The sequence below is a fragment of the Dromaius novaehollandiae genome, chromosome 1, assembly GCF_036370855.1.
Source record: "Dromaius novaehollandiae isolate bDroNov1 chromosome 1, bDroNov1.hap1, whole genome shotgun sequence".
Lineage (NCBI taxonomy): Eukaryota > Metazoa > Chordata > Aves > Casuariiformes > Dromaiidae > Dromaius > Dromaius novaehollandiae.
In genome coordinates, this window is record NC_088098.1 from 168,999,465 (window position 1) to 169,071,553 (window position 72,089).

The following is a 72,089-nucleotide window of genomic DNA, read 5'->3' on the forward strand; positions in this document are numbered from 1 at the left end:
ATAATGTACCGGAAAGCTAAGCAAACACAGCCAAAATATGTTTTGTGTACTGGTATTTTCTAAATGCAAACAGATTAATAATATTTTCTTTGTAAATTACTCATTAGCATTAAATGAACAATCCACATACATTTGTTTCTATCTAAAATAATATGTGAAAGGCATTCAAAATTTTAAGCAGATGTCTAAGCTGCAGAAAAGAATGTGCGTAATTAAGCATGGTTAAATGCTGACTGTATACAATTCCTTTTCTTTCTATACATCTCATTTCTATAATGAAGAACCAGCTTTTTTGCTCTGCGGGGTGCACAAAATAACTTATGCAGCCCAGGGCATCAGAACACCCAGGTGGACTGTGACTCCACTCCAAAATCTACCTGCAGCATCCTCTCTCCCCATGTATCCTATCTCTGTACGCTAACACAAACACCAAACAACACCAACCAAACAACAAAACCCAACCTTCCAGTTGACTTTATTATTTCTGTGAATAGGAAGCTATATTTTCTGCTTTGGAAATAATAAAAAATAACAGACAACTCACCTTTCCCCTCAATATTTAGAATTTTGGCCCGTAGTGCAAATAATCAGTTGCACAAAAAAAGATTTTTCTAGAAAGATAAGCTGCATGATTCTCAGCCTGTCTTCTGGACCTTTGTAGGCCCATGAAATTCTGCTCAGTTGACAAGCAATTAAGCCTTTTATTAATAGTCCTAAATTCATTTTATGGAGTCTCAGATTGCTACCACAATTTTTGGGGAAAAAAATGTGTGTTGGAAAATTACACAATTATATGACTGCTGATATTAGTTCCTTTTGTATGAGTGTTTTTTTTTAAATACCAAAGCAATTTTATTCCAGAATACTAAGCACTTTGAACACCTATTATGATGCTTCACCCTCTCAGCCAAGTTTCTGCCAGGTATAATTAACTGAAATGATTCAAGGATATATTTTTTTTCATTTTGACTGATCTCATTGGGCACTGATACTTGTTTATAAATAGTTGAAGAACTGACTGACTGAAAAAAAACCCACCTGTAGTAGAATCATGTACTTGCTTCAGACAAATCAAGAGCACTTCCAAAATATTTTCTGGTTGGCTGTGTCTAGGAAGACAGCTAAATGTGTTTTTCAGTACATTCAATAAGAATAACACATATGATTTAACACCACGAGAGCAATCTTAAATTTTCCTTCTGCTAACTTTCTCATCCACAAATTTGCAATCTGAATGTTATCCACGTGTATATTGCATATATATTAAAAGATGTCAACTGCAGCTTCGAATAAGTCCCTTTGTTATAAGTGAGCATATGTTGTAATTTCCCTAGATAGAAGATGTTACATTTGTAGGCAAAGATTCTGAGAATGTGGAAATTCCTGAGTTCAGACTGCTGTTTATTTTATGAGCTGGTACTAATTAAAAGTATGTCATTTAGAAAAAATACCATTTTTAGTTTATATTCTTCACTCTTCAGCTAGTAGAAGCTATACTTCTGTGAAAAAAGTCCTGAATCAGACAACATGGCTGTATGTTGTTATTAAACACAGTTACAGTAAAGTCATAATTCTTAATGGTTGTTTTGTGACATCAAAGGAACTTAAACTGTTTGCATGCTAGAATTGAAGCTGTTGAAAACCATAACAAAGCATTTCCATACAAGAATATTTATGAATTTTAGGTTTAAATAACCACTAAATTTTCTGGATTTGTCTTTTAGGATAACTTTTTTTTTTTTTTAACCATCACATTAATATTATGCACTTTAAAACTTAATTCCAGTTTAACATAATTATTGACTTCTTTTTATTTTTCAGTTTTAGATGAATAGCTTTAGGAACTGTTTTTTTATTTAAATATTTTACTACTACACATACATGTAAATATATTTATATATGCTTATTATGTATGCACACTTCTTCTGCAGTTATCCATGTCTGAAAATCAGAAATAATGTTGGAGCATGTTTAAAAATAGAAACTCCTACACAAGGAAGAATCAGAAGCCCAGAGCTACTGTTTTCAGAGAGACAATGCATCACTGAGAGCTAAATTGTAGAATCTTATCTCCATAGAAGACAGAGCCACCACTGGTGGCAAGTTGCTGCTGAGCTAATCTGTCTCCTTCAAAGTGTTTTTCAGATGTTCATGGGATTTGCTGCTGAGCATAAATCTAAATACTAACGCAGGCATTAGCAAATCATAACGAATGGGCATCACTAGAAAATCCTAATTTTCATTTCATAATAAATGAAACAAACTTCCTTGTTCTGATCCCCACCTCTTGTTCACTGCTAGCTGCTGCTTGCTTAGCCATCACTGCTAGACTAGTTTGAAGATGAAATTCAACATCACTAGCTCCCATCTGAGGGTTCCTAACTGAAGTCCAAATTCAAGTTACTTTTTGGAATTAATATACATGAAAATCATGTTTCAGGTCAAAAAGAGACTATCACTGATGAGTTTTAGGAGGAGAATTGTTTTGTTCTGGCTTACAAGTCCATCTTTTAAACACAGGCAAATTGTCTGAGACAAGAGACTTCAGGGGAATGGAAAATGGTTATTGTGTTGTTGCTTAATTTGACTATAGCAGAGCCCTGGAAAGTAATGCCTCCTGCTGAGCCCACACCCTCCTACAGTGCCCTGATTGAATTGCTGTGCTAGCATATTCTAAACAAGCTCCTCTAAGGTCTTACATGGGGGGCTACTGATAATCACATACCACCTGGGCAGAGGTACTTCTAAGGAAGTGTCCTTCTGCTGGGTGCTTAGCCATGAGGTGTGGAGAAGCATGGATGGGGAGGATCACCTCTGTCTTCAGGACCTGCTTAGCAGAAGTGCCATTGAAGTATGGAGTTTTAGACATAATTTTCACCTGAGAGGCATAGATCCTTTTGTGGATCCATCTCTGATCTTTATCCCTATCTTAAAACCAAAGGCTGAAGTCCTGATTCAGGAAATATTCCAGAACTTGGAAGTTTTGCTCTGCTACTACTGAGTCTGACCCTTAAGTGATCTGTATGTAATACCTTCAGTGTTATGTGACCCAGCATAATGGTGTGAATTTTACAGTAAAGGAGTAGTTTTAAAATTTCCTCCTTTTGTTTTATGAAAAAAAAGTGATTTATCTAGTTACATCATCTTGTTATGTAGTTTCTTATGCAACAATATTTTTTTCCTGCTGTTTAAAATCAGTGTGTGTAACTGAAGAAAGGCATAGAATTTGCAATTATTTTGCTTCAACAGAAGAGTAATTCATTCAATTATTTTCCATCGATGTTTACATTTCTAAAGACAAGTTTGTCAGTTAATAATTTTCCCAGAACTCTAAACCAAAACAGTAGAAAATAATACTTTCACCCATTCTTCCATTTGCAATAATAACAAATTAGTTTGAACTTAGTCCTTTGGAAAAATCAGGAAACTTATTCAATAATTTCACTGTGCCTGCAACTAAATCAATCAGACAAGCCCTGCTTCGTACTATTGTTATTCCATTTCTATATAAAATACCTTTGCTTTTTTGAACAATATCCATTTCTATTATAAATCTTACAAAATAATTCTGTCAAACTTTCCCTTGTTCCTCTAACATATGCTTGCAAATTGAATTTTTTCAGCTTTTCTCTTGTAAGGTGTTCCATATAGGGTCATTTGTCTCAGAATCAGCAGCTGGTTCAAAAGAAATCGTGAACATGTTTTTATCAGTTCGTGATGGTTTGAGCAGCTACTGACCTCTGGGTAAAATGAATAAACAGCAGAGCTGAGAACAAAAGGAGTCCTCAGGCTACTATTAACTCACACTAATAAGGCAGACATGATGTACTGTGGTCAGTACAAGTCTCATTTGTAGATAAGCCAAAGAGAAAAAGCATTCCTTTACCAAAGAAAGATCAAAGGCTAAAGTATGATATGATTGTTTTTATCTAAGCTTCCAGTGACAAATTTCTGAAATGTGAAGGAGTTCTCACATTTCAGAAATATATGTCAGGATATCTCTATTTGGCGGTTGATGTTTCAAGATGCACTTACCAAAGGATAAGCTTTGTTGTAGGTTTTGATGGGAGAGGAAGGGCTGAGGGGAAGGGGATGTTAAGTTTCTTTCATAAAGTAGTCAAAGTAGTAATTGTAGTTTTTGAAGTAATTATTACATAATGTCTTTACATTTTTTCTGGCGCTTAATCTTTTAGGAAACAAACAAAACAATGTTTTTTTCTGAGCAAAACTCAGTAGGAATTTGAACTGTAAGGAGGAAAATGATTTTTAATGAGTAACTTCGACAATTGGTAAGGATATGTAGAATGCATCAAACATAATTGGTCAGATTCTACATATTTTCTCACTGGGACCTGATTCTTCGATGGTGTTCATATTCTCATGTAAAGTTTCATTCCTCTGTAAGTTATTTTCTGCCCCCCCCCCCCCCCCACACACACACACAGAGCTACAGACTATTCTCCTTTCTGCATCTTTACTGCTTGGCGGGTTATCTTATGCAAAGGGTATCAATTTAAAACATGTTTATTATTATTTATTCAAATGTATGAATTCTTGATTTCCTATTTTTAGTAATTATATTTTTAAAGAATTTTTCTTTGCTCTCAGTGTTGGATGAGATAAGAATTATTTTTGGAAATGTAATGAGAACAAATTTTGCAGAATCAAAACATAGTAGACCCAATTGCACACTGAACTGTCGATGGTATTATCTGCTCTTTGTAGAATTTTAGAAATAAATTCATCCTATGTCAGTTATGCTTATAGATAGCCAAAGCAATGTCTGTTTCATTGGTAATAGTAGGGATAGAGAAGGGAAGGCAAGGCAAGACAAAAGAGAACATATACAATTAGAAGCTGATATTTGATTATTTGCAAAACATATCACTGTTAGCTTAATTACAGTTATATTTTTCTGTCATAACCCATATATAACAAAAGCCCTGAACTGCCCTGAGACAACATAATATGTGTGCCTTGAATATTGCCATCCAGTAACGGTTGGAGCTCTCCCCACATTTTTGAATCATATTTTTAATGAAGATTAAAGGTGTCTAGATCCCATTTCAGTGCTTTATTGAAAAGTTTTTTTTTTTAAAAAAGCTAACCATCCTTGTTAATTTCCAAAATAATATTCATTAAAGAATATAATTGTAAGGTCAGCAGAAAGAATGATCACTTCTAATGTACGGTACCTGGGAAATCTTGAAAATGGGAATGGAGAGGTATCTTTCTGTTACAGTTTTGAAAAACAGTGCAGGGCACTATGAACAAGATTCACCACACCTTTCTATTGCAGAGAAGAAATTATTTTGATGCAGGTGTCCGGGCTCCCTCAGTAGGCAGCAAAGAAAACACCTTCAGAGAATATCACATTCCATTCTAAGAGAAGGATCCAAGAGGAGTGAGATGAACCACAGAAATTAGTGATTTGCAGCCTCAGCTCTTAGAAGCATCAGCTTGTGACAGAAGTCTGTTTACCACAACTTCTACAGTGAAGAAAGATGCAGCCCTTTTCTTTTTTGAAATACCAAAATAAAATAAGTCCTTAGAGAATTAGAAAGTCAAGGCATAATATTTGATAGTAAAAGTAGTATGTGAATTGTAAAATCCTAACTGCAGAGTTGTCTTAGGAGGTTTTGTGAAGAAAAAGGACAATGTTATTCCATCAATAGTGCTGTTTATTCTTTCCCAGTGGATGAGAAATAGATCTTCTTTTAATTGCACAACATCATTTTCTTTTCTGCTTCTCTACAGTATTTATCTCTGATCCTCTCCCTCTTCCTTCTCCTGAGTCAGGGACCCGATTCAAAGCCCTACCCATTTTGTGTCATTACTGTATCAAATTTCAATTCAGTCAAGAATTACCGAAATCCTGTAGGAAAAAATATTGGAAAATTAATTGAAAGCTTCATATTCAAATGCATACCTTTCATGATCTGGTAGCATTAGCTTTACCAGCTGGAATATATAGAGCTAACCTTACTTGTAACAACTCCGTGATAGTCATTGTCTTGCAATTATACCTCTGTGTTGCTATAGTTTGACATGAGGTTAACCTTAATTTTAAGCTTGAAAATTCCAGCTTGAAAAGCTTCTGATACCTTTTACTCATCAAAATACATATTAAAAATTCTATGTCCTGTATACAGACACTTTTGTCTTTTGAAAAGCCACTCACGTCCCAGTTGTCAAAAGAAATGGGCATGTATTAGTGTAGCTACAAAGTCCTGGCCTTAAACTGACCCTGTCCCCCTTCTCCAAAGTTATATATTAAAAATGTTAAAAGACTGATGTTAATTAATGCAAATTCTTAACAATTCTGCCTGTTCAGAACATCCTTTAATGAAAAAATCCTAAATAATTATGTTCTCTGAGGACGTCGTTACAACTCCAGTGATAATTTACAAAAAAAATCAAGAAGAGTTTCACTTGACTTTTTTCTTTTTCCTCAGTACTGTTTTTAATGGAGTTTTTAAGAATTGTTAAAGGCAAATGAAAATTAAGACCCTAAAAGCAGATTTTATGAGATGGCAATTACCCAATTTGGCTGAAGCCTCCAGAATAATTTGACATATTCGTTGCTTTTTAAAAATCTTGTAAGTGGATAGACTACACCAGAAAAACATCATAGTTTTTCTCTGTTTCGTAAAGGGAAAATATCCTTTAGCTCAACTCATCTGGTTCAGATAAATGCCTCCAAGGCTAACATGCTTTGGAATGAATTAAGGGAGTATTTAAGTTGCTTGTTACCTTGTCAAGCAATAAACTGCAGCTCTAATAAGGAATAGGGGAAGAATCATCCTAAATCAAATGCCAAGAATTATTTAGCTTTGTCTCAAACTATTCAGCTGCTTATGGATGAGTCACACAATATCAGATAAACAGCTGAGCAAGACTGAAGAACTACTTTCACATGACAGCCTTTCTCTCTTTCATTTTACGTGTAGTAAACTTCTGAACATTGCCTGAAACATGGCTTTTAGTCTCAAGAACAGTTTCAGTATAGTAAGATGCATTTCCCAGCCTTTGTGCTTCCGGAGTGGAGGACTATGATTTGCCTAAGCAAGTATATAGTTGGACTGAGCCAAAACCAACAGTGAGTTAGACAGTCATATGGGAGGAATTACTCAACAGGCTGTTTGAGCTTTATTCTTCATTTCCCTGCTGCCTATCTGTGAAGGCTGAAAATGCTGTTATTATACAACATATCTAAAGAGCTCAGAGTAGTTTTTCCAAGGTAGACACTTTATGGAGAGCTGTTCTATGCCTTTTTAAATCAAGCATAAGAGAAACACTCTTTGATGGCCCTATTCATAGCAATCAAATTTCCTGGTTAAAAGGTATTCTCCCCAAGGTCAGGTATCAAAACTGTGTCAGAGCTCAACAGTGTTGCCTGACTTCTCTTTTGAGAACTCCTGCTGCTTTGGAGGATAAGGTAAGATTTAAATAATAATAATATTCAACCTCACAATTCAGAAAACAACAACTCATGATAGAGAATGAGAAAGATGTGTGATCAAAGCAAGCAAAGCTGCCACGTCACTGCAAACCAAGGGCTGGATTGCAATAGGTTTCTACAGAAGTATATATGTAATTGGAGAAAGGGTGCCTTTGGTAGTTTATTCCCTGATGTAGCTTACTTGAAAGAAAATCGCTTTTATAGTCTGGATATTTTAATATAAAAACATATCTATTAAGTGAGTGAAAAGTTCCGTGACAAATTCCCAAGCTTAGAAAAAGTGTAAATAAGTTTCTCAGTTTCTCTGCCAAATAATAGAATGCCATTTCTGTAGGGAGTCACTTAATGGTGCTGTCACGTAGCCTATTTGAGTTTCACTTTTTCATTTTGAGATTACAGTTTTAAGAAAAAAAGAAAGTACTTGAATGGGATATTGTATTCAAAAATCATTCCTCCTCCCTCTCCAAGTTGTTTCTCAGGCATAAGTGTTCTCTTTCAGGCATACACGAAACAAAAAAACTAAATTATGGTCACAGTGAGATCATCACACAGTGATCTTTGCTCTCAATTCCCCTGTTGTCTCAGTACTGAGAAGAGGAATGTCTCAGCTCTCAGTGCCTCATGCACTTGCCATAGTGGCATGCACTTCTAGCTAAACTGTGGTATAATTTTTTCCTATTTCTGTTACCAGCAGCTCAACAATAGTCGGCAAAGAGCATTTAAAGGCATTTTGGCTAGTATCTGACTCTGCGGTGAAACTAATTTCAGCTGTGGCTGTTTTGATGGAGTTCTGCAAAGATACTGCACAAGAGGTAATTCAGTTCGGTGTGTAAACAGGGTGAATACAGTAACAGCAATTGAATAATGCTGTTACTTCATGACTTCTAATTCAGTCTTTACTTACAGTCCATCAGAAAGATTTTTTTTTTAATTAAATAAATTATTTCCTGTTCTTTTGAGCTATAAAGAGGAAAATGATCCTCTCTTTTCAAAAAAACAAAGTTTAAAAGAATACAGGAATGAACACTTTACAACTACAAACTGTAAGGATGTAAATTGCTGGAGGGAAATTGAGAACTTTGCTTAACTGGAGGAAAAAAACGTGATTGATAGGCTATTCTGAAGTATTCTTTTTTACTCAGATTAGGGTTTAAATACAGAATCCATATTCAGTGGATTTTCTTGTAACACAATTGTAATTAAATTGTACATGTCTCTTTACCTTAGAATTTGAACGCACAGTCTTATTTATAAATTACTTCCTATGATTTTTCAGGCAAACATCAGATGGCTCATTGTTTCTGATCTAGGAAAGCTGGTATCCAAAGTGTTTCACTAGCTTGAATGTTTCCATCCACTAGAGCTTGCTAAAAATTGTTCAAAATTAAATATGTCTATATATATATTTAAGACACAATCTGGATAAGATTAACTTAAAACAACTAAAAAAAAAGAGTTGATTCAGATCCTAGAGTAAATAAATGAAATGTAAATACAGAAAATACTTTAGGGAAGGATTTGGGGCTTTCCAATTATATAAAAAGTAAATTAAAACAGTTCTCACTCATGACATTCTCAGCAGCCTCATTATGAAGAACCTTTTGGCAGTGACTGTCCTAGAATCATATGGAACATGACAAGTACAAACTTAAAAAAAAAATCTTTCTTTCAGAATTGTCGGAGGTGATAGTTATTGCAGCCACAATAGCTAAGAGGTATATTAAATTAATGATGTCTTGCAGACATTTGTAATATGGTGGAGTTTAGGGTAGCAGAGAACAGGACAGAATCAGTGAGAAGCAGGGTTGGTCATGGCAGAATAGTGGAGGGAGAACAGAAATAGCAGGAGAGACAGATATCCAGCTGAGAAATAATTTCTGTAATCCACTGGTTAGTGTGTTACATATTCCCCTGTCTTCCTGTTCTCTTCCATTCTCTTCCATTTTAGAGTACTGCTTTGATTTCCATTTGGCAATTGGATTCTTATCTGTCTTTCTAGATCTAGCGGTCCCAGCTTAGACGACAAAGAGTTTGCAAATACAGTCATATTGTTGCAGGGAAACATGGCAAGAAAGGATAAGTCCACTAAAGGCTTTAGATGCCTCCAAAACACAGGTAATTTTCATTAAAGTCTCTTCTCAGACTACAATTCAGAATTGTAATCTCTTTTTAGTCCACCTGTCACTTGTCCAACAAAAAAACCCACTGACATCCAGCAGCCAATTGCCCTTGAAGTATTATAAACTTACTAGGTCTTCCCCTGTTGATCTGTTTTCTCTGGTTATTCCTTCATATCTATCCAGACAAAGTTGCCTGGGTCTCAGATGAGCCCTGATATGACCTAGAAAGTAAATGAAATATTGCATAAACTTGTGAAACCTGATATGAGAGATCACATGCTATACATCTCATGTATACTGATGGGATCATGTACTGACTAAAATGTGGGATCAGATAAATGAAAATGAAAAAAAAAAGAGAAAAATATTCAGATACAGCCCTCTTAAAATGTGAGGACTTGAAGAAAAGTAAATTATGTCCACTCTTAACATGCAGTTTACAGCTATGTCATTTGGCCTAGAAGAAGGAATCTTGATTCTAGGCCTTCTCCAGTATGCATGGATTAAACATCCTTCACTTCTGCAAGAGTCTGTAACCTCTAAGCTATTGATTAAGCTGTAATTATGACATGTGGGGAACTCTCCATCTTTCTTTTTAAAGAAATACTGTTATGGAAAAAGAATCGTAACTCTCATAAAGTCAGTGAGGGAAAAAGGAAAGTGTGAAAGAGAGTAGGCTGTAGGTACTTCTGCTATTTTCTGCAGAAAATGGAGTTCAAGTCTCTTCTTCCAGTGTTATCTCTGTTTTTCATGTTTTTATTGAATTTATAAATTTTTTAATATATAAACAATGCTGTGGATTTCCTACTACCTAGTTCTTGGTGGCTCCCTGCACAGCATGTGTTTTATCTGAATAGTCTCTTAGAAGCATCTTTTTCCCCTGTACACTATGCAGTGCGCCTTGTGCATAAATTTTCTCCTGCTGTACTTCAGCTGTTGCAACAGAGGACTTCAGAAGGCCAAATTTCTAACTGGAACCAGATTTGGGGGTTTTGTTTGTTTGTTTGTTCCACTGGTTGGAACAAATAAGTTTATTAATTACTCCTTAAATTGGAGTAGAATACTGAGAACTTAATCTTAAAGTCTTGTTTCTGGTACAGTAAAAATACAGAAATCCAAAGGTTCCTTAATTTAGAAACTGGTCTGGTTGCTTGGCTTCTTGAATGCAATAAATTAGGACCATTAGTGCCCCAAAACATTAATTTGGCAGCCACAGCTCTTGCTAGCTGCTTTGCTTATCCAGTGCCAGTGCAGAAGTCCATTTTCTACAAAGGGAAGTGGAGGTCTGTGCCCTGAGCTGTTCACCTGCGCCAGGGCTGTCACACACACCGGGGTGAATCCAAGGGCTTGAGAATGGCAACAACTTCCTGAAGAGTCTAAGCATTTGCCTTAGCTTAACTTTAATGGCATGGGAGGAAGAGGAGAAAAGAAAAGTTGAGCAGAGAAACCGAAGAAGACCAATTTCTTTCAGAAACATCCTCCCTTCCCTCGTGTCCCGGGCTGCCTCCCATCCACATGCCTTACCTGTTTGGCTGGGCAAGTGGCAACGTGCGTGGCCCTGGCTGCTGACAACACAGGAGGTGGTGGGCCTGATAGCTGTTTCTTCTCCAAATGGGGTTTGCTCGTGCCTGCTTTTCATTCAGTGGGGACATTGATTTGGATCTCTGCCCTCCTGCCAGCTACAGACTTTTTCAAATCTATCAGGAACATCATATCTGTAAGAGATCTACCCTTCCGTCAGCTTTGGTTAATGAGCCAATGGATTCAAACGTTACCTGCCTCAATGTGAGGCAGATAAACAGTCAAAAAAATAAAGTGTTCTCCTAAGCCAAGTTGCTTAGAAAACTAGGCTAAATCAAAAAAAAAAAACAAAACAAAACAAAAACAAAAACAAAAACCTAAAGCAGTGAACTGAAAATGAAAGAAATAGCACAAGGAGAGAAAAGAGCTTGAACACAGAGCACTGAAAAGGAAGCATTAAAAGACAGAAGAAGAAACAAAAATATTGAAGCGGGAAAGAGAAACAGAAAGAAATAAAAAGTAGACAAGAGAAGAGAAAGGGGGAATGTGAGCTACACAAGGTATTAAATATAGAAAAAGAATAAAAAGTGCTCAGAATAAAAGGAAAGCAAAAATCAGGGGAAGGTATGAGTTAAGACTGCAGAAAGACTGTTAATATTACTTATATAACACTTTATCTTATTCATGCTAGGTTGAAAAATACCAGAAAAAGCATCTTTCATTGTTCCTGTACTCAGCCTCACTAGTTATCTTTACTGTCTCAATTTGCTCATCAGGTGAATCTTCCAATTTCTTAACTATGCAGTCTTAAAGTGTTTCATTTTCAAAATACTGCAGTCCCTCTGAGCCCTAAAAGTCAGATTTGTATAAAATTAAATCAATGTATAAACTGGCCTTACTCTTGCTTGGTTTGTATTTAAATGATCTGCTTTTAATTTAAATAAGAATTCAGAAATATGGTGAATTTATTTCCATAAGTAGTTTCTGTAGATCTTTGACATTTCCTTTAGTAGGGTGTGTGGTAGCCCAAAGTTATAAACTAAGCATATTTACATTTAAAAGTTTAAAACCATGATTTTGCCATATAAATTTTAAAATTTTAATTGAAACATGCAAATAAAGACATGTGATGTAGGGCTTGATATGGGGCTTCTTCACTCCAGTATTAGAGCATTTATTTATTTACTTATTTAGTTACTTACTATTCTAGGACTGTACTTGATGGAAGGCTTTTTTTTTAATTAAAATCCTGAATTTTCTCCTGAATTTGAGGTGGAATCTGTAACTCTTTCTTCCCCTAGAATCATCCTCTCTGTTGTATTGTCACTTTGCAGCCTCAGGAATCTTGATTTTTTGTTGCTGTGTGGCCCAACAAAAGAGGTAGAGAATTAAATTTCTCCTACCTTCTCTTGCTTAACGTGTATTAAAAGGAATATTTAAGGAGATGAGTTTGTAGATGAAGGGTGATTTGAACCTACTTCTAACATATTTTTAGTAAATGGTATCACTACTAAATTATTCTATAAATTGTGCATCAAAATTGTCTTGAAAGAAAGATGGAACTTGCTGTACTTAAAGCTAAGGCATTTTGAATTGACACCATCAAGAATGTTAGGTAAAAGAAAAGCCAGGCAAACTATGTGCTAATTTGCTCAGTCTGGAGAAGTTTTTAACATGCACAGAATCACAGAATCACAGAATGGTTGAGGTCAGAAGGGACCTTTAAAAATCATCTAGTCCAACCCCCCTGCTCAAGAAGGGTAACATAGAACAGGCTGTCCAGGACCCTGCCCAGATGGCTTTTTGAGTATCTCCAACCTTTCTGGACAACCTGTTCCAGTGCTCAGTCACCCTCATAGTAAAAAATTTATTCTTACATTCCAAGGAGACTTCATGTGTTTCAAATTCTGACCATTTCCTCTTGCCCTCACTGACAAGAGTCCTTGCTGAGAAGAGTCTGGCTCTGATTTCTTTACATCTGCCCTTCAGATATTTATACACAATGATAAGATCCCCCTTGAGCTTTCTCTCTTCCAGACTAAAAACTCCCAGCTCTCTCAGCCTTTCCCTATACGAGAGATGCTCCAGTCCCTCCATCATCTTTGTGCCCCTTTGCTGGACCCACCTCAGTATGTCAATGTCTCCCTTGTATTGGGGAGCCCAGAACTGGGCACAGCACTCCAGGAGTGGCCCCACCAGGGCTGAACAGAGGAGGGTCACCTCCCTCAACTTACTGGCAATGCTCTTTCCAGTGCAACCTAGGGCCTTCTTTGCCTAAAGAGCACATTGCTAGTTCATGGTCAGCTTGTTGTCCACCAGGACTCTCAGATCCTTCTCTGCGGAACTGCTTTCCAGCAGGTTAACCCCCAGCATGAAGTCATTCCTCCCCAGGTGCAGGACTCTGCACTTCCCTTTGCTGAACTTCATGAAGTTCCTCTCTGTCCATCTCTCCATCCTGTCCAGGTCCCTCTGAATGGCAGCACAGCCCTCTGGTGTATCAGCCACTCCTCCCAGCTTTGTATCATCAGCAAACTTGCTGAGGGTGCACTCTATGCCTTCATCCACGTCATTAATGAAGGTGTTAAACAGTATTGGCCCTTGTATCAACCCCAGGGTACACTAGCTAGACTTTGCACTACTGATTACAACCCGCAGAGCTCTGCCATTCAGCCAATTCTCAGTCTACCTCACTGTCTGCTCATTAGCCCATACTACATCAGCTTGCCTATGAGGATGTTATGGGATACAGTGTCACAAAGCCTCCCTGAAGTCAAGGTAGACAATATCCACTGCTCTCACCTACCCAGCCAGTCATCCTGTCATAGAAGGCTATCAGGTTGGATAAGCATGATTTCCTCTTGGTCAGTCCATGCTGACTACTCATCATCATCTTTTATCCTTCACATGCTTAGAGATGGCATCCAGGATGAGCTGCTCCATCCCCTTTCCAGGGATGGAGGTAAGGCTGACTGGTCTGTAGTTCCCTGGGTCCTCCTCCTTGCCCTTTTTGAAGTGGGGTGGCATTTACTTTCTTCCAATCTTTCTGGTCACCATGACTTTTCAAAGATAATTGAGAGTGGCCTTGCAATGACACAAGCCAGCTCCTTCAGCACTCGTGGGTGTATCCTGTCAGGGTCCATGTACTTATGGGTGTCCCGTTTGTTTAAGTGATCCCTAACACGATCCTCCTCCACCAAGTGAAAGTCTTCCTTCCTCCAGACTTTCTCCCTGGTCTACAGGGTCTGGGATTTCTGAAGGCCAGTATTACCAGTAAGGACTGAGGCAAAGGACTGTTGCACATGAGATTCCTTTGAGCTAACTTCAGACACAAATATCTACATTGGAGACACTCATCTTAATCTCCCTTTTAATGAAGAGAAGCTAATGAAGAGAAAAATGTCACTTCATGTAGTATGATTCATCCTATGCTAAAGTATCTAAAATAGGTCAGTCTCACCATAAATATGCACGATTCTTTTGCCTATACTGCAGCCATCCGAAGTTAAAACAAATAATGATGCTTTAAAAGTCTACAAAACTTCCAAGTTAAATAAGCCCATATCTTGCCTTAAAAAGTTAAGATGCCTCAGGATTTAAGGATGCAGGGACATTTGGATCACAGTTCAGACTAAGGCATCTAAGTTTCAACTTAATCCTGCTTCAGGCACTTATATTGGATCCAGCATGTAGCGATTCAAAGGGACTTTTGAACAGCTGTTTTGTTTGTTTGCTTGTTTGGTTGGTTTTCAAAGATTGCCAGTTTGCCCTTTCCTCTGCTCCCACTCAGATTTGAAGGAGAATATTTTGTAGGTAACCCATGGATAAACTGTATTTACTTTTAAAATGCACAAAGAGTAAAGAATAAATATCTAAACCATTCCTCCTTACGATTTTTACTGCTTACATGACAGGATGATATAGAGCATTCGTTTGGAATGACCTGCACCACTCACTTCAAAATGCCATCCCAGCTTCATGTCAATAAAACCCTTATACATTTATTCTTTCATTTACTTCTGAGTAATAGGTAAATAAGGTAGTAATAAAGGTAGTAGTAATAGAAAGGTAGTAATAAAGCTCAAAAGGAAAAGGACAAAGATTTTTATAATATTGATAAGTTAATGTTGCAATAAAAAGGATACCAAAAAAGAAATTCCAGAAGAAACCCTTTGGACCTAGTGCTACTGACCTTTTCTGCCTGACTTCCTTTTCCTTTCCTTCTTTCTTTCTTCCTCTTTCTTTCCTTCTTTCTCTTTCTTTTTGGTTCATTCTTTCATTCTTTTTATTTCCATCCTTCCTTCTCTCTCTTTCTCTCTTTTTCTTTCACTTATAGGTCCAGATCTGTCATAACAGAGCCAGGCCCAGTAAAGTACTCATTTTGAACAAGCACTGACCTTTCTTGTTCATTCCATACATTGGCTGAAACTGAAAAAAAAGTCAGTCCTCTTTTTCCATATTCATGCTACACTAAGGTCACAGTACTGTGGGCTGATCTTCAAGGAACTGGAGAGTATCAGAAATAAGTTAGCAGTTCTGTAGCTGGGATTTCCATTTTAATGATGATAAGTCAAGCCATTAGGTTATGATTTACATTATTACAGGTTTATCCTCAAAAGTAAATTCTTCAGGGGCATATCTACAAGTGATAATCAGGGAATGAATCAATTTGTGCTTTTGCGATATGCTGGTGTAGTGCAAGGTTTGTACCTAAGGCAGGACTGCCTCTCAAAGCTGTCCTTCTCCTTGCCCCCATGATAAAACTGTTAAACAGGATAAAATATGTCCATCCATTAAGACAGGATGTGTAATCTGTTTTCATTGATTCTTTATAAATCATTTGGTAAGAGATAGGGAAATTTGTGTTTGCTGCAGAAAACTCTGTTGGTATATTGACCCTATGAAAGGTCAAGGTTCTTTAGGCTGAAGGAAGTTTACTGTTTTAGATGATTAAGGCAGTTTTCTGAGAAGAGGTTGACAGAGCATTGCCAATGAGTCAAATGTGAAACATTAAATTCAATGAACTGAAAACTTCAGAGAACCTTCACTTCTCCTTAGATCTGCATGAACAGAGGTGGAATGTTTAGGGTCAAAATAGTAAGGGCACACTTTCTTTCCCTTAAAGAAGTAGGATTCATCACACCTGAACTTAGAAATCTACAATGTATATATCTACATGTAAACTAGGCATCCTATACTCCCCTTAAGTCACTAGACATAGCATTTTTAGGATATTAGTCATCTGATCTTTTTAAATATGTATTTCCAGATATAATCGAGTTCAACAGATATTTCCTTTTCACTGAATGCACCAGACCTGTGTGCTTCAGGACATCTACACATAAGGTTACCTTCAGGGTCAGGTGCCTAAATTCTCATTTTGATCAATGGTGATCTAGTCAATACAGTCAATGGAGTCTGAATTAAGTTGTTCAGCTGACTAGATTTAGGTTTCTATTAAAAGGTGAGGCTAATAACTCTAGACTTCATATACAATATTAAAATCTTAAATATCAGCCATGTTTTAGACATTTCATTCTAGCAGTCTAAATTTAAAGCTGATACCCTCCATCCCAAGATGTCAAATATGCAGATTTTTGGTTCAGTTAGATGTCTAGTGCCTCTGCAAATAGTCTAGGGTATCTTGCTTGGTGTTCAAGTATTACTCCAGAAAAGCATGTGCTTTTTGCATATATTTCACAATAACTGCCAGACTTGTGTGGATGTTTCAGATACTGTATTGTGTCTGACATGTTAATTATCAATCCTAAAGTATATGTCAAAAACCATGGTCATCTTAATTTCACCCTAAAACTGTATATTTCTTTTTTATTGAATGCCAACAAAATCTACACAACTAGTGCAAATATAGCTACTCTACATTTAATATGGTTGCTTAAAAATCTGTATCTGTTGTCATTCTGAGTATTGAGGAGTATCCTCAGTGGGACTGGCACCCTAGAAATGTGTAGATCTTGATCTTAAATTCTGTCAGCGTGATGCAGATTGTTCTGGCATCTCACATGGCACTAGGTGTTCATGTTCAGCCAACTGAATCCAGATTTTGTAGCTGAATAAGATGAATTCATTCTAGAAGGCTGCATTTTAGATGTCTCTACTTGGCTAAATGAATCCCATCCTGGATGGCTTTCAATGCTCTTTCACATGAAAGTCTCATAAGCAGGCAACAAAAATGTGGAACAGGATGTACGTTAAAAGATCCACCCCTCATAGCGTTCAATAGTTATAATTCGTATAAGATAACAATATCTCATTGATTTTGGTGCTAATGTCCACTGGAGATTTGCAAGCACTTTGGATGATAGGATTAAGTCAGATAGATATTGACTCCTCAAAAAAATACTCTAAAAAGATTAAATTTGCTAAGGCAAAATATAATTTTTTTTTATGTGCAGTGATAAGTAGCTGAAGAAATACAAGATGTAGAATTACTGGGTAAGCAGTAGAACTGAGAAAGGGAACTGGAAGTTACAATGAATCACAGGCTGAATGTTTTTCACACTGTAGTGAAAAAGGAAAATATACTGGAGTGTATAATAGATGTATTGTCTGAAATAAAATGAACAAATTTTTCCATTCCACTTGGCAACTGGCAAGTCATCAGCTGCAGTTTCATTTTGGGACACACAATTCAAGAAGGATATAGGCCAGCTGGAAAGAACCCAGGGAGAGCAAAGAAAATTGTCAGAGGTCTAGAAAACATGGTCTACAAGAAGGCTTAAGGAATTGGGGGTATTTGGCTTAGAGAAATGAAAACTCTAGAAGGATGCGAAAAAGAGGACTGTATAAAAAGCCTGCTGCATAGAGGAAGGGCGTAATCTGCTCTCCATGCCTATAGTAGACAGGACAAAGAATAATAATTTAAATTATTGTGAGTAGGACATAGATGAGATTTTCCTGCGGGAAAGATAATTAAGCATTGAATTACATTACTTTAGAAACTGTCAAATCTCTCGCTAGTAGTCTTTAAGGACAGGCTAGACACGCATTTGTACTGAATGACATAGGTTTTCATGATTTTGTCTCCATCCAGGGGAATAGAGTAAATGAATTCCTGGAGTCCTTTTCAGACTTTCTAAATGATTTTTGTGGTGTTGCTAAGACTGCTACTCCTGTAAAATAATAAGAATTATTTGACATGCCTGTATACAATAGATTTGGGGGGATTTTTTCCAGTATCATAAAACTGTTAAATCATAAAATTCTCCTAAAAAAAATTCCAATATACTTCAAAGTACTAATTCCACTGAAATAAATTTAGCCTTGGTTTATTTTTAGATTGCTCAAATAGGATTTTCTCTCTAAGTGAATACTTTCATTCATTGCCAGTTTTCTAAGTATCAGAGGTACATACAGTAACTGAATAATTATTAGCAAACTTTGACATCAGCAAGAGCTGGATGTTTTCCAGTCTTCCACCTCTACTGTAAATGATATGTAAATTCTCTATATCTCTTCTTCTTTTTCTATTACTTATTTTCTTTTTTTTTTTCTATCTATCTCCTTGCTTGGCAGAGGATAGGCAAATTCTACTGGCCAGCTATGATTCCAGAACAGTTGGAATACATTTCTTTTGAAAATCATATCTTTTGCCATCCTCAGAGCATTGCAATATGAATATAATAATTTATGAATGAATAATAAAAAAAGACATTTGGGGGATGAACAGTAATACCCCTTACACAGGCATCATGTCTTATTTAGAAATATAAATTGAACCTAGACAGAGTTGGAAATGATTACTAATATAACTTTATGGTGTAAATATGCAGGCATTAGGAAAATGCCATATTTATCTTGTGCCCAAATAAAGACGGAATCAGTATGTTTACAGTGTCTGTGCCAGCAGCAAATAAGAAATAGAGTTTTGTTTTGTTTTAATTTTTATATTATATGTTTATGCTGATTTTCACTGCCTTTAAGAATATAGGAAAGCAAAGCTTTCTGTGTAAGATCTAAGCACACCAATACCAGTAAACTAAGACTTTACACTGTTTCATTTTCCTATGTTTTTAAAAAGAAAAAGAAAAGAAACATAGACTCAGTTAGCACTTTTTAAACAGATGACTGTAACTATGACTATTTGAAAAAAAATTGCATGTAAATATGAAATGAGCACTGGGTTTTAACACTTCTAGGAAGAAAAAAACCCTAAATATTTTCTACTTAAAAAAAAAAATCTCTCCCTTCTCACACCCCAAGAATCAGCTAGGAAATATTATCAGAGCACGAGAAATATAATACTTCAATTAATCAGTGAACCCAGAATGGACTAGCCATAATTTCTACATTTTTGCTTTTGTAGAGATTAGAACTATATTACTTTTCTTTTCTCTTGTAAGAATTCTGCTTTTGTTTCATGAAGTGTCCATAATGAAAGCACTGCTCTACCCTTCTTTTTGTGAAAATTCCTTTGTGGAAAATAGCTAAAGATTCATTGTGAAAAAAAATTAAGCAACGTCTTCCTAAAAGTAAACCAGGAAAGGATATGATTTTCAGGACTTTTTTGTACTATTACTTGGAATTCTTAGAGGACTTCTGTATGAATATGTGATCTTGAGCTTTAATTTTTAAATAATGAACCTGTTAGATGAAAATTCCAACAGATAAAAGTTCTGGAAGAGCAGTTGTTTCTTTGAGACCTCTTCAAGAAAAGAAAAATAGAGGCAAAGGAAAGAAATGTGCTGTTAATGAGTTTTTAATGAACTGATTAATTAAGAAAATATTTGTGGGATCAACATTATACATATATTTTTTAATTGCTTAAGTTATCAGACAGGGAAGGGACCAAGAAAATTCAGAATTATCCTTATCAGTTAGAAATTTATAACTGATTGTTTATTTATTTCCTCAGAATGGCATTTTCTTTTACATTTGCCAAGAATTCTTAAAATAAAAATTAGAGGCTAGAATATCTTAAACCTTACTGGATCATGAGGTGATACCGCATCTAGGATAAGTTTAAGCAATGACAGTAATACACCTGAAAATAACAGGTGGTTTCAAATAAGCTAATAGCAAACATTGAATTCTTGACTTTCTATTTACTGATGATTTTATAAGACATTCAGAAATAGAAAGGAACAGAAGGAAGGACATTTAAGGATGTAGACAGTGTACTTCTAAGTGACTTCGTTCCTAGATTCCTGATATTCTTTCAGTCTGAGCTCAGATAGCATAGTAACAACAGAAGTAGGTGTTGACTTAATTTTTACACCTCTAAATAAGAAAGGGACAGGAACTAGCTAGAACCACGTTCCTTAGGTCGAACCTTCTCTAGAGCTGGCTGCTGCAGTCCGCACTGCCCAGCACCTGCCATCTCTGCATCTCCTCTAGTTCCTGCACCTTGTCCCTGTGGGCCTACGCAGTAGTTTCTACTTTCCATATAGTTTTTCCATTTAACTCACTCTCTATCCCTGGCCGTCTTCTTTATCAGTGTATGAATATCCTGAGAGTCCAACCCTGCTGAACATGGGACACTGCAAGGAGAAAAGTCTCGAAATTTCACAGGTCTCAAAGTATAGCTCAGATAATCTTCTTATACTTGTGAGAATATAACTGTTTCTGAACGTGGATCCAAACTTTTATATATATATATATATATATATATATATATATATATATATATATATAGGTAGTAACTGCAAGGACTACTTTTAGATTCTGTATGCTTGTTAGCACTGCATACTTATTACAGCTATAGCAATTGCAGTTTAGTCAAAAGTATATCAAGTCTGGAGTAGCAGAGATTTCATGGAAATTTTTTTCATACAATTTTGATAAAACTGCATAATCACACTTTAATACTACAGAAAGTTACAAAATGAACATTATCCAGAACTAGAAACACATGCCCTTTTTCCATTTTTTGATTGTCACAGTCTGCATCAAAAAGTCTCACAAGCAACTAATTTTTCAGACTACATCTATTCTTTTGTAACTCTATGAGTGCATTTTCCTCATACAGCATAAGTATGATGCATTATTCAAAGCTTGTTTCATTAATTAACTTTGGGGAACTTTCTACAATCTTTGATAGAAATAAGCAATTTTGATAGAAATTGGACATAATAATGTCCAATAAATAGTCTTCATAAAGAATAATCTTAATCAGACAGTTTTGGAATGTAACAGAATGGATCAATTATTTTCCTAGAGTATTTGGCCATGACACCTCTTCTAAACTTAATTAATATAGTCAAATAAAATAATCCTCTAATATATTCTGTATTTTACTGAAATGACTCATTGGTGGACTAGAACGCAGTGGAAAAAGCATGTGAAAATGTGAAAATACATGTGAAAAAGATCAAATGCTATAAAAAGCACCCTCATTAAATTGAAGTTTTTCAAAGGAAGTAAATTAGAACATAGATACAAGATTAATATTGTGAGAAAAGAAAGAGGTGACTATAAAGAGCAAGCATAGGTTTTGATACACCACACACTCAAGACAACAGAAATATTCCATTGTTTTTACTGCTTTGGGTTTGGACCCAAAGCAAAAGGTGCAAATGCTTGAAAAAGGGAACAATGTTGCAGAAACAGCCAGTCACTAGAGTTTGGACTACAAAACCAATACTGCCAGTGACAATGCTGGTGATCCGACTCGATTCCTAAAATTGGACTATGTTTTAACAAATTCATTTTTTTAGTAATAGAAACCTACCAATTAAAATAGAAGGTGCTCTGCAACATGAGTATCAAATCATAGGGCATTTTTTCCATTGAAGAATTTTCCATTTTTTCATATGGAATTATTGTCCAAGCATTTTTTCCTCTAGTAACAGAATTATATAGGCTCTCTATAACGAAGCCATTCAGACAAAAATGAGTAAAGGTTAAAAAAAATCCAAAATATGGACAAATGCCAAGTTAGGCAAAAACTGAGCTGAAGTGGAGGTATAGCAACCATTCACTGTCTTCTTTATTCATAGGGTTTATCACGCCAGGTAGAAGCATGCTAAAATTAGCATATTGTCTGATTTGGGGTAAACTATTTTTCCTCACAGGCCACTTATAACCAGATTTCTGCATAATGTGATCTCACAAATAATTGGAAGAGAATTAAATGTGGCTTCATTAAATTCAACTGCAACCCTATCCGCTGATAGGATTTCTTTCTTTCTCAAGTAGTGTATGAAGCCCCCTGAATGTATCTTCTCTAATAATCTGAATCAATGAAAAAAAGGACAGTAACACCCTTTGATAAATGGCAGAGAACCAGTGCTGCAACTCTTCATTATTAATGACTGTTTAGAAATATCCATGTTAAAAAAGGTTTGGTTATGTCTGAAAAGGGTGCATTAGGCAGAAATACCCAAGCTGCGAGATGGCTGATATATCAGTGAATCCCCATCATTTAAAGCAAAGATGTATTGATTTTTTGTCTCAGGTCTGAAAGCAGAATAACTACATTGAGCTCAATACAGTTAATTGGATTAATGAAATAGCATATTAACATATCTTTGTTATCTACAACTTCAGCTGGCTCATTGTGCCTGACACAAGCGGCTCTGAAATAAATTTCTTAATGTTCTCAGTTCAAAATTTGGCAAAGATGGAACCCAGTTAAGTCTGAGTATCCATTGTAGACATAGTCATATACTTCAACATACATTTTAAGAATATATAGAATTTTAGAAAACATTTTTGAGATATTTCTATATAGCAGTGTTACAAAATTATCAAGATGACCTGGACATTGTTGAAATGTCCATTTATATTCCTTTAGGGTTCTCCAACTACTACATTAGCTTGAAAACACTAACTCCTTATATTCCTTTTTCTTACTTTTAAAAACAGAAACATGAATGAATCATATAAGTGAAGCAGATTCCTGTGATTTCATTCTATTGGTCCTACTGGAGCAAAAGACTTTTTACTACTTGATTAATGTACTGTCAAGGTTGGAGTCAAACTGTTTGTGATTTCTATGCCTAGCATCATGATTCATTTTCTATGCTCAAATTTATGCACCAAACACTGTCTCTCTATTTGTGCCTCACTGGACTAGAGATGTTAAAATATTTATCTAGGAATAGTAAAAATAGTAGGACAGAATACTGAAAGTGAAAGCCTGCAGACAAACACAGTTACTTCACTGCCATAAAATGCTTTTATAAGGTAAACCAAACGGTGACAGAACACAAATTTTTGCTCCGTTTGAGTTCATAAGAAATGCTCGACTGGGTCGGCAAAATGGTACAGCTAGCCTGATATTCTGTCTTCAGCAGCAGTAATAGGAGATGCAGGAGATGCTGTTTGGGGAACACATGCAAACCCGGCCATTTTCTGTGGTGCAGGCCCCATGCCATGAAGAACGGGTGGCAATGGTCAGCTGTGGGAGAGAGGCTGGTCCTGTTCCACCTCCTTGGCATCAGCAGAGTCTGGGCACACTTGGCACAGCAGCAGGAGATGGTGTTCCCGCTCCCACTAAGCCTTTCCTCTTATGCTAGCACCTTTGCTCTCCCAAACTAGAGCAGAAAGATAATACTTTACCAGCTCACCAGGGAGAAAAGTTAGATTCTGGCTTTTTTCTCAGGATCTCTTTTAGAGGGGGCTTTCTAAGAGAGTAATAGTTGCCTGCCTGCCCTGAATGTTTCATGTCCTTTTCGATTTCTTTTTCTTTTTTTTATCCATGGTTGCAGATACTGTATCTCCAAGATTCCTGCCCTGGACAGTTATGTCAACCTAACGTGCCAACAAAATTAATTGCTTTTAAAAATTGAAATAACTATACATGTAATGTATAATAAATAATAAAATTTATAATAAATAATAAAATGTAATATTCTGATATCTAAACTCCCAGGATTTAGATGAACTTTCATTTGTTTTGGTAGGAGACTTACAAAAATATGTGTTTCTAGAATTCAGAAAAAAATATATATATAATTTTTGTATTCACAAATAACAGATCTATTTTAAAAGTATGTTTTCAATGTATCCAATGTTGATATCTCACTGGATAGTATGACAGTATAACACAAACATGCCAAAACATCAAGATACAATCTTAAATAATTAACTAAAATATAATTATGGAATTGTAGAAACTTCCTTACATAGTAGACAATAATAACTGGTTTACTGTGAAGTAAACAAGTTCAGAAGATAATTAACAACTTGTTTTTAAGTCTGATCTGAGCTCCTTAAAAGGAAGTCTGGGGTTTGCATCTATAATTCTGCTGAACGCGTGTGGTAACATTCCCACAGCTATTGTGTAAAACCCTTTTGCTGCGACCACAGATTTCAGCTGTGGGTTCCAGAGAGATAGAAACGAACTATGGCACAGTGTTTGGAAATGTCCAGAAACTATACCAGTCTCTCTGCAACAGTTTGGTATGAAAATTTAGCAAATGTTGTTAAAATGATTGGTGCTGATGAAGCTGTGAAGGTTTTGGAGCGACACTTTCTGTTCTCATCCCCACCACCAGAAACAATCGTGTGGTATTTAACTTCCCCAGGGAGCTTTATTGAGCCCTTCATCTGCCAGTTTGTTCTTTTCTCATCCAATCTTACTGTCTAGAGTGATAACTTTCCCACTTTTTAGGTCCTTTATCTGTTGGATACGTATTGTGCATGTCTGCATTTCTTTCAGATTTCACTTATGCTGTGGTGGACAGATGTCTGTTGCAACTGCCTTCGTCCCCTTGATCTATTAACAAACTTTACAGCACCTCAGCAGAGTCTTTAATCCTGCATATCCAGTTTCTCAATGCTCTTATTCTCTCCTTTTCTACTAACCTCATTCTGATTATTCTAAGCATTGGCTTCCTTTAAACCTCGTTGTCCGTCCACACATCCGTCACATTATTCATGAATTTTTGGCTGCCTAATGCCCAGAACTTATTCAGGGCAAACAGTCATCTAAAGAATTTTACTGTGACAGCTGTTAGACAGGCAGCTATTAAATAGCAACTCTCCTTAACATTTATGGTTTGAGAGTTTGATCAGGTAACCGGTAATTTTTCGTAAATTAACTTTCATTATGTATTTGACTAAATCCTACTGCCCTCCTTCTTCTCTACTTCCTCCCTTATCTTTTTGGTGAAGTTTTAGGATATATATGCCCTGAAACAAAATATTTGTCTTGATATTGTCCATTACATTCAGTATTCAAGAACGGATTTATTTTAGTCAATCTCCTTGGCTCCCACCGGTGAAAAGTGATTGTTTGGTATTGAAAAAAGACATTAGGAAATGAGAGAAAGCATTTTAATAGTTTCTCTCCTTGCATTTCTTACATCTAAAAAAAATTGTGACCATAGCTGAGAGATTCTTTTATACTTTTTGCATTCACTCGTCTACCACTGTAGAAGATTAGGATATTCTTGAGCAGTAGATAGTGTCCCAGTCTTACAAATTTTCTGTCCAAGGAGAGGGAGTTCTTTTGTTGCAGCAGCAGTGTCATTGAATGGGACTCCAGGAAAGGGTCTTATAAACACTTCCCTCCACTCTCAAAAATATCTTTCCTACACGGCATGCTATTGAGCTGTTCACTTTCCAGAAAAAATCACAGAACCTGGCAATCAATGCATGGTTTTCTCCTGTCCCACTTTAGGATAACTCCTTGCCATGCTCAATATTCTCTTCTTTTCTGTCAAACAAGATTATTTTTTATGAAATGAAACTAAGAAAATCTAACAACTAAAGTGGAATGCCTCTCCTTTCTACTTTTTGGGTTCTTCACAATCTAACTGGTCTTTAACCAAATATATATTAATATATGCATATCCACTAAATAAGCAGGCAGCAAAGTTAAGAAAAAGAAGAAAAAAGATGAGGTAGGTGAGAACAAGCAAACAATGAAAAAGTGTTGGAAATATCTTATTTCTTGATACTATCCTGCATATAATAAAGTCTGAATTTAACATTGACTGGTTTTTCTTTCATGTATATTTAGAATGGTATTAAAAGGTAATTTAGATTCAGATAAGATCATTTATTTCACTTATAATCACATTGTAGAGAAGAATGAAAATAAAATTCAAATTCCTACTTTTATTTTTAAAATTAATGAACATAAATGTGAGCTCCTTTTTTTTTTTCTCTCTTCAAAACCATCTTTTATTTGGCCCTGGCCAGAAGGCCAACCATGATAAAAAGCATAACAGCTACATTAATTTAAAGTATCAGATGAATAAACAGCACTGATATTGGCAAGATCAAGAATAACCATTAATGAGATATTCTCATATATGACTGTTTTGTATACTTGTGTATTCTTTGTACATGCTTTGTATACTTGTGTATTCTGTTGTTTCTCTATGTCTCCATGCCAGTGCTGCATCTTTTTGTCTACAGCTTTATAACATTATGTCAGTTATTTAGAAATCTCCCTGCTTATTCACATATTGACTTAGGTCCTTAAAGGTGAAATTTTACTCTGATAATGATTGCTAAAATGCTTTAGGTAGTTTCACCTTTTTTTGTCTCTCAATGGTGTGTCTTAGGCTGTCTTATGAGGTGTCACTGGGATGTACTGAAAGCATATTAGCAAGCATTAGCATGACAATCATAATATACTTGTTTTTTCACAAGTTTACTTCAGTAACCAAAAATGCATTCAGACATAAAAAATAAGATAAAGTGTTTACTCTGAACATCTTTTAAACTGTAAAAAAGCATACTTTCATGTCTGGGGACACTAACAGAGCCTCAGAGAACTCTGAACAGAAAAACACATACAAAATGCTATGGACAAACATGCCAACATTAGACTAGCTGCTCAGTTTAAATAGATTGCATGAGTTCTGTTTTCTTCTATTCACTGGTGCTTTTAGTCACCCAGTTCTTCCTGCTGTTTTTTACTTGCTTCCCTGCTGCTACATTTTGATCTTTGCTTCCTGTCTCTCTCCCCTGCTGTTCTTTTCAGAAGTGCTCTGCTTTTTGTTTGATGAGCAAAGTGAAAATTGCGAGATTCCTGACCTCTAAAGAACAGACGGAACTTCAGAAATCAGGAATCTTGTAAATTTTACTTAGCTGCTGACACATGGAATATTATTAAACATCAAGGAGAATTAATCTTAAAAAAAAAAGTGCGTGTAGACGGTCTTATGCTGCATTACTGGGCATGGAATAACTTCAGATTCTGGCATTCATTAGTACATGCATTCCTGGCACAGCTTGTTTGTTTTCAATTCTGCAATACGAAAGCAATTCCAAGTTAAAGCTTGGAATAATTTCCTCCCTCTCCCCCCTCAACTTACAAAACTTCTGGAAGTAAGGGTTTAGGATTTACAGTATCTAAATTATTATTCCTTTCCTTTCTCCTTCCCCCATTTGGACAATAAAAGTGGAGCATTATGCACAACAGATGGTGGTGTTTTCATGATTAACTTGAACAATCCATATACCTTGAATAACATAAAGATTCCATTTCATTCAAAGCCTCTCTGACATATCAGAACATTCAACATCTATTCTTTGGTAAAATGAGAATGCCGTACTCAAATTAGAAAGGCATATTAATTAGTATAGCATATGCTTGTGGAAAACACACACACACAGGATGGAACGTGAGAGAACATGTATGTCTGTGCAGATAAACATCTTTGGCACTCTCAAATGATGGCTGCTCAGTTCACTTCCTTCTTGTGATGTCAGCCAAAACTAGGCAAAATTCGTACTGGCAAATCTGTGGCAAAAGACTTACATGCCAATAGTTTACTTACTTTAAAGTGTAAGAACATTGTTAATTGGCTTACAACTTAAGTACCTTATAGCAATTCAAACTTTCAATGTACTTCAAAATTCCTTACTCTCATGCAGCAGTGAATCAGCAGCAAGTCAGATTACTATTGCAATCAGTCCTAGAAAAAAAAACAAAAAACAAAATACAAAAACTGTCCACACAGTTAATTTGCTTATTTACTGTACTTTACTAATTTACTTTACATAGGAATACCCTTGTCAGTGCTCTGAGTGTACTAATAGGTCTTAAATGCCTTGATTACCACTGACTACCAGCCCCACGCCTTCTACTTAAGAGTGCCAGTGCTTCATTTAAGCTTAGGTCTGGGCACCCAGTCCTTGCCCAGGCTATGTTGTAGACAAACCCATGCCCAGCGTTGTTTCCTGCTGTGCTGTCCTACTAGTGCTGGTCTCTCTAGATGGGCTCCGGGACTGATTCATCACCTCGCCTGGTCTGGGGCAGTTGATGGTGCCTGTAGCTATCACCAGCCTAGCTCATTCTCTTTGGTGGAGCAGCCTTGCTCCAGCTGCTTCCTGAAATTTATTTTCTAATTAATGAGCATGTCTGCATATGCATCTGTATGCACACTATGTGTATACATATGTGTATTTCACATATGCATGTATGTATGCAGTGATGCAGAAATCTTTACTTGCAAGAGTCTGGGAGGAGGTTGCAACAGTATTCATGAGTGGCAACAGCTAGCACATATTTTCCCACTGTCCCTATGTTTCATATGAAAATAGAAAATAATAGAAATAGAAATAGAAAAATAATATTCAAAGAATCCTTTGTAATAAGCACCCAGGCTGGATACTTGAAATTAAAAATATACTAGGATGTATGATCACTTTCTAAAATGGATTACATATGGTACATATGGTTTTCTAGAACTTAAGAGGTTTTTTTTGTTTGTTTTTTGTTTTAATAATAGCCAATGATATTACTCTACTATCTTATGCTCTTGTTTAAGGCCTTTTATTGAGGAGTCCTGATTATTGTTCGTTATTAGTTTTCAGTAGCACCCTCAATACTTCAAGTACTCTCAAATAGTAAAGACAAAATAACTTAATAAACATACAATCTAATGCCCCTTTTTATTTAGAAAAGAAAAACATTTAAATAGATGTGAAAAGAAGTTGGAAAAAGAAACAGTTAGTTGATAATCAGAATGTAAGGTTTTTTGATACTTCTGTAATTTGGGAGAATAGATAGCCCTCATCATTTTATGCCTGCAACACATAACCTAATCTTTCAGATCAGGCCAAGGGAGTGGATATCTATTTGCTGTCACAGTGACTGTTGTCATAAGTAAGCTGGTTCACTATAATACCTGAAGAAAAATAATTTTTCTAGTGATATTTTTAGAATCTTTAGCTGAAGTTAAGTTCTGATAAACCAACAGACGTGAAAATTCTCCATAAATGTTCAACATTTTGTGTATTTGAGCTCGGTATAATTTGCAAAATAGAAACAAATACTTCATTTGCTTTTTACACAAAGAATATACAATTTAGAAATAATCATGTAGTTTAGTTTTCATTGCTGTTTTTCTAATTAGAAGTTAAAATTAGAATGATTATGGATTTCAAACTGCTTGACAGGATAAAGAAGGAAATATAATTCAATGTTTAGCATATGATTCTACCATGATTCTTCTAGAACTTTAAATGGGAGATTTGAAGCTGCCTGGAAATGAAAGAGTCGAAGATCGGCTGTTGGGATGTAGAAGTTGTTCATGTCAACTGAACAACAAACATTTCCTCATCAGCCTTAATGCTGTAGAAACCTCTCTTCCACTCCTGTAGATAACAAATACTGTTCTTTTGAGAAGAAGGTTCTTCCAAGGAGGTCCTATGAAAAGCTACCCCTTTCCAGTACACAGTGATCAGATCAGCTACTTATAAAGCACATTCTTTCTGATTTCCTCCTTCTTTGCAAAAAACATAACAATCTTAACAGATCTCCTAAGTTCTTACAAGACATCTCATCCCATCCTCCTAACTTCTTGGTGAAGTAAAGAGGGTTTGTGATCCTCATGGGGGCAGGACTGGTGGAGGCAGTGATGGTGTCTTTTGCAGACATCTTAGCATGGAGGCAGTGGAGCAGAGAGTTAGTCTGTGGTGTTACCTTGTACATATTAGAAACAGAAGAGAAAAAAGATCAAGGAAGGAAGGAAATAAATGTACTCTCTCTGTTGGATGAGGGAAAATGGCTAGACTTCTGTCTACAGGAAAGGAGGAGAATTACTTTAGCTTGTAATCAGCTCATTGGGTTAGATCTTGGAGTAATCCTACCTACTTACAAAAGCAGCTGCAAAGATTTTGAAGTTTTAAAGATGAATAAAATTATCCTAATTGGAATAATTCTGCTTGCCAAAATTACTTATAACTGACATGATACTAGTATATAAGTACTTAGTCTTTAGCTGTATGTATTCTCACATGTTTGAGAGATAAGGAAATCCTATAAGGAAATAATCCTGGGTCATCATAGCTTAACTACAGCATTAACTTCAGGTTGTCCATCCATTATCTGTATTTCAGGGTTTTATCTCATTACCATGCAGTAAGAACACTACTTACACACATATTGTCAAATTAAATTCCATGTCTAGTAAGTTATTCCACTTTTGCAGATCTGTGTATTTTCAAGGCCTAGAAATCTAGCATTCCAGAACTCTCAGCTAGATCAAATCTACATTAGATTGCATATTTTAAAGACCTCTTTGAAAATGAAGAAAAGAAAATTACTATGCATATAAAGTAGAGAAAATCACAATACATATATTTATTTGATAAAGAAAAATAAGGATATAGCAGGACAGAATGTGTAGTAACATGCAAACAGGATATCAGCTAAAGTGCTGTGTTAATCTGTCTACAGTTCAGGCAAGTTGGCTTTTTAATAGGTATGTCTCCATCAGCAGATTTGATAACCTTTCTTTGGTTGAAAGAGCTACAAATCTGTTAACATTCAGGAAGCTGGCAACCTTCTCTAGCCCTTTAGATGTTGCATTTGAGTTCCTCTATCTTCCTTAGAAGTAATAAATAGCACCTGCTGGATGTGAAGTCAAGCTTTTCAAAGTGGGAAATGCTCTTCCAGCTGAGGTCGGAGCAAATATTCAATGTTAACTGTCACATCATTCATTGCTCATGGTCCTACAGCAAAAAGAAAATTGCTTAGCTGTTCACAAAGTAAAAATTGCAAGTAGGTTCCTGTTAGCAATTTATTTCCACTCCTGCAACAATGCTTTCTTAACTGTAACCATGTCTTTTCTCTTCCTGGGCTTTTAACATGAACAATGATCTAAAAGTCATGGAGATTCAGATGTGTGTAAATATGCCTGTTATTTCCTCCTGTTTGGAAAAGCAAATATCATTCTTTGTTCATGTCACTGCTCTGCAGATTTTTTGAAACAGTGCTAGTTAGGACATTTGGAGTATTATGTAATATTTCTTTAATCATCTGTTTATAGTTTGGGACTAAAATTACTACTGAAATTAAATGAAGTTTTGATGGTGAGGCAGCTATGCTGTTAAGATTTTGTCATTTTCAGTAACATACTTAGAGAATTGCTTTAGTCTAATAATGGGTGAAATATTCTATTGGTAGTGTTAGAAATGTTAGACATTTTGTAGGTAACCAAAGTAACTTCATATAAAGTTATCTTTAAAGTCATATTCTTGAAGGAAGGTTCAGCACTGAGGTTAACAATTAGAACAGAATTGTCAAAAGGCATTGCCTAATTTTGTCTCATGGAAGTCAGTCCAATTTGATGTTAATGCAGTTGATCACCAACTGACTCCTGCTTTATACTCAGATAAGAGCAGATTCCAGATTCCTGAATAGCTGATGTGCATTAAGGCATATAAAACAGTCTCTACACTGCCCCTGTCCCTGCTGTGCTTCATCACTCAGCACCTTCAGTCTTGCACTGGACTTTATAACAGTGAAAAGTTCGTAGAAAAAGATCCCATTCTGACTGCTAGCATAAGACATCTACTTTCACATGGCCACTGGATATAAATGATGTGGAGAAGGGGTTTTCCTTGTATCATTTCTGCAAATACAGAGAGATTTGTTGAGTTCAGTCCCTTCTGTAACTGCTAAAGCAAATCTAGACACTCTCAATTAAATGATCCTGCTCAGGCACCGGCACCAAGAGCATTGTAGGGGATGCTGTAAGTTGCCTACAGCCAGCCTGAGCTCTGGATGACTACAAATCCCATCCGCTCTTGCAGCAAGCAATATCAAAATGTTTTTAGGAAAGACATGTTTTTAGGGTTTCCAACATTATCACTGAAAGGACCCTAGGCTACTCCTACTTGGAGTCTAAGCAGAGGACTAGATTATTTTACCTTAGAGTACTAAGTATACTGTTAGTTTACCTAAAAGCACAAGAGAGATCATCCCAGCAATCTTCAACACTCTGTCCCTGCAGCCACCCTTAAGAGTACTACCAAGTAAGTGATGTGGGAATGTTGCTGTTCTGGCCAGGAGGCTACCCTAGGCACCACTCTATGTATCTTGTAGCACGTCCTCTCGGCAGCACTAAATTCCTGCTGCACATTGTTAAATGGCATATCCCACTTACGACTATCGGTAGTAAAACTGTCACTCTGACTAAAGGATGCATGTGGAATAGTTTTCCTTATGTGTTTATTTTAAGTTATAGTTTTAAAACTGACAGGAGCACCATGTTTTTGATATCTTGTAAATTCTTCTCAGATTCAGTTTTCTGAGAAAGATCTCTAAACTCACTAGGAATTTAAAGCATTCATCTAATAGAAGCAAGAATGAAGGGTGAGTGGAGAAGAGAACTCCAAGTATGCTAACTATGAATCTAATGAATTTTATTATTTCAAAGCACTTACCTGCAGCTATGGGTAGTTTACATAGCAGAGATAACGGATTCAGAAGGCTGAGATGAGTGTGAGTATTGGAAAGAATAATAATGTTATTTATAAATTGCAAAGTTTATCCCATTAATTGTATTTAGTAGGATGTGGAATTTGGCTTGCTTGTTGTACTTTAATGTTCATACAGATGAATTTTGTGTGTAAACTTTGAGGTTCTTAGATGGAAGATTTGCTTAAGTATTTTTTTTAATTGCAACTAGTATGGAAGGATGATCATCACAACTGCCTTGCTGAAACTGTATCAGATGGACAGTAGTTGAGATATCTTGGCAAAGAGACTTCTGTGTGATCTGAATCCCTGGCTATGTGGGGAAAAGACTGGTAAAGCCAACATTTGCAGGTGACTCAACAAGCCATTTCCGTACCCATTTCATCTCCCTCCTACAGCAACCTGTGATCTGTAGGGATCCTTCATCTTCTCTTTCCCAGGAACTATTTTACTCCGTTCCTTGTGGCATCTGGAGAGCATGTCTTTTGGCTACATAGGGGTTTTAGTATACTCTTAGCATCAGAAATGTTGGTCACTCATGCTGCAGGATGAAGGATTTGCTAGAGTAGGACATTAATTCTCTTTAAGCTTTTCTAACTGACATCTGAACCTTCTGGTTTGAGGCACCCTCTTTCTGTAAATGCTAAGAAGCAAAGGGGATTCTAGGGAGTAAGCTTCATGAAGCCATGGTGAGGGTGGTAATTTCTCTTTGTAAGAAGGAAGCAGCTGTGTGATATGCCAGGAACAGAATAGCGAGCAGAAGGAAGGCAAAACATACCAAAGCTGAGCAGAAAACAGGCAGTATAGTGGTACATAGGGAAGAAAAGTATCTGTCAAGCCTGTGAGCAGTTGAGGATATTTTGTATAAATATATATGAAGGACTTGAAAAGCAGGTTTTGGGGGGAAGAGGTCCATCACTGACCAAAATTCTCTGATAATAGATTGAAGAAGGGTACTGCAGTCAGAAAAGGGTCTTTGTGCAGCTCTAAACAGTCTGAAACTGAGAGAGTGGTGGAGTGGGGAGCTGTAGCCTGGTTATACATGTAGTTTTGGCAACCTGGTCCAAGTGCTCAGTAGGCAGAGCTGGTGCATTGCCATGGTAACACGGAAGAGGAGTCTCCAAGGGAGCATCACATTGAACTGTTCTGGCCAAGCAACATGCAAATCGTTTACCTGCCTTTTTGAGTATGGACTACTGATGGCAACACAGAAAAATGAAACTGCTACTCTGCATCAAGATGCCAAGCTAAGAACCATTTCATTTTATCTGAAACAAAAGTACTTAAATTTCTGTAGCATTTCCACAGAAACCACCAATTTGCTCTGAGTGGTAAACAGTTTACTTTTCAACAGTCAGTTAGGGCCAAGGAACCTGAGATACATTTCCTTCACCCAGAGGAGGTCCATCTTATTGAACTTCTGATGTCTGCATTGTAGGTGTTCACATCCAATCTGTTCATCTGGGATCACTTTATAGTCAGTGGAAAAAAAATGATGTTTTTATTGTATGATTCCTCTAGCTTACCTAAGACAATTACAAGAGGATGAAATTCTAGCATTTCCTAAACTCTAGCATTCTCACAATATCTCTGTCTATTGCAGATAGGCCTAAGGACCTGAGGATAACTAACTGAGATGTAGACATTGGTGCTGTATGGATGAATTCCACTTTCATTTTTTTGGCATGGAGATGATGTTATAACTGCAACTGAAGTAAGTTAGTCATGCTTTGAGCAAGGGGTTAAACCAGATGACCTCCAGGCTGTTTCCTTCCAATTTAAATTACTGTATGATTTTATAGTTCTGTGACTTCTAGTTCTAAATTTGACATTTTTTCTTTATGACTACTTTAAGAAGCCACATAGCTTCTCTGCCACTCATATTAGCTGTTTTAATAAAAACAAACAAATGACATTCTTCTCAAGAATGTTATTTCCTATGCTTGAAGGAAAGTTGAAGACTTAATAAGAAATATAATTTTATAATCACAGTAGCAGAAGTAGAAGCACAAAGAAGTTACTCCTATTATTTGTCTACAATCAGATTACTGCTTATAGTTTATGTTCAATTATATAGATTGCTTTTCAGTACCTTCTTTAATACACATTTTAGAGAAGTGCATAAAAGGTAAAAGTAAACTAAGCTAAACTAAGGTGTAACTTAAGGCAAATAAACTATCTGATAAAAATCTTTCTCTTCTACCCAGGAGGCAAGTTCTTTGTTATAATATTGGAATTTATTTCAGTTATGTACATTACCCAACCCCATTTCAAAAGTCCTATATTGTTATTGTTCATGATGCTACCACCACCAAAGCAGTAGCAGAACAAACAACTCTTGGTCATCACTATTGTGTTTTATAGACTCCTGTCTCTATGTTACGTAATCTTTTTTTTTTCTTTTATCCAGTACTGAGAGTATGGATTCCTAATGAACAACTTTTCCATCACATTTTACAGCAAATCTTTGAATTAACTTTAATATGAAGTTCTAGTTAAAGTAAGATACAATAAGAGCCCTTTGTTTTTCTAGCCTCTACATGTCACTATTGTTTAAGGATTTCAATTCTAAGTTATATTTTCCCATCTCTTCCTTAAAGGGCAATAGGAACACTGGTAATGGCCCAACTTCTTTGGATTGATTAAATCTTATTAATTTTAATCTGATTAAAAGAAATCTATCAAAACTGTTTTTAAATGAGTTTCACTTAAAGATTTTTGAGGAAAGTCTAATGCGTATTTGTGTGCAAGATTATGGCTCCTGATTATTATTCCAGCATAACACGTTTTCTTAAAATATACTCATGAAAATGTCCCTTAAGAGACAAATAGAAAAACTTTCATTATTCTTTCCTGATGTATCATGGATATTGGAGATATAAGAACTTTAAAGCAAGAAACATTTTGCCAACAGAATTCTAATGTATAGGGCTAGTCTCCACAATTTATTTCCTAAATTTACTTTCATCATGACACCTGGTTTGATTACAGAACCATCACAACCCTGGGGTAATTACAGACTCTTAGAAACCACTCTTCATCAGCTGGGTTCACTGACTCTCTCAACACGACTAGGTAGATCGCTTTTATTTAAAATCTGAAACTTCTTGTTACAAAAGTTGATTACAAATTCGATGCACAGGTGCTCTGTGTGCAGCCATTCAGTCCAATGCATAGAGGCTACAGAGGAAACATAAAATGCTATCAAATTAACATGATGAAAATTTACATCTATGTGGCACACCAATCAGTGATTTCTAAAGGCAGAAGCCAATGGTGAATTATCCTTAATAAGTATATGTGTGTACAGCTTTTAATGTGGCAGAACTATTTAGATCTTCTCTAATAGGAAAAAAATGTTAACAAACCAGAGAAGACTGGAAAAAATAATATTAGTTGAAAAAATGACATTAATATGCTGTCTTGATGTTTTATAGGATATTTAATTTCCACATTCCTACTTCAAAGTAGAGATGTAATGCACCATGATAAATGTAATGCAACACAAAGACTGTCCTGTAAAGGATAATGGGAGAAGAGAACACCTGACCCACAATGCCCATGGTGCAAGTAGCACAATTTTCAAATAAATGCCTTAGACTTTTCTAGGCAAATATTTTGAACCTGGTCTTTCACCAAGACCAAAATTTCAAAGAAAAACAACATGGACCATATAATTCCCATATATCTGAAAATGATGTAGGTAAGGGGTGCAATGATCCTGACTAAATAGGAAAAGAAAAGACATACATACTAAACTTTTTTCTGCTTTTTTTTGGACTCATTTTAATGAATGCAACCACTAGGTATCTAACTTTTTCTGCCAATATACAGAATATTTAGGAAAAAACATTCTCTCTTTCAGTTTGAAATTGCAGTATATTTAGTATCATTAATTTCATAGAGGTGTTTAACTTCTTTTCCTATGCCAAAGTTCAGCTTTTATTTCTGGCCTGCTTCTTCTTCTGTCAACTTTCAAAAGTTTAAGCTGTACATCTCAAAATTAGGCTGGCTTCTACTGTGGGACTACCTCTTAGACAATAAACTTAAATAGGGAGAAGGGAGTTCCTGCCCAGTGGAACTCAATTAATACGCTTTTAAATTGATAAAGCAGTCCCTAGCACAGTTTTGGACCATGCCAAATTAACAGTTTCGATTTGACTACCTCTTTTGGAGACCAAGAGAGTTTAAGAGTATCAATGTGGGCTGCTCCATGCCAGTACCAAAGAATGAAAAGAATCACATTTTAATCAATATATGCAGATTCTTGAATTTCTAGCTATTGGGCCAAACAAGTAAACAAACAAACAAAAACATTTTATTCTGCATTAGCTAATGCTACCATAATTTACTCTGAGATCTATCTTACATGAGTATGGCAACATAAAACCATCAGCCTGTGAAGTATAGCTGCTAGTCTATTTACAACGGATATTTGAGGAAAACAAACACAGCTGCAGAAGCTGACTCAAGGAATTCAAAGCAAAATTCAGTATGTCCAAAGACCAAAGTGTCAGTAGTTGCTCATGAATTTTGTTATTAAGTAAGAATGAAAAGTGGCAGCCATAAGCTCAGCTACTTATTTTTTTTCTTAACTCAGATGCACAAAAGGCTGCCAAATTTTTCAAGTTAAACTAAAAAGTACGCCCCCTTTTAGATCAGTTTGGTTTTCTAGTAAGTTCCATTAACTCTGATGGAAAAAATAACAGGGATAAAGTTTACCTCTTTTGTTTAAAGTTTTTCATTCTTTCCCATTCTATAAATTGAGCTAATACTACCAAAAGGTAGTGTGTAAATAGCCTTATTATATTGTTTCTGTAGTTATTACTTTTTATATGCTATTCATTTACATTTTATATTTTTTTAAGTCAATGTTTGTAAAATACTTGTTATAAACCAAAGGTTTATTTTTTCTGTAATTGAAAGCAGTGAGATAAGCATCACTACCCTGAGAAATAGAACAGACTTCACAGCAAAAAGAGACAGTGCTGCTGTTTGGTGAAACACAGAGCGCACTGATCGTTCTGACCATCTCTCTCTGACATCTAGAAGTCTGTATTGTATGCTTGCCGATGAATGCTTTTTTCAGGCTGATCACTTAAAGCTGCTGAAAGTAAAGGCATCTGCCATTTTTATGCTTATGTGGCCTCACACAAAACTCCTTCTGTTGTTCACTTGACAGAGGAGAATACAGCTCATCTTACTGTAGAAAGCCTGGGCCCAGACTTTCAACATCACGTCTCTTTGCCAGACAATGCCTTTTCCATGATCAAAGCATACGAGGGATGTGGCAGTCACACTGAAGTTCATATTTGCTCTCCTTTATAGAGAATGGAAAGGAGGAAGGGAAAAACTCATTTAGCCCAAAGAAATAATCTGATTCTTTTCTAGGAATCTGAATTTTCCTGAAGAGTACAATTTCTGATCAATGATATAAGTAGCAGCACTTGTTTAAACCTCCCTGTTGCCACCCAGGCCACTCACAAATGTTTTTCCTTGAAGACTTTCTTTCACCTTTTATCCCAGTGCAACTCTTCAAGCAATAACTTTTCAATATATCATTTTCTTATTTTCGTTTGTCAGTTTTTTTCTAAAGCTCTGTATTAAACTAAATAAATCATGTTTAGAAAGGCACTGAGAGAAGTGCATTCACATTCATGGGCACATGAATACTGGTGATTAAAGAATGCTTTTAACCTGCCATGTTTTCCCTTAATGGCAGGTATGGTGTATGGTAAGTTGATTTTCAGGTGTATTAACAAGTTAACAAATTGGTGAATTCTTTTCTGTTTAGAGAACCACCTATTTACAGCGGCTAAAAACTGGACAACTGGTCCTGTGAAAACTGGGCATGGACAACCTACCTCTGTGTATGACATGTGTAGTCCAATGACAGTCATCAACAGTGAATCCTGAATGCCTCTGTCATTGCATTTAACTTCATTGACATGTTGTGTCATATTATTAAATTGGTTTTGTCAGCTTTTTATTGAAACTTCTCTACTGAAACTGCAACCTGCCTATGAGCTGAATAAAACTATTGGAATTCATTTATGAATGAATGCATTATTTCATAGTAGTTTTTCATAGCATCTTTGAAACAAAGTAATGAAAAAATTATGATCATATATAAAATTCAGATATTGACATTCAGATTCTTTGTGTTTTAGTGTGTACTTTTTAATACTGTATACATGAATTATCTTTAGGATTAGAAAAAATGTATACATTTTAATAATTTTAAGCAAGTCTTATCTATGACTAGTACTTCAGAATACATCTAGCCAATCTGCAGTCTCTGTTGCATGGGAATTTTTTTTTTGTTTATTTTTTTTTTATTGCCATTGCCATTCCACCCCCCAAAAAAAAAAGATTTTCTTTTTTTTTAACAAAAGGGAGATAGACACAGACATCTAGATTCTTACTTTTACAATGCCACCAAAAAGTTATGCAGACTGTGATGCTCATGTTCCAGAGAGTGACTGTGACCTCCATATTAATTATGACCAAATTCTGATGCTATCTAAAATCTATTGGCATGTCTAGTTTTGGGTTCCATGTACACCTTCTTTGTAGCTGTTGTTATTTGGCAAAAGAGGCAAAAGTCAGTACTGAGGAATCTATAAGCCTGCCTGAGCCACCAGAAGAGTCCAGTCAGTAAAGGACACTCAAGTCACTCAGATAATATTAGATTTAGTTTATAGTACAAAGAAAAGCAGTAGACCCACCACTGCATAAGTGCTGGTAATTATCATGGTAGGTAATTCAGAAAGTCAGAAGTCTAGGCTGAAGTCAGCCTCAGCCTGAAAAGGTCTGGACCAACAGTTCCCCTTACAGTGTGAGAGCCTTAAGCACCTGGGTACTTTGAGGAGGGGGGGGGGACTTTCCATTTCATTTGCAGATGCCTCCACAAGGTCGGCAACTATACGACAAATGAGGAAAGGGAAGAGCCAGGTACAAGTATTTGCCTAGCAGAATTTGGAAACACGGTTGAAATCACACTGCTGCTTTCAAAAGATAGTACCATACTGAATTTAAATCAAATTTTCTCTAATAAAGTAATAAATGAAAAAAACATTGAATGGCCTTGAGGAGGAATGAAAATGCTATCTGTTGATATTTGAAGCTGAAAATCATTGGTAATAATTTTTAAATGATATTTTCTTCACTGACCTTTATAATTTAGATAAAAATATTTTGGGAGTGTTTCCAAGACTACCAAAGTCATTAAGTAATATCCATCAGCTTCCATGTGCAACATGCAAGTTCTCTATTTTTTAAGTATTTTAAAATAGGCCTAAGTATAATGATGTAACAGCAACCTGATATACTGGTTTTTTAATCACTCTATGAAATATAATGGGAATATATGATAAAATATACTGTTATTACTAATACTAAAGCAAATTATTAATAAGATCTGCCCTATTCCAGCCTAATATATCTCCAGTCATCCACTGAAATATTGAGTTATTTTAAGTCCGTAATAATAAACGTGATTTAATATTAAAACTATTTTAAGACAGTTTTCTACTAAAAGCATATCCTGTAAAAAAAAAAAAAAACCTTATATAATGAATGTCTATTACAGAAAAAGCTACCACAGCCATCTGTGCTATTCATGTCTTATTCAATTACAAATAATTAAAACTAATATTTTTAATTCATTTGGTTTACAATTCTATAAATATATGTATATCTATATAATATACATATTTGCATATTTATTTACAATGAACCAGAATTCCAGAAACTGTTCTCACAAGTTTCATAATCATTTCAAGTGAGCTTGACAAGCAGTTTACATTAATGCCTTACTGTTATGCCCTCAGCAGAAGGATGAGGATCACTAACCTCAGATAAAATGTCATTAAATTGTAGACTAAAGCAATTTTTAAAATTCTACTTTGAATTTAGGCAAGATTTCTGAAGTTTCTCAGTTTCTTCCCTCATTATCATAAAACATTCTTAAACTACACCTGAGACCAAGTTAACGTCTGCCATTGCTACAGGCAGTGGCACGGTGGATCCATTTTGGCCCATGCGGCATTACACAGGTGGATGGTATAGGCCTCACCTGCCGGGCATAGGATGGCACTATCAGGATGGAGTCACTCTGCATTTCAGAATAATACTTTCATAATAGCAAGTGTGTAGATCCAGAAGAAGATCATACAATTTACTGGGAATTGAGAAAGCAGCTGGGACCTTTGGCAAATGTTGCTATTCTTGCCCGCCATTGAGTGTTTACTCCAAAAGCATCTGTAGCACTGCAGGCAACGTTTTTTTTTTTTTTTTTTTTTTTTTTGTCTGAGTGAAGAACTGTGTGTGCTAAGTGTTGAGTACCTTGTATATCCTTCAAAAACAGCATGAATTTTTTTCTAATTTTATAACTTTTTCCTCTATTGCCTTTTGTATGAGGCAGAAGATAAAATCAACAAATACAGGGACAATTACAAATATGCTATGTGGTTGTTTTTCTGAGTTGAAAACAGGTTGCAAACCCATTATTGTATTTAAGACAATTTGGGATTCCCATACTGATGTTCATCTGCATAAAATTAGTTAATCTGCAGCTAAAAAATATTTTTTTTCTCAGTAAACCTCTCATCCGCTCTTTGTCCTCTTTCCTATTTCATCTTTATTATGAATATTTAAATGAAATATGAAACACCCTAAAACTATGGAGCCAAATTTCCTGTCAGACAATCTGGCTGTGCATTGTCAATAAATTCCTTGACTTTTTTTTTTTTCTTCCAAATTTCTCATTGATCATTCAAGCATAAACGCTTTGCTTCATGATAGTATCATATGTATAGCTTAACAAAACACCACAACTCTAAACCATCAGTGAAAAGTTACTAAATCTGTTTCACTGAATAGCAAATCATATCTGTTTCACTGTCTTGAAAATCAAATACACCCCATGAATCTTTTTTTGAAGTCTCACTCTGTTTCTCTGCAAAGATTCAGCTTACAGTATTGTAAGTTAACAAATAACTGTGGATTATCAAAGGCACAGCTGAAGCAGTAGTGGCTTGATTTCTTGCTGTGTTTATTCACTTACCTTTTTTAAACACTTTTGTCATTTTTAATGGGTCTCCATAGTACTAGCAAGAATCAGTGAGCTCCTGCTGTATTATCATTACAGGGAGAGTGTCTTACATTGCTTTACAATAGGTGAACTTTCCCTAAGTATTTGAAGTCCTTCGGTTGAGTACGTAATGCTTTGAACGCATACGCTGTTTGAAATCAGTATGACAGCTTACAAGAGTGAAGACAGAGTACCTGAGTACATACTTCTAAATATAGCTGTGCAGAGTTAAATACAGACAGCTGACAGGTGTTATTGGCAAGTTTTGTTAGGCAGTTTTACTGGGAAGAGTAATCTATGTCATCTGTAAAAAGAATGAGAAACTTGGAAGCAACAGAGGAAGAAAAAAAGATTAATTTGATTGAGGATATAAAATAAAGCAAAAGCATGAAGGTCAGGAAGATGATTACCGGGACTCTCAGTGAGAAATGATTGAGCACTGAACGTATTAATGAGAAAGAATAGGACCCTAGGAAAGATTTTTTTTTTTTTTTTCCCCCAAAACAAAGTTGTGATACCAAGAAAATACATTTATGTATGCCTTTTGGACAGCCTATGAACTTGGAGAAAGAAATGAAAGCAAAAGCGTAAATTAATTAAAATGGTAACAAAAGAACCCAAATCATATTTTGAAGCAGACAGAGGGAGGAGAAAATAGTTTTAGGAGACATCATAAATAGAAAGCAAAGCATTACCTACTCCATGATTTTTTTTTTTTTTGATAGAAAGTTTTAGAAAACAGAATAAGGAAAAGTAAGGAGAATAAATATAGTAGGAGCAAAACCGTATTTTTTTCCCTGTTTTCTTAGATTGCTGCCCATGCTCTGGTTGGTATTTCTATGGAAGCTTTCTGAGTGCGCTTGTGGATTGGGATTTTTCTCTTTACTTGACTTTCCTGAGACCTTGAAATATACACCTTGAACCACAACTTCCAAAGATAACTTTTGAATTATGCTGAAATTTTGCTCCCATTTCTGTTCCCTTTTTCTTCCTTTACCACACATTCTATTGAAGAGTAAAGAGAACATTCTGGTGTGTCCCTATCTTGGCTGCATTTCCAGTCCTGAACTATTTAAATTTTTCAGCGCTTCTTATGCGTGTGTTATTCATCTGGGTGAAGTATGCACAGTGTTCTCTGATATTCTGATGGAAATATTCTTTGGCAGTACAAACACAAGTTGCACGTTTTTTCACAACCCCTCCCCCTGACTGTCCCCTTCCCAGAAAATGTTTTCAGAAGGACTTTTGCTGATAATCAGTCAAGCAGTATGTCATCTGAATTCTACTTCTTTTCTAGAACAAAAGATGATTGTTTCAGTAATAATTTGCAGGTTCAATCTCCTCAAGCTTTTCTCCCCCCTCTTTCTTTTTGAAAGGGACCATACCCTTTCTAAATTGCAAGCTAATTTAGATAAAAAACACACACAAATATACAACAAAGTTATAAGGAGAGTAGTTCTTTCTTCTGCTATTTTCCATTCCTCTTCCTCTTTTCAGCCCAATTTTGAAATAAATATTGAAAAATAGCTATTAAAAGAAATAATAATCTATCTTCCAAAGCCTTAATCCTGCTGAAACAAAGAACATCTAAAACCAAATTAGTCATTTATTTCAAGTGTTATTCCTATGTTTAGCACTAGCTTGATATTTGATTAAAAGTAATTCAAAGTTTCAGCAGGCTGTAAGCTCTCCATAATTTGTAAAACTGATGCTCCTATTAAGGTTTCTGTTAGATAAAATGAGTGAATGAAACTACCAGTTCTTGCAGAATAAACATGATAGCCCTATTTCATCCTTCCATTACTCAAAAGTAATTCAAGTAATTCAAAGTTCTGCCTCATCTTGTTAGAACTATGGCACTCATCTGGCCCATTATATAGATCATTTGAGTAACCAAGCTGGTAGAAAACTATTCTTTTCTTCTTTTTCCTGCTGGGCTAATTTATTGCTGCCATAGCGAGCTTAACTGTCCATCTGTAGCTGGTAACATCAACAAGATGTCAGAGCTCTCCTAAAACCCCTGACTTGAAATGGGGCATAATATTGCATAATTCCTGTCTATAAATGAAGCTAGACTGGAAATGAAAGGTGGTATGCCACAGTGATTTGTTATAAGTACAAGAATATTACTTTGATGTAAGTAGTTAGCCAACATTTGGAGTCCAGCAGAGTGTATCAATTATGAGGGGAAACTTCTTGTAAGGAACTGTTTTCTTTGATTCAGTCCTGTTTATGTATTTAAAAAAATATATATGTATCTTGTTTTAACCCTGATTACAGCACAAATCAGCTAACAAGACCACAGAAACCTTATTCAACAATTGTCTAACAAGCTCTTGCTGGAGATCATGCCCCTGGTGTTTGCCAGGTGATAGCATGTGTTTTTTAGCCCTTCTCTGTGATCACTTTTGAGGAGGGAATTTCTATTTCTCCCTCAAATGCCATATCCACTAAATAATATCCATGGAATCCTTCCTTACACATAACTCACATTCAAACCAATCTTGTCCAAATCTATACCTTGGGTAGTGCCCCTTTTGTTTTGGCACCGCAGATCTTGTGATGTTGATTCAGCACTTTTAAATCTAAAATCACAGAACATCGGAATAAAGTTAGAATTGTTATAAATGAGTTTTCAAAAACTAATATCAGAAAACTGAGCAAAGTCTAGGGCACATCCAAATCTGCTTACTTATAGAAGTGCAGTTATGTACACTTAGTGTGACTAGTGTTAGGTTTACCAAAACTGTTGATGCTGGAAATAGAAATGGATGGAAATAAAAACAAAACACTGAAAAACCCTTCCTTGTATTAGGTCACAGATTTATGTTATCTAAGTAGGGACAACTAAAACCTCTTCAATGTTGATGGAGCCAGAATTGTTCCAGAAAGCAAATGATCTCATTTGATATATTTGCTTCCTTTTCTCTATAATGATTAGTGTGGGAGCCTATATATCTAATTTGTGGTAGCTAGATTTAGGCAAAGTTTGTTAGCGCAGACTTGTGTGTTAATATGTAAAATTTTAACATTCTAATGAATTCATTTTCTTTAATATATTTATGAAGTTACACATCTAAAGTCAGTGTAATGGAAGGAAAATGAGGTTGATGAACTTGTAACATAAGTAAAATAACACAAAGATAAAGTCCTGAAAAAATTGACTTTGATTTACTGGAGGCAATGTTGAAGTCGAAACTGTCCTGTACATAAAAAAATTTTAATATGAACAACTGTGGGTTTTTTTTGTTATTTCTTAATTTCAAAATTAAATCAGGCTTGATTTTGATGCAGGCCGCCTAATTTTACAGAACATTCCATGCAAGGATTTTGGAGCTGAACTCATTTTCTTTTCTTTATTAGCACCCTAGTAAGCAAAAGATTTGACATTCTACTGCTGCAAAAGCTATATGTTTCCCTCAGCTGGGAACAGTTGCATCATTTTTGTGATAATGCCAGTCTGTAACAATGCTTCAAGGAACGTTATGGCAGTTATGAAAATAGAATGTACTAAAGGCATTTCCTGAAGGATATGGAGCTGTTCGCTGTAAATATGAATACTAACGAGCTGCAAAATTACTCTGTCCTCATGGCTGATGCCTTCTCCAAAACAATTCTGTAGCCAAAGGCTCATATTTTTTTCTTAAAATCAAAAGATATGAAGCAATACCATTCAGAGTTTTATTTGCCTCAAGCATTTGTAATCAAAGAGATATTGTTATGTGTTCAGGAAGTGCTTCAGGCCTGATCAACCACTTTATGCATAGATTTTTACTCTTTCATCCATATAAACCATCCAGTGCCTACCTGACAAAAAGAAAAATCCTGATTTCTCCTGCACTGATGCATTAGAAGGGAGAGAGGAGAGGGAAATATCTTCTTAATACCAAATTAACAGAATAGATGGTTTTGTTTTGTTTTTCCCACCAAAGCTAAGATGAAATTTTATAACCTTATTTGTTATAGCTGTCAATAAAAACCTGATATTTCTCCAATGTTACCATATAGTGATATCTGAGAAAATAGCTTAGCTTAGTTACCATAAGGATATGCATTACCAGGTATTATATATTTATCCATAGCATGTTTCAGTCTTCGGTATGAGCATTTGTAATGTTAATGCAGAATTTGAACACATCGTATAGAAGTCAATGTCATAAGGCATTATAATGTAATGTATGTTATATATTAATCAGCCAAATAGATAAAACTGTATATTAGGTATTTTCTCTGAAATTTACTCCAAAGCCCAACTTTGACAACACTGCAACAGGTTTCCTTATTACTCCAATTGTTCAGGAAAGAATTTGAATAACTGACAGTCAGTCTCTAACAAGTTCATCCCGTTTAGAGGTGTTCAAATATTAAAATTACATTCTTCTATAATTTGAACCAGATTCAGTTAATCATAATATATTTAATATTCATATTATTGTTTCAGACCAGGAGATGTAGTGGAACTTATGATACTGTGTTTTTATTTCTAAAGGATTACTCAGAGTTTTATTTTATCCTTGAGAGGAAGTGACGATAAACAAAAATGCACAGTCAGATCTAGAGCACTGAGATGTGTATTCTTTTTAGTTCATCTAGTGTTAGAAACATGCATGGAACTGCTCAGACCTATTTTACACATATGCTTCAGAATGAGACTAAACATGCCATAGAAATCCTTTTTTTATCTCCATTGACTATAAGGGGATCTATAAAAGAACCTCAGATATAAACATCTATATTACAGAGATGTATATTTGGTCATGCAAATAGTACACATGCTGCCATTTAAGTTTGCTTTAGTTCCTTGTAAGCAGGCATCTAGTGCCATTTGATATATCCTAGTATACCATTTCTGCTCTCTAGCTGTCTGTCAAGATCACATATCTTCTGTAGGTCCTCTGTGACATTGCAACTGCCATAAGCATGTCTTGTATTCCCTATAACATCTCAAATGGCAGTAGACACTCATATTTGGGTAACTGAATCCTGTCTAGGGAAGGGTATTCACCTTCAGTGAATTCAGCTTCAGTGTTAGTGTAAATCATACGGGTGTCTGTGAACGAGGTGTCTACATGCTTGTTACAGTAAAGGAGATCTGGGGCTCATTTCAGTTATCTAAACATTGGTTTCTAATATATTTTGAGAGGTGCCAGTGTGTTCTGTCTAGCCTCCAGGTGACACTCCAGCAGGGTCCTGTGGGATATGTGTCACATCTGCCAGCTCTGTGAAGATATCCTCTAAACTCTAGGGCATCTGACGCGGCACAGACGTGACCTAATCCCCTAATGAATATAGTCAGTAGAGTCTAAAGAACTAGTCATTACATGCCAGAGTAGAAACCAGTACTTGGCGAGCTGAAAACCCTCTGAATTCCCTTGAGTGAATTGTCAATGACCTCCAAAGACCTAAATTAGTCTCTGATTCTATAAGATTATTCTGCAACAAGATATGATGGCAGTTTAGAAGCCTGCTTCACACAAAGACACTAACATTGTAAGACATTTAAATTTTGGTGCTTAAACCTGTCTCCCATTTTTGATGTTCTAATTACAGTGCCTTTCTGAACTTTTTTTTCCCCTGAACTGAAAGTAAAATTACACTGATAAAAAAATCTAAATGTTGCAGCATAGAAATGAGAAATTCATGGAGATTTGGCTAATTTTTTTAATGAGAAATGATCAGGTCTTTTTTTTGCTTCTTGGTGAGGTTGGTTTTGGGAATCATTTTGTTTTAATGGGCTAATCTATCTTGAATGAAAAGGTGTACTCTAAGCTACACACCTGCAAATACTGTTTGCCAGTCTGATGGAGAATGATTCCCTCTTAGCTATCATCTTTGTAATCTTTTCTGAATTCATATTCTTATGAAGTCTTTGATTTTATTAAGGTACTGGAAATATACCATCTGAAAAATAGCTTACCTGAAAAACATTGTATTGGAAACATTTTGTGTCTCACACACTAAGGGAATTTTTTTTTCCTTCCATTTTCTTGCTTCTTTAAATCTAAAAGGTCCATTTTCCTCTCTGCTGAATATAACAACGAATAGTGTATAGATCTGTGCAACTCCACAATGGCTACAAAACAGCTTATACTAAACATACATTTAGGATTTACAGTATTTGTTTTTACCTTAGGGTATTTTGATTTATTTAAGGCTGTATTTCTATAAGGTAACAATCTTGTGGAATACCTCCAGAATCTGATAGATGTTTTAATGGAAGAATTAAAAGCCTTAAACAATACTGAATAACAAGATAACCAGGAATGGAAAACAAGATAACAAGATCTAAGTAGACAGAAGGGAATAAACTGTATATAAAAAGTATTTGCTATCTAAACAGTCTTGTTCAGGAAGGATAGGGTCTACCCCGTTATTTATTTATTTATTTATTATTATTATTATTATTATTATTATTATTATTATTATTGATTTATTGTATGGTAACCAGCAATAGTAGGTGCTTACCATCAAAAAGTACAGTAATCTGAAGTAAAATCTACTCCATCTACTTTGAAAGTGTTGCATTTTTTTTTCCTGGTTTTGGGATTAATCAGAAACTCTGAGCCTTATAAGATACAATACTAAACTAGCACAGTTAGAGCACTTCACAATGTACTTCTCAACCTGGTGCTGAAACCACGTCATCTATACCATCTCTAGCCGTTACTATTTACCCATCTTTGCCTATGGTTTTTGCTTTGTAGATGTCCAAGGCAGCTAAGTAACTCTACATGTTTAGCTGCATAATGCATTGAAATATATTGAATACATTACAAGTCTCTTGCAACTGTATCATTTCGCATTGTATTCCACTGCAAGAAAATAGGTGGCTTCTTTGATGTGTAAGCCAACTCACACGTCTATATTTAAAGAATGACTTATACTTTCATGGCTCAGTCTCAAAAAACTTCTTTCTACTTGAGAACTCCCGAATATTCATTATAAATTCTTATTAAGGGAAAAGTAGGACTCTTCAGTTAAAAAAATAAAAATAAAAAACCCAACTAAAGGAAATAATCATTTGATGGCTGAAAAGAAGAAAAAATAATTAAGATTCCTTGATTAAAAATGCCTGCAACACTTTTTTAATTACTTGATTTTGCACAGAATAAAATTGTTAGAAAACATAGGCTATTCCAGACAAAGAAAATGCAGTGGATTCACTTTCTGGATTTCATTCAATGATTTAATATATTTTCCCACTAACAGTGAACCAGATAGAGATATGAAGTTGAATTATAAGGCCATAATTGGGCAAAGGTAAAAAACAGTGATGACAGAAAATTTTAGGCTGAAAATATATTAATAGTGGAGTTCCTTAGGAATAAATTGGTGTCTAATATGATTTAATATCCTTAACACAAAAGGCAGAACCCAATGATAAATTTTGCTGGTAACAAAAATTAGGAGGTGCTGTTAAAAAAGTAAAGATAAAATTGTCATTAATGAAGAGATAGAAGTCCTTCAGAAATGAAATAATAGATGTATGAAATTCAGTAGAACAAATGGAAGACTTGTGATTGCTGTAAGGAGCTTCTAAATTAGAGATGTCACAAGAGAAACTACACCTGGATGAAGTAATTAATCACAAAACAACTATGAGCCAATATGGCAGTATTGCTGCAAAGAAAGGAAAATAAAATCCTATTACACCCACCACCTATCAAGTTAACAGTATGGAGACAATAATAAATGCCATGAAAAGCCTGGCAAAACCCGTTTCGAATGCTGAACTGAATTCTGGTCAATCACGATTAAGGAAGCTTAATTCGAACCAGTAATAGGTGCAAAGTGATTAAGATCATCATTCCATTAGAGTTTGTTTCATGTAAAAAAAAAAAAAAAAAAAAAAAAAAAAAAGAGAGAGAGAATGAAAAAGGGAAAAACCCCAGAGACTTGTGGTTTAGCTAAATAAAGTCATAATCAGAGATATGTTCTTGAACAGATGGATATACACTGGCCAGTAATAAATTTAAGCTGTAAGTTAGTTACATAGTTTCTCTCTTTCAGAGCACTGATATTCAGAAACAATTTTCAAAAAGATTTCTTGATCCATTACTAGTCATAAAAAAACAGTATAGTTATGAATTTATCTATGTGCAATAGCAGATTGCCGGACTTGAAGACATCGCAGACTCCTTCCATTCCTTTGTTAAAGAAATGTGAGCATATCAAAGCCATCTGTCCCTGCTATTTAATAAAAACTTCTCAGTGAAGGGTATATTTTTCTTATTTCAACACTTAGTATTCAAAACCTTAGTGTGCAAACACAGGTCAAAATATTTTTATAATAAAGAGAGGGTATTTTCTATGTTCTTTCTATTTCCAAATGGATTAAAAAAAGATACTCATCATCAACAAATCTTCATAAAGAGATATAAGTTAAATTTTTAGTAAGAAAGGTAAAAAATGAACAAAATGAATGACTGAAAGTATTTGACAATTATATTTCTCAAAGAGCTTCTGCTGTTGCACTATGATTTTTAAAGTACTTTAAACTATATTTCCATAAATAAAAGTACCAAATAACATATTATTCTTTGTAGGTCACTGAATTGAAATTAAGCTCTAAGAATGTATAAAATTTATTACTGCATTTTTCCTGGTTCCTTTTTACTGTTTGTGTTTCTATTTTCACTGGCTATAATTCACAGATATACACCACTTTTCTAACCGCACATCTATGCTCCAGATAGTGTTTCCATGCTCATCTTTAGTTCTGAAGGACCTAAGGATTTTTATTTAATATATTTAAGGAACATTAGATTATTTCTTGATGTTCTTTATTTTGCAGTTACTTCACATAACATATTGTACGGACTCACAGTTCTCCTTTTAAATTTGATCAAAGACCAAGACATCTCTTGACCTTTAGAGCAGCTGTTTCTCAAAATCACTCTTCAAACAATAGCAGAAAGAAGAAAACATGAAAAAGAATGAAATTCAAAATTTATCTTCTGTTATATGACATACATTTATCATATATTCCCAGACTGATTCTTTGTGGAATCAGGCTTGCACACCCTGTTTCAGTATCTAACAACTGTTTCAAAGTTTAGTTATACAAATTGAGATGGCATGATCTACTATCACTACTTTGGAAGGTCATATTTCTTCTTCTTCCTTTTCTTTTTTAACATGGCTTTTTAAAAATATTTTACTAAAGAATGTCAATACATTTAAAAAAAAGAGTACAGCTTCTCTTGAGCTTTAGTAGAAATAATATTATATATACCATAAGAATCATGCTTGTGTTACGTGTGCCATAAATACATTTCAAGATATTTTACAAAAACATCATCTCACAAATGTACAGATGGGGAAATTGGGACAACTGAAGGATGAACTTCAGTATTTATTTATTATTATATAGAAGTATTTATTTCACTCCTCTTTTTGCTGTCCTGTTTTGTATTTGTACTTCAAAAACTCCCGAGCTCCAAGCCCAACAATAGAAAGTTTACGGAGACTATTATGCTATCATAAAACTTTTGTACCTATTCTTTGAGCAAACGCACTGTGGGTACACATGTATTAGTTAGCCAAAGATTTTTTTTTTTTTGTTCTCAGTGTCCGTAGCGGTGTGTTGCAACTCCTTTTTCTCCTTGTGTAGAGTCAGAGAAGACGGACAGCACAGTTTCTTTGCATTACTTTCCACCCAAAGAATGAGCTGGAGAAATCATTTTCTGCTAGTTTTCTGCAGCTTCATGGTTCAGTTCTAATTATTGAGGGTCTTTGTGATGGACTGCATTTGTTTGCTTTTATTTTTTTGATCCAGTTTAAGGGATTGGCTAGGTCTGGTGGACTCCTCTGAAAGGAGGGAGGGAACTGATCGTTGATGATTACCAGTCTATTCAGGGGAAAAAAAAAAAAAGGTTTGAGGGATTGTAGAATATCACAGCAGAAGAAATCAGAGTGCCCTGGTGATAAGCTACGAGCCTGCAGCTAATGGAGGGTTTGGTGAGAGGGGCAGACAGCCAAGCCTCAGAGGCAAGGAAGGATTTTTAGAAAGATCAGGTGGATGCAGTTGGACTTCCTATGACCCTTTCTTTCACTTCTTCTTTCAAAAGAAAAACAGTGGGAAAAGGTTGTGTAAACATCTTTACTTTGTGCATGCAAACTTTTGTGGTCTAGCTTCTGTTGTTGCTTTGGAGGGATTTTTTTTTCCTTTTAGTAATAGATTTTATTGAAGAAATAAAAAAACGAGTTTAAAAGACTGAGTCTTTTTAAAGAATTGAGTATAGCAGAAAATCTAGATAGCTCTAGCCAATCTAGGATCTTGTCACTTCCTTTCTACATATCTTAAAGCCGCAAGCTGCACTTGGCCTGGGGATGGCCTTTAGGTTTCCCCTTTTGTCTAAGGATGATTTTCCAAAATCAATATCTAGGTACGGCTTTAGCTTCCCTGATGGGATTACATAATTGCATTTTTGTGTGGTGCCAAGGTTTATTCTTGAGATAACAGCCTTTGTCGCTATAGCCTCAGGCAGGAATGTATTACAAGCAGGTGTTCCATTTACCTGACTTTCAAACACTGAGCGAAAAAGGGATAAAGAATGACATCTCCAATAGTACCTTTTAACAAAATGATTGAGCTTCTTGGTTGAACGGCCCAATACACAAATGGGCAGTAAAGTTAAAGCCTGCCATTACCAGGTCCCTGAAGATATATTCTTGGATATAGGCAAGGTCTGACAATGAATCTAATCCTCAGACTGAAAACTTCAGATTTCCATCTCCACTATCCCCCACTACAGGATCTTCTGGTCCCTGCCAAAGTCTAAAGAAGGTTGTCAGAACATGAAATCCATCTGTTTTGGCAACACAGTATTGACAGTTTCTAACTCTAGTCATTCTGCAATGGGAAGCATAACCTGATGTTCTGGCACAGAGGCACAGCATAAGATTTTCAGTTTAACCGCATATGAGATGTGGTTTCTTGTGACTGCATTTAAGGAATAGACATGACCATATTCTGGTACCGAAATGATTCTTAAGTTTTTGTTGTTGTTGTCGTCTTTTTTTTTTTTTTTCTGTTAAAAGGGATTTGCAAGCAGCCATGTGTCCCTGATAATCAAACATTCAAAGGAGGAATATGTGTCTTTTACCGACAGCTGTTCTTTTTCAAAATATGTATATATGTTCTCAACATTTTTTCCTATCTCTTTGTCTTACACTCATTCTAAAATTCAGGACTCTCCAGCTGGTGGGAACTACAAGGGGAAAGCTATGTGGACCACACATACAGGAAGAGGAGCCTTAAATGCAGATCTAAGAATAGTTCTGTGCTACAAGAAATTCTTACAAACAACACTCAGGTGTAAGCAACCATGCATGTAAATTAGTTTCTGCTCTCACCATGTCAATTCATGATACTGCCAGCAAGACTGGCAACTAGTAGCAGATATAATGACTATTTAGGGAATGTGCATAACACCAGCCTGGGAAGTGGACTGTGACAATTAAATTCATTCTTACAGGCCATCAACTAACAATAACTTTCAGTCGCTACTAACCTGGGATTAATTAAAACCAGCAACTATCAATTCAAGTTGTAGCAAAAAAATAAGAGAGCAGAATCATCTTTGCTGTTTTAATATATGCTAAAATGTGGCTGCCTTCTTATGCACACAAAAGCTTTAAAACCAAGTTGCAACAGCAGTCAAAACAGTACCGCTGAAAATCAGAAAGCTTAATCTTTTTCTAAAAATTGAAATTCATAATAAAATTTGCCTACATTTTTGAGAGGAGGGGGCAGTCTTTTCCTGTATATTTTCCAGTATATTTTCCTGTCTATGCCACAGCTATGAAATGCTATGGGGAAAATTCACTAGAAGTGGTACAATCTAAGCAGCTCGTATGAGTGCAATGGATCTTCCATGTAGTATTGCTCAAATTAATTTTTCTTTATTAAAACAAAATTAAAATATGCAGTTCTTCCTTACTCACTTGACAAATATTTACTCTAAGAAACTAACTCTAATTTCAACTTTCTGATTAAAATTGAAATCCCTAGCAAATAAAAAAAGTTTGGTTTTTTTATGCACTTTATTCTCCATGTTTCTATCTGTTTTATCTCCATCATACCCATATTTGGCAAGGTTTCTCTAAAGCAAGTGGTGATATTTTTTTGCTTTTCATTACCTAACTTGTGATATCTTAAAAAAAAAAAAAAAAAAGCTCCTCAGCTTACAGAAATTTGTGATGATCCCTCTCAGAAGATGAATTGTTTTAAATGTTTAATGTGGGATAACTAAAGACTGTAAAATTCAAACACGCTAGACTTCTTGCAAGTTTATTCCTAGCCTTCATTAATAACACAAGCCTATTTTTACAGTTTTGAAGTAAGCACTTACTTTATCATCTTGCCCAGTCTGTTACCATGAAATAAACTGTATAATCTGTTATGCAAACTAACTAAAACAAAAACCTTATTGGTAACATATTCCCAAGAGAAAGCAGCATTTTTTCTACAGTGTGATTGTCTTTATTTGGCTAAAATGTCATATTTGCAAGCTAAGTATGCCAATAACATTTCTGTTTTTCAGAATGTTAACCTGTCTTGAAGGAGTAATGACAAAATATAGTTCAGACAAGTCTCCCTCATTATTTTCAGAGAGTTTCATTTGCAACTGACCTTTTGATGATTCGTAATGAGGCATTTAGAAATGTTTTAAGTCTTTACTAAAAAGGAAATGAACCAGTGTGCAAACTAATGATAATGTTCATGAGAAACATCATTAACTATTGCTTAAAAACAGGAGATGAATTACACAGAATAATATACAAAAGACCTGATGAACCTATATAACTTTTATAACTGGTGTACCTGCACTGATTTTGCTACAACTGCCTCTCAGACATTTCAGCTGAGAATCATATGTGCCCTCCATATTCCCCTCAGAAAAATCTGAACTTTGCTTCTGTAATACTTTATCATTTTGAAAGGATGACAACAGGCACAGTTTAAAAGGACTTTGTGTGAAAACAAAGATATACAGAAATATATAATCATGGCTTTTCATTACTAATCCAATGGTAAATTTCAGATACAGAGAATTTAGAGATCCTTTTCTTTGTCTATTAAAATCAAAATATTTTCCACCTTTGCTAGCAGGGAAGATAGAAGGAGTAATGTCCATAGAGAGAGTAATGTCTCTAAGGGTCAGGGGAAATGTGTGATTCTGTTTAACGTGAGTAAAAATGGCTAAATATCAATACAGATTTTTTTTATTATTACTATGTTACTTTCTAAATAGTGAACAGAGAAAATATGATACAAAATCAAATAGATGCTGAGTGTTCATATTTGCAGATACTAAAATATTGCAGCTTTCTTGGAGATTATCCACCTTGCAGATTTCTTCTACAGCTGAAATACTATCTGCACAAAAGGGTTTTGCTTTTACAAAGTTTACTTTATTCTGACTGAAATGACCTACGTTTAACAAGCTAACACTTACCGTGAATTAACTGTTCAGATAATGTAGATTTTATAAGCCTACTTAACAGAGAATTAAATTCACAGTGAAGGCAATTAGAACAGACTAATATTTGTATGGGAAAATCACTACTTCACATTTGTCTTAGCAGTCCTCCAGTTACTATCTATTCTGATTGGATTTTCTCTAGATTAGCTGATATGTTTATCTGCCTTCCCATCTGCTTAGCTGACCTAGTGCAACTTACCTGCTTAAATGCTGACAGGGAGTATAAATTGGGCCATTTGTCATGACATGCTTCCAGAAGAGTTATCATCATCTTATAGCATATACATATGATGTACATAGGTCAAATATCAATTTTGCATTAAGAAGGATATTTTATTTTCTAGAAATGGAAATAGTTCAGGAAAGACCTTACAAAACAAAAAAAACATTTTGACATTAGAATAAGTAGATACAGAAAACTGCTGCAAAGTAACAGCCAAAGAAGTTGCATTCTTATATCTAGCAAGGTTGAATAAGGAAAAGGTTGAAAAAAGTCAAGAACAAAAAACTAAAATACCACCATGTTTAAACCATTCATCCAGATATTGAGAACAGATAATTTGGAAAGCATCCAGTTTATCCCTTTCTTTTTCTTATTTGTCCCCTGCCAGGGCAATCACAGCAGCAAATTACTTTCTCTCTCTGTCTACACAAGGCAGTAAATTTTCCTTAACTCTTTCCTTCCAACACAGCATCATAAAAAAAGCCTTGTAATCGCTTGTATTTACAGAGTAGAGAACTGACAAAACAAGGCATAACCTGACAAGTTTTTTCTCACAGTTTGAACAATATACAGCTAGAAGTTATAGTTTTCAAAGCATTTTATGAGATACATTCTGTGGCACCAGCATAGAGTTGTGTGGTACCTATTTCAGAGTATCTACTGCAATTTAAGAGATATATGTTATTGAAAGTTACCTAATCTTTTTGTCGGCTATATTTTAATAAGAATTAATTTGAGGAAACACTCCACAGCTTAAAATTCATATACATATGAAAGTTTGTAATGGAAAAGCATTAATGAATCAAGAGATTGAAGATGTTAATCCCTAAGATTTTAGCTGTCATCACACACTGGTTTGCAGTACTCTTCATGAATATTTTCAAGGATATGTAGAATAGAATTTAGTATACTAAAAGTCATCAGTTGTGTCTTTTATCTCACATGAAAGTACATCATAAATATCTACCTACATATTAACAGTTGTCTTCTGATCCTATAGTATCTCAAGAAGATTTCTTCTGGGTAAATTAGATGTTTTCCTTAGGCTTCTTAAATAAATATTTTCTCTTCTTCTTTTCCACATAGCTAAGCAATAGATTAGTTAGGACAAGGACATGCAATTATTAGCTTGGAGCTTGCAATTCCCTTGGCTTCCCCAACACAGATGTACTTATCCCCCAAAATCCTGCTTAGTAATCTGTTGTCGTGACATGGAAATAGCTATGCACTGTTGCCGTTTTCAACCATTACTTAACCAAAGGCTACAGATTTAGCATCTAAAGGCATCATGGCTAGGAAAAAGGCAGGTTGTATCAGACTTCTACTTCAGAATTCTCCTGAAGAATACTTCTACTCTGAATTGTTGTGAATTGTTTTGGAATCAATTTGCCATCTTGTCCAACTCCCACACTCGAAAGGAGACATCTCAAAAATGGTGGAAAGGGAAGAATGAAAAGAGTGGGGAAAGAATGAAGATTTTTCCTGTCATGGAATGTAACAAAAGAACAATATTTACTTTTTTTTTTCTTTTGCGGGTGCATAGCTTATCTGACATTCTTCTTAAGATCACACTTATCAAATCCCCAGTTTGGAAATCTGTCAGAAAAAAGAGTAAATAAAGACGAATGTGCTTAGGAATCACAGAGAAGTATCAAAGATACAAAATCAGATAGATGAAGAATGTAGAGGGCTTTTCTGAGCCTGGGAACAAAAAGATCTATGAATTAATCCAGGTTGGAAGTGACTTCTGGAGGTGGCATAGTCCAACACCTGAAAAAGAGATTTCAGCATGAGAAAGTGAAGAAAAATGCTACAGGAAAAAGGAACAACATGACCTGTTTAGCAGCAGTGTCAGTGATTATGGTGGGAATATCAGAGGATATGTAGAAATACATTCCTATTTAAGTAGCTAGCAGATTAAGTCTCATCAAAGTAGGATCTGCAAATAGATTAAAATGAACAGCTTCCTCATAGGAATATAAACAAAAGCAAAGTCTCGAGCCCAATGTGCAGATACACCTTTCACTGCAATTTTCTAGAATTGTGCCAATTTGTGTTTGGGATAACTGCTGCCTGGTGAAAAGGAGGAAGGCAGCCGGCGGTGGTGTGGGGGGCAGAAGCGGCCCCAAGAGCCCCAAGTGGGCCTGGGCTGGGGGCTGGAAGCAGCTCCCGCCGCGGGCTCCCCACTCCGCCCAGCGGCCCCGCGGCACCGGTACCTGCCGCCAGCCCGTGGGGCACTGGCAGCACCACCAAGAGCCGCGGAGGAGGAGGTGGCATTAGTCCGGTTTTCTGCATAAACTTTTTAAGGGAATTTTCGATGACACTTTTCTGTATTATTTTGAAATGTAAGGATTGATATTTTTGTATTTAACTAATGATAACTGCTATATTTTGGTTACAGCTATATTCTGGTTACTTTTATTAGGCTAACAATAAACACTTTGGTCCACATATAAGTGTTGCTTCATTTTTTGCCCATAACAAGAGTTGAAGTGTAACAACATTTCTGTAGTAAAATTCTATACAGTACATAAAAATAATGTAAAGAAGTTTTAAGTACTTTAGGTAGAACATGATGGTCTTCTGTCTTTATTGTATTCTAAAAGTCCCGCATAAGGACAGGATGAAAACATAGACGAAAAGAAAGGAATAGAGACTTATCTAACCAAGCAGCTGCTTTTTTATTTGGGTGGAAAAGAGGGTAGAAGAAAAGAAGCATGCAAAAAGTATTAAGGGCTGTGTATAAGACACCCTGGCAAGCTTGCATTTCCGCTTATTAACTTGCCCTCCCATGAGCCAAGATCCACAGTCTTCTTAGGCTTTGAAGGTTGAAGATACTTTTTAAAATGTCTGGGTATTGACAGTAGATGTTTATAGTCACTTTGCCTTATTTAATAAAATGGGGGAGAGAAACAACCAAAGTGTTCAGATGGAGACTGAATTATAATGAAAAAGGAAACAAAGGAGTTCATGCAGAATTTCAAAAGCTTGAAACTGTATGCAACTTTCTTGTTGATCAAACAAAACAAAAATAAATGACTTGGGGGGAAAAACGGCTTTGGTAATGTTCCAGACATTTTCTTTTTTCATCTTGTAGCATTAACGTGGAAATATAGATGCTCTGTGCAAAAGTGTATTTCCTGTGCTTATCTTTGCCATCTAGAGTGCTTGTATTACGGCCACGAAGTGAAGCACTGAGAAGCTTTTGAAGTTTGGATGTAATGATTTCAACCACAAAAAATGCAAACATTTGCCACTTGAGCCCTCAGGAGTAGTTACATCATTCCTTCAAATCTTGCTATGAATGTAAGAAAAGAACAAAACATATTTACACATTTTAATCTGTTTAGAACCAGCTCCCTAATTAGGAAATGTATTGATATCGTTTAGATGCATTACTCTGAATAGTTTTGCAGCATCAATTGTTTAAAAGAGTTGAGCATGAATAATAGAATTAAAAATGAAGTTGTTTGCATTAAGACACAAATTGATATTGTGTGGCCTAATGCTGTTTTTAGGATTAGTATGATTATAGTGCTGCCTAGTGCGTATCATGAAGCTACTTTTATCTTTCACAGTCTCCATCACTAGGAATCCTTCTTTTCTTCCTCTGGGAGAATAATAAAATAAAATAAAATAAAATAAAATAAAATAAAATAAAATAAAATAAAATAAAATAAACGGACATTTAAAGCTTGGAGAAAGTAGAAGTCTAGCATAGCATTTGTTTTCATACTCTGTGAAAAGTCAGAAAAGCCATAAGGGAGGTATTTCACACACAAAAGTCTCCTGATAATTGCTTTTTTCTCCTAAAAAAACCACAGAATTTGAGGACAAACTAGGATCGTATATTTTATAAAGGACGTGAACAAACATTTTGTATATAAACGAGTGCCACAGTGCCAGGATATTGAATATCAATTAGAATTTTTCCTCATCTGTAGTGTGCTTCATATCAAGCCTTGAGAAGAGACACAATCAGCTGTGCTGATTGTGGTGATCGATGAGGATTAAAATAAATAAATTATACATATAGTACAAAAACTTTTGAATTACTTTTTAATATCTCTTGATTGCTCCTCCCTGTTACCTTACTTGAAGGACTACTAAATGCACTTAGGTTTTCTGTGTATTCATTTTGTGTTTTTTCCACATCTGTATGGCATGAATACTGTATTTGAGTGTTCTTGAACTCTTCATTATGCTACTGCCTTCCTACTAAAGTAGTACAATATTGATAGAGATTGGGAAAATTTCAAGTAAAATTTCACAGAAAATTAACTGTTCCAACCTAAAGCTAGCTAGAAATGATGGAGCCTTTATTGGGAAACTGTTAATTAGCACTGAATGGACAGACTACTAATTCATCTCTCAGTACCTCATATCACAAAAATCATCACTACAGCTGTTGGACAATTCAGAATGATGCTATCTGCCAGTAGAATATCTTCGATCCCACCCTCAGGTGAACACTCAGTTCCATAGCTCGGACCTCTGGCCTGGACATGATTCCCAACCAAATCAGGTCCGGCTCTGAGCAGATGAAACCAGACATTGTCTCCAGGCAGGCAGGCGAGACGAGAACCATGGCATAAGCCAGGGCATGCAAGGAAAAGCTGCAGAGATTTAAATTAAAAAAATAATAATAAATAAATAAAAAAAGAGGACTGGACAATTATTGTGAATCAATTACCTCACAAGTCCTAAAATTAGGGTCAAATCTGAAGTCTGCAAACAATATGTGGTTTGGTACTTTCTGTGGATACTTGTTATAATTTACTCTAGAGATGTTGTACTGCAGTCCAGTGAATCTAGCATAACAATGCATTAATTTTGTTGCCACTGCACTACATTGTTTTGATTTGTTGTGTTTTCCGATAATAGCAGCTATCAGTGATCTAAAGAACCTAATTGAAAGGTCCTTCAAACACAGAAGTTTTATAATATTAAGCTCTCTTTATTTTCTATCTTTCTTTAAGCAACTTTTTTTTACAAGGATCAACATAAGATATAGATGATTAATTTTTCTAATCATATTCCAGGACAGAGTGGTATTAAAAATGCAGTACGATCATTTAATGATAACATATCCTTTCTCGGGTAGAAAAATATGTATTCCTGAGGTTCCTAGGTTGTTGCTGATATCCATAAACAAAATCCAAGAGAAATAATAAGTTCTAGACACCAGACTACTTCATAGACACAAAATGTAATACATAAAACTGTATTTAATATATAACAATATTGAAAATATCATCTTTAAGAGAAATGCTCTCATCAGCTGTCTGTTATCTGAGACAATATAGCTGGAAACACTGATAAACTGCTCATTCCTACAAGTAAATATAATATTTATATTTTTAAATTATCCCATAGTACTCTTTACTTTTTTATATGAGAATATACCCTTCAACAGAAAGAGCATTATAATGAATCTATATAGAGTGGTTAGAGCTTTATTCAATTAGAAGCACTTTCTAAGCTTCTGAAATCATCCATTTTAATAGCTTTACTATTGGCAAATCTTTTAACATCTTAAATTGTGCTGCTGAAAGGAAAGATTTCTTCATGAAAATAGGAGTATCAAAAGTAATACGAATCAATTTATTTTATTTCATGGAGTGTAGTCTATGAAGAAAATGAAAAGAAAGGTATTTGATTACTATTTCAAAAATGACAACCTGGCCATTTTAAAATTAGAATTTTGAATAAAAGATATTACTTGAATAGAGAGGCTAATTGTCACTACAGTTTCTTATAATTTTTTTCAAAACTGTGTTCTATAACTGTCACCCAGCAGGGGTCCTGACTCTGCTCTTCAAGGAATGATATTAAATTTCTGATTAGCAGAATATTTATGAGTTGAACATACTCAACACTCACTTTAAAAGTATAGTAATGCATTAATAGCTTCACATGATTTAACAATAATTTAAGACATGATTTACAAAATATGAAGTAATCAGGCAGATTTCTCCCTTAAGGATTCTGTTTTCTATATTGCTAGAATATAAATTGCTTCAATCCAGCTTTTGAAAGAAAATCACCAGTCTCAACCATTGCAGTATTTCAGACAGTGTACAATTTTAAATTGGTTACTTTGAGAATGGAGTATAACAAGACAATAATATATATAATATGAAAGTGAAAAGAAGGAGTAATTTTCCATACATTTTTTTGGATTAAACATCTAGACCCGCAGGTTCAAGAGGAGTAAGTTGAGACAGAGCTCCTTCAGGAGTTTTACTAATCATGTATTTCATTTTCAACAGTTTTATCCCACTCCAGGAATCTCTGGCTAGATCTATGCTAATAAATGAAATACAGTCAGGGAACATTCCCAAGCACTGAACCTCAATTGACTCTAGTGTCACACCATCATAAATGTCCCTGGCATTCTCTTGGTCCAGCTCAGTTAGCACTTGCAAGCAATTCTCAGTCAGTGTTTCAAAGTTAGCAACACACAAGGACCTATCCCAATAAAAAAAAATTGGTTGTGATTACCCTTAGCTGGAAGCTAAGAGAGTTTAATTTTACAGTTGTGGGCTGTTCCAAGACAGATGGTTGTAAGGGCTGAAAACAGCTTCATATAGATTTAGCCTCTGCGTCTTCATTTAATATGGAACCCTATGTTGTTCTTTGTCAATGACCTTAAAGAGACCTGTTTGCTAAAACAAAGAACCGAAACAACAAATAAGTCATACTGAGTTCAAGCTGCCCTTGAACCCTTGTGGGACATTGTATCAAAGTCCTTCTGTAGAAGACCCATGACCACACTGTCTACCTAGTACTGCTCACACAGCAGTATCACTGCAGATGGGATACATGGAGGAGCCCAGGCCACTCACAGCTTCAGAACTAATCCAGACTTTGGCAAAGCATGGCTTTAGATACACAGCACAGTGCAGAATACCTCCAGTATGTTTTACACTTGAAATTGCCAGTGGAATATCCAAAAGCACACCTGTGGGCCCTCTGTCAGGCTTACAGTAGAGACAATTGAAAGAAAGAATTTAGCAATTGAGATCTAGAGCCCATCATACCATTAATTTAATAGAAGGCTATAGAAATAGAAAGCAGGAGCACCCTTAAGCACATCCATGTGTTTCATAAGACTGTCATCATAAATCAAATCCCATGGAAAAAGTTCTTTTTTTCTTGAGTAAATTCATAAAGGGAAACACATGGAATAAACACAAGAAAATTTTTTGTTCAAACACCACATAACAAGTGGTAGTGAATGTCTGATTTTATAGTAACAAACCTCAGCAACTGAAATGGCCAAGCTGAAAATAAGTCTAATGTTAGCTGATTTTCCAATCTTTCAATACCTTCACTGAAAAAATCCTTTATGAATTAAATATTTTCAAATGAAACTTCAATAAAATAGGTTAAAATGAGCATATCAATTAAGCATACCAACAATTCCTTTGTAAACAAATAGCAATTAATTTTCCTCAGATACACGCTTTAAAAAGAACAAGTTTTCTTGAGAACTTTTTCATCCTGATTTGTTGGTTCTATAAAGCAGTGTTCTTTCTATGAAATCAATGAAGTTATGCTAACATATAGCTATTGAAGCTCTGAGTCAATCCAGACAATTTTAAGTTGACAGTTGTCCTCACAGATATTATTCCCACAATTAGTTAATCATATATCTTCATTCAGTCCCCAAAACACTTTTTCTTTTTTTTTAAATTCTCATTTACAGATCTAAAAATAGTGCAGGTCTCCTGGGGAAAACCAGAATAGAGAGAATGAAACAAAAATGCTTTGAACATGTTTTTCAAAATACTGTGACATATGGATAATTAGCTAACAAATGAGTAATAGGAAAGCTAGAGAGATGACATTAGCTAGCTTCATTCATACAAAGTGTAGTTTTAAATCGTTGTTCTACTTTATAATTGCTTCCCTATGCCAGCTCCGCACCTTAAAGCAAATTAATCAGACTGGACATCCAGTTAAAATGACAATAAAAACCACAAGAGCAAAATCAGAACAAATCCTCATGAATCAAAAACAATTTAATAATAATAATAATAATAATAATAATAATAATAAAGCACATTACATACTGGCATTTTTCATCAACATGTAGTTCAACTGAACTAAGCTGACATGTCTGAATATTTGAAAACTGAGGAGCTGTATTTGAGCATTTTATGCTGCCGTGTTTATATCTGATGTTATAAAAAAAGACTGCTTATAGAAAGAACCTGCTCAAACTAAGTATTTTTAATACCACACTTTGATATCACATAATGAAAGACAAAAATGCAATTTTTAGATTAATTTCTCACTTTGGAAAATATTTAACTCATCTTCCTCGATTTTCTTTTTTAATTCTAATTTTCCCTCTGACTACACATCCATAAAATTTCAAACTAACAGGAGCAAGAAACTAGGAAAGCTTTTTTCAGGGCCATGTTCAGTAAAACCTTTAAATTCATGCATAACTTTTTGCCTTTCTATTTGGCAATGAAATTAAGGTAATGGGATTTAAGCAAATGTTTGATTTCTTGGGTGAGTCAAAGCTTTTAACCAGTATTTAGATTTTATTCTGAAAGGCCCTAAGTCTGAAGAAAATCCAAGGTCATCTGTATATAATTAACATACTTTTGTGGATTCTCAGCTCAGTGTTACAATTGAATGGAAAGACTTGGCAACCTCCTGGGATCTTAGAAGAGGAATTTGTAGAGTCCTAGGAGAGAATCATTTAATTCTGTCAAACAGGGAATACAAGGAAATAGGTCTGTCTTCTATGATTGAAACCATGAAAAATGATTCTTATAAAGAAACATTGAATGCATTTGATCAGCTGTATCAGAAGATACGTGTTCGCCACAAAGAGCTGCTTCTTCCAGTGGTTTCTAGTGACTTCAAAAACCTGATTATTTTCAACATTCGCTTTTTGTCTGAGTAAATTAACCTTTAAAAGTGCTCATTATCTGTAGGTCACAGATTCAACAGAGTAAAGGACTCTCATGCTCAGAGGTGCTCAGTCAAGAGAAATCATGCTCATTTTCAAGATTTCTCAGCAGGGAGCTTTACTGCCCTGTGTGGGAGGGCTGAGCACTGCGCAGCGGTGGCCCCTACTGCAACTGTGGTGATGGGAAGTGCCACCCATACTGGGGTAATGGGAACCCGCTAGCAGAACTCACAAGATCCTTGCTTTCCTCCAGCTCCGCTAGAGGAGGCAGATGCCTTCTGGAAAGGGTCCCATCAGCCCATAGCCACTGTCCCTCATATACGCCACCTTTGTCTAGGCAGCTGCAGCCACCAAAGCCTGTTTTTCCCAAGACTCCAAAGCTGACAGAATGGGACCATCATGTTGCCCTGGCAACTGGCAGAATCAGGCACCAATCTATTTTGTTTTGCATGGGACCCTGGGCTGGGATTCCCCTCCAGAGGTTGGCCCTTGGTACTCCAGATCTTTCCATATCCGTATACTGTCACATCGAGATCCTGACTCACCCAGGATTGTAAAGTGGATTTAGCAGTAACTTTTTGTTAAAGTGAGCACTTCTAAAAAAAATCCAGACAGCTTTGAACTTTGAAAGGTAGGTTTTAATAAAATATAAACAAGAAGTAGAGAATTTCATAATAGCTGGTTTACAATGAAGTATTAATATAAAATTATTGAAAGAGTATTCTTCCTTGTTCATTGCTATCTCATAGCATAGATGATTTCCTCCTGTTCTCTACCCAGCAGTTCACAGCAGTCTTCTGCTTGTCAGTGAAGTCTAAACAGTCCCCTCTGGCTGACTGGAAGATTTCCTCTTTTCCACTACATCTGAGTCGCAGTTGTGCTTCTTCCTTCATGTACTTGTATTGCTGTATGTATGTAATCCCACAGGTTGTTTCTCTCAGCACCAACCTCACCTTTGCTTCAGAAGTTTCTTCAGCTTCAAGGACTCTCAGGAAAAGCTTGATCTCATTCCTGCTCCAGAGAGGTACAATAGATTTAGAGCACAGCAGCCAGGGAAAGGCGGCCTTCTCCTTACTACTGTGCTGTACCCTTTACACTAAGTCCACTTGTCGGAGTCCAATAATCTCTGTCCAGGTTCTTTTGGATATGCCATACATGGAGGGTTTAATGTTTAATACCAAATTTACTTATTTGAAGATATTTTATGTTACAAAAATGTACTTAAACCACAAGTACAAATTACTCTGCAAAAGTATGGCAACTGCAAATATACATTTGAATCACAATACAAATGTGATTCCCATTACCCATCTCTATAATATGCTCACTGTCACAACAGTTGCAGTCAGTCACTCCCTTTACTTTTCCCTGAGCTTCATGGGTACATCCCTCTTGCCCTCTGAGCCTTCTTCCGCTGTTGAGGTTCATTGGTCAGGCACAAAAGCGTCATATAAAATTGCAGGTGAACAAAACAAACAAATTAGTTACAGCCATCTTTGCTTTATTCAGCCCAATTTTTAATTACTCCATTTAGAAAATTCCAGTACGATATTAATCTTGTAAGTTTAATCATTAAGATTTCATTTCCTAATAGACAACAACAACAAAAAAAAATCATTTTCACAGTTTCAGTTCTATTTTTCTCATAGTGCTTTGGACAAATGTAAGCAATTCCTCCTCCTCTGTTTATTTAAGATCTCCTGATATTTATAAAAAAATTATGCTATCCACTCCCACCACCATGTTAGAAACTACTCTTTTCCCAAGTAAACAGTCACTTTTCAATGTTAAATAATGTTTTTCTTCTTTTCATCTCCTTTGGTTCTTTTCAGCTGTACAGCATTTTTTGTACTGACATTCTTATCACTATAATAATCAATCAATTAACTGAACTGATTATTTGATTTACTTCATTTGGCTAAAATTAAATAACAAGATTAGAACAGATATTGTCATTCAAATGACCTTTTTCACACCTCTCCAAAAGACTCCAAAAAGTCTAAGGCTTATAAGGTAAAGATTCATTATGCAGGAAGTAATACATGTTTAAGAAATCCAAACAGTTAATTTTGTTTTGATTAAAAACAATCATTTCATTATCCTTTGTCTCATGTAAAAATATTCATATAATAGTTAAAGTGACAGAAACTCTCATATTATGCTAACTTCAGTGAAATCCCAGCTCAAGGTAGATCTTTGAGGGTAGAACTGTCTTACCTTCAGGATCCCATCAAAAGATATCTAACATTTCCAATGCTTAAATTTTGGGAAACTGCAGTAAAACACAAAACAACAAAAGGTAGCTCTTTAAGCAAAGATAACTTAGATCTACTGGTGAAAGATGTATTAAATAAAAAGCATTGACAGCAAATATCCTCTGATCCTTAATGTCCTTGCAAGGTAGGTCTTCCCACACATCTTTCTTTCCAGTCCAGTGTTTTAGTAGCTTCTTAGATTGAACAGACTTCAGCCTGTTGAGTTCCTTCTGCCCACTCAGTGGTTTGGCTTTGGGTCTGATTTCTGCTGTAAGTAAGTTTCTATACTTCTGCCTACCTCTGCTCCGTTGCAAACTTCTCACTGTCTCTGTCCTTGACTCATTAAGGATGCCTCTCCCAGCTGAATAGGGTCAGCATAGGTATACCTCCTACAACATGAATACAGAAGCTGTACAAGCAACCTATTTCATAACTATCTTCTTTTAAGCAAGCATAATATAAGCTCCATAGACAGTGAATTGAAAACAAAATAAACATTTATTTACATCAATATGAGGGGGTAGCTTTAGGACAAAATGTATGTATGTGAAAGAATTAGAGAAGTGACTTTCAGCTGCTAAGCTGTTCATAATTACTCTAACTATATAAGGCATAGATAATTGTGTCTTGTCCAGACTTAGAAACAGTGTTTTATATATTTCTGCAAAGAAGACTACTTGGAAGAGTAAGACACTGAAAAGTAATAGGAGTGATTGAATTCTTCTTTAAAATATTTCTGTAATAATAGCAAAAAGACAATAATGTTGGGAAAAGGCTTGAATTTAAAAAGGGATTTTCATTTGAAGTGTGAACTGTATCATCCACTAATACAAACAGGATTAGAAAGGGTGACATACATGAGGAAACTGAGAGGCACTAAGTGAAAAAAGGATTTGAATTATATCCACTCAATTGTTATGTTATTGTTCTAACTAACTCATTTGGAAGGAAAAGGCTTGCTAAAACAAAGACATGGTCATAGCAGGTACTTGAGAAAGTGAAGAGACAAAATTTCAATAGAAAATTAATAGTCAGTACCAGAAACAATAACAAAGTGAAGTAGAATTTTAGCAATTCAGGATTGGAGAAATGTACATTTAACCATGGCTATGAGTGGGTGACTGAGATCTGTGTCTTGAGATATGTAAAAATATCTTCTTTTTGAAATATGATTTTTACTATTTGTCTTTGAATGAGGCATCCAAATAAGATGAGAAAGGTTAAAAAAAATAAATATTTCAATATTCTTGGTATCTCCATAAAGGAAACTTGAGTAGTTATTTATATGCTAGTGATAAATATATATATATATATATATCATGCAACAATATATAAATTGAAAGCATTTTTCAAAACAATTTCTCAGAATACATAAATTCAGTCATCAAATAGAACATTTTGGAGCAGGCATGTCACACACAGTTTCCAGGAAGGGCCTTCTGTGACACTGTGAAGTATAATTATACTGACATGATTGCATTCCCAATTCCAAAGCATTCGAAAGTGGGCAGTTTCAAAGCTGTGCTGGAAGTAACAGTAGCAAAAGTATACAGAAGTTAAGTAACGTAACAGCTGATTTGACCTCTATTGAAGCTAACTATGTAGAAAAAATGACTACAACAAACCTCACATTTCCAGTGCCTCCATGATCAAAATCTCTTTTACATCAATAGCTCAGCCAAGGTTTCCCTCCAAAGAAAACCTGAGGCATTTATTCCTAAGGTACAATTCTGTTTTAACTGTCATTATAGGCAAGACTTTTATTGCTTTAATGAAAGTTTCTACTTTGTATTATGCAATTGTTCACATGGATTATATTTTTCTTTAATAAATATTATAGTAGCTAGTATTATGATATGTATATTGTTGCAATTTACTGTCCTATAACATGAGTTTTGGTGATTAGCTCATTTTTTCCAGAGGTGCTTTTTTTTTTCCCCTGAAGAAAATGTACCTTTGCATATAGTTTTAAAGGTCCAAAGAAGAATGCACACTTTTGAAATACGTACTGTAAAAATGTCAACATTTTGTTATTTTTCCATAGCTTAAAATTATTTGCTATGTGAAATAATCTTTTTAAAACTCTTTGTGGGAATGTTTTCCTGAGATACTCTGGAAGAGTTGTTTTTTAGACCTATTCGTTTGGAAAAGAGTCTTCTCTAGTTATACCCATTTAAAATTGGACATCCAGTCTGAATCAGTTGTTCAGGCTCCCTGCTGAGGCTGTCTTCCTCAATGGAAGATTTACTCTCAGAAATAATTCAGTCCACATATTTAGGCATATATATTACAATAGCAAGAGTCTTCCTTTGGGGAGCTGCCAGTCATCTTTCCACTAAGAATAGGCTTAAATGACAACTTCTGAATAACAGCTATTTAATGCCTAGAATTAGGTGAGCTGAATCTTACTCTTTATAGAATGTGGAAAACTAGTTGTTTTACTGGTCACTTCAATAAGTTCAGTTTTCCCTCAAAGTGCTTTTCCAATCAAACATTAACAAATATAGTAAGTATATTTAATGAAGACTTTAAAATAAAATAATAATAAAAAAATTCTACAAGAGCTATAAATTGGCTAATGGTAAAGGATCAGGTCTTCAGCCAGCATGAGTAAGCATAATTAACCTACTTAGTGCTGTAGCACCACTGCATATTATTTGAGGATCCAGTTCCAGGATTACATCCAATTTTCTTTTTAACACAAAGTTTTATAGAGAGCTCATAATGTTAACTGTGACAGAAACTAAGTATGTGTCTCTGTTGCTGCATCACTGCCTATGAAGTGCTCACTAAAAGTCACCTGCATGTGATTTCAGTACTATTACAGTCTGCATGTATACAGAACTATTGGTTATTTTTTCATAAAGAAGAGCATTTTTTTGTACAAAAGTTACCAGAACCAGTTTGTTGGCATTAGCACATCAGGACAGAATAAAAGATAATGTTGAATATTTCCATCTAGTAAAGAAAGCAAACCAAATAAGACCACCTAATCAGATTAACATTTCTTTCCTGCTCTCAGATCCTTGGTCTCTGACAAGTAGAAACCCAACCGGAAGGCTTTAATTGATCATAAAGCAGGTGGGACAGGAACCACTGCAGCAGCGAAGATGCTTTGGCAGAGGCTGGGTACGTCCTGGAAGCATCCTGCATCCTCTTCCTGCACCCAGAGGAAGGGGCCAGCAGCAGCGAAGGGGCCAGGAGCAAGGGAGCTGAGAGGAAGGTGCAGACCTGTCCCTCCTCAGCAGTTACGTAACCTTTAATCCAGCTAATCGGAGCTAAAGAAAATGATGCTGTTGCAACTCCTGCATCACGGCCCCAGTCTGAGATGGACAGTTAAGTCTTTCACTGCCAAAAGGCAAAACTGCAAGAAAGGTCACTGACTTGGCAACAGTAAGGAGCAGAGATACAGCAAATGGCAGAAAGGGTCATTAGAGTGGCTCTTAGACCGAAGAGGCGTGAAAGCCTATCCCACCCTCCCTTAAAAAACAAACAAACAAAAAAAAACCAAGTTGTAATTGTTTATGACAAAACTCTTCAGTATTCAGAACATAAAGAATTATTGAATGAGCCCTTTCTTTTGTCAATACGTTGTGAAGTCAGGATTAGAAAGTGACAGGGATATTATTTATACTGCAGTGGCTAGCTTTCATTTGTGTAGAATGCAAGAATAAATTCACTGGCACTAACACAAAGATCCACAGCTGTTTATGAGATGCTATTGCTTATATAGACTACCTTAGCATGCTATTCACCATCTGCTTGGAGATGTAATATGCAAAAATAACTATAAAGAATATTGTTATAGTTTTATTATTTCCACAGGGTAAGTTTTCTTCTTCCACTTAAATTAGTATAATTTCCTTTCAGGTTCTTCCTGGAGAAGAACAGTGTGCAGTCCAAACATTGTAAAACTGAGTAACATAGCCAATGAGGAATTTCAATGCTCTGCAAGCTCACTATGTGTTTTTCAGTCCCAAGGCAAGTTATTAGAAATGGTTGCAGTTAAAATATGTGTACAGTTCCAGGTTTAATCAGTAGTTGCAATTTCATTTATTTATATCTACTTATTTATTTATCATATAATATATAATATGTGAATGTGTTTGTACATTTATAAATAACTTCCAAATTCTGGTCTATTATACACATACTTTTGAAAACCGTTTACATTAAAGTTGCAAATTCACACACACTATTTCATGTGAAATGAAACATTTGAAAAATGCTGAAAAATCTGCAAGCACAAAACAAATCAGAATACACCAAAAATGATACAGACTCGCAGCATATTTAAAACAACAAATACCTACAGAAGAAAGTTAGTCTCCTGAAATGAGAAATTGAAATATAATATTCATCTAAATTCATCTTTCTGTGTATTAACACTGTGCTAGCAGATGTTAAAACCAGCAATTCTGTTCAGTTTTTGGAATTTTAGAAAACTAACTGAGAAGGAGCAGTATATATATTATTGATACTTTGCTTAAAATTAAACTGGAGTCTAATTATTATGAAAGGAATAGATTTTTGGCATCATCTTCCTTTTGTGATCTTGTGAGCTTTCCAGGCTCATAACTGTATAAGAACTTAGTATTATAACATTTTGTAATATTTGATAATGTATGCTATTCTGACACACAATATATAATATATAATGTTATGAAAAAGAAAACTGAGGCTCACTGCAGATATTTCTGAAGTCATACTTGGATGCACTGTGTGATAGTAATGGACAAACCTGGAAAGGTGGGTTCTTCTAAACCCTTGGTCTCTGAACTAGTTTTGAAACAGAATAGTGAAAATACTGGTGGTATTTTATATTTTTATATAAAATTCTGGAGCCAGAAATTCTCTCAAATGGATTTTCTTCTGATATATCTGTTTTCTGTTGGTAATTTGATTCCAGTATTTATTTAATTTCAAAGGCATTTGCAGTTTATACCCATTTTTACGAAAATTTCAGGTTGATTCATTTTTTGTAAATCCAAACTGCTTTGTTCATCTTTAATTATTAAGTAATGAGATGAATAATCAGCTAGTCATCTTCAGAAAGGAAGAACAGATTGCCCACTGTTCTTTGGCATTAGGAATGCTGCATGTCGTGCAAAGTCTTGCTAGCATCTGCTTAAAAATAAGAGTATGGGTGTATAATGAATTGTATTTATGTTTTTTTTTTTTTTTTTATGTAATTATGTTTGAATCAGCCCCTTTCAGCAATTCAAGGGAAGACTTGGGAGACTGTCTGGAGAGAGACACAGTTTTCTTTTCTGACCTATACTTTGTCACGTCATTGCTAGTTCCAGTTCAGAAAAGAATTGTTAAAATAGGAAAATAAATATATCCTTAAAACTTTCTCTTTCT

At 35.3% G+C, this 72,089-nt stretch overlaps 1 long non-coding RNA gene across 2 annotated transcripts; it reads left to right on the forward strand.

The window, feature by feature from the left end:
- Window positions 1-7,305: 7,305 nt before the first annotated feature.
- Window positions 7,306-38,745, forward strand: LOC112995696 (uncharacterized). 2 transcript variants are annotated; one of them, XR_003262226.2, is made up of 5 exons: window positions 7,306-7,438; window positions 8,157-8,274; window positions 9,462-9,577; window positions 34,335-34,445; window positions 38,526-38,745. It is a non-coding gene; the product is annotated as an uncharacterized LOC112995696 (long non-coding RNA). The 2 variants fall into 2 exon arrangements; XR_010392035.1 differs by having other exon boundaries at window positions 7,383-7,438; window positions 8,154-8,274.
- Window positions 38,746-72,089: the final 33,344 nt, after the last annotated feature.